The sequence below is a fragment of the Bacillus rossius genome, chromosome 14 (genome assembly GCF_032445375.1).
Source record: "Bacillus rossius redtenbacheri isolate Brsri chromosome 14, Brsri_v3, whole genome shotgun sequence".
NCBI classification, from domain to species: domain Eukaryota; kingdom Metazoa; phylum Arthropoda; class Insecta; order Phasmatodea; family Bacillidae; genus Bacillus; species Bacillus rossius.
In genome coordinates, this window is record NC_086341.1 from 41,534,299 (window position 1) to 41,606,387 (window position 72,089).

The 72,089-nt window shown below is 41.3% G+C and overlaps 2 protein-coding genes across 2 annotated transcripts; one reads left to right on the plus strand and one right to left on the minus strand.

Moving 5' to 3' along the window:
• The first annotated feature begins 4,395 nt into the window (after positions 1–4,395).
• Positions 4,396–9,148, plus strand: LOC134538817 (endo-polygalacturonase-like). Its single transcript, XM_063380323.1, has 2 exons — positions 4,396–4,433; positions 4,982–9,148. The coding sequence occupies exons 1-2, from the start codon at positions 4,412–4,414 to the stop codon at positions 6,241–6,243; spliced, it is 1,284 nt and encodes a 427-aa protein (XP_063236393.1). The 5' UTR covers positions 4,396–4,411; the 3' UTR covers positions 6,244–9,148.
• Positions 9,149–30,143: 20,995 nt separating this feature from the next.
• Positions 30,144–34,664, minus strand: LOC134539054 (endo-polygalacturonase-like). Its single transcript, XM_063380762.1, has 2 exons — positions 34,598–34,664; positions 30,144–32,606 (listed from the first exon to the last, which is right to left on the minus strand). The coding sequence occupies exon 2, from the start codon at positions 32,590–32,592 to the stop codon at positions 31,345–31,347; it is 1,248 nt and encodes a 415-aa protein (XP_063236832.1). The 5' UTR covers positions 32,593–32,606; positions 34,598–34,664; the 3' UTR covers positions 30,144–31,344.
• Positions 34,665–72,089: the final 37,425 nt, after the last annotated feature.

Consider the following 72,089-nt stretch of genomic DNA (forward strand, 5'->3'; position numbering starts at 1 on the left):
CGTATTTGGACAGTATTAGTATAAACTTTGAATTATTGTCAAATTAAGTGAATATTGACTTTCGGCAATTATCGGCAAAATATTTAAATTTTCACAATTTACTCACACACAAGTTCAGAGGTCCAGAAGTTAGGAGTTTCATGCTCGAGCAAGCCGGAGCAAACCCCAAGACTTTTTACTTTGTGAACACTTTCAGGAACTTAAATATTTTTATTTCATTTTTGTTTAAGAGTCAGGTTATCTACGACATCCCATAGACTGGATTTAATATTTGTTTGTTTGTTGTTTACATGACTCGAGGTTTTTCATGCTATGGTTAATGCAATAAAATTAATTATTAAAAGTATTATTTTGTTGTTACCTGTGGAGTACCTCTGGCGCCCTATGGTTAGTTCCTGCAATAGCGTTCATGAGTAATTCAAAAAGAAAATATTAATTTCTTCAAGTACACGTTTGTGTACAGAAGGGAGATAATAGAAAATGTTTCTTTTCTGGCGCACGAACGGTGGGGCCGATAGTGTGTGTGTATTGGTATTGTTTTTTTGTTTTGTTGTAATCTGTCACCGTAACTATGGAAACTAGGGGAAGGAGTAAACGTGTCAGCCAGGACAGCTCCAGGGACAGTAGTGTAGAATCTACACACTCAGTAGATTTATCTGTTCCCACATCACCTAGCCACGTACATAATTCAGATTTTGTTACCCCAGTAACACATGCTGGAGCAGCTAGCTTAGAGGTAACACAACCCCAAGCTACCACCACCCCACACACACCTTTGCCTGTATTGCCAGCTGCAATAGGTAATGAAACAAGTGCCAGCTTGCTCATTATGCTGCAAAGCATATGGCAGGAGGTAAAATCTAACCACCAACAACAACGAGAACAGAGTGCTAAGCTGGAGGAGAATCTCAATAATACTAAGAATAGTATTAGGCAGCAATTGGAGCAACAACAACGAGAACAGAGTGCTAGGCTGGAGGAGAGTCTCCAGGGCACTAGTGCTAGGTTAGAGGAGAGAGTATGGGACACTAATGAGTCTATTAATAGCACACTTCAAAAGGAAATGAGTGAAGTCAAGAGTAGTGTGTCTGCTATTTCTGTACGTTTGGCAGAACACGAAAGTTACACTGAGACACAGTTGCAGCTAATACAACAGTGTAGTAGTATTACAACTAGGTTAGCAACAGAGTTGACTACCCAGACCAGCCAGCTGAATGACAGGCTAAACCAATTAGCTGAGCAAGCTGCTCAGAACAGCTGTGGCCTGGATCACATTCAATCTACATGCCAAACCATGATTGAAAATGTAGTGATCAATCACACCACAAACATGAGGGAGCAGGTGGACACGCTAGTGAAAAGGCAAACAGAGTTTTCACTTGACATAGAGCAGCAGGTAGGCAAGCTACAAGAGAAGGTGTTGCAGTTGAGGGTAGAAAATCTTACACACACCTCCAGTCACCATGTAGCATTGGCACCAGCCCTGAACACCAATGCCAATGAAATATTCAGTAGCTGTGATTCACCACAGGTTGAGCAACCTGAAATCCCAGTGTCACGCTCAAACCCAGTTAACACACACACCACATTGGACCCAGTTGCAGTGATGCACCACCCGGCACGCCAATGGTCAGAGTCGAAGGAGAGAATCCAATGAGATTCCTTCGACGCTTCGAGGAATACGCTGACATGTTCAGGCTAAGTGACGCAGAACGCCTGAAATGCATGGCGACGGCACTGAGGGACCATGCGTATTACTGGTGGGAGGTCTTACAAAGCACCATCAATTCCTACCAAGATTTCAAAACACATTTCAAACAGCAATTTTGGAATGTGAAAATACAGGGCACATTGAGGGCACGTCTGCATACCGAGCGGTATGATAATAAAAAGAATCGGACTCTGGAGACGCACTTGTCTCAAATGTTCGAGAGAACACGCTACCTCGAACCAGAGATGGGTGATATTGAGTTCATGGCGATGGTGACCTCCCAGCTACCCATTAAATACCAAGTACATTTGACAGGGCGTAGTTTCAACAACAGTCCAGGAACAACAGTAATGAGGTAGAAAAAGACCTCAAGCCTGCGCATCCGAAGTCAGCACCACTCTGCATACCCTGGCAGCGTGATACAGCCAGTATCAATCAGTTCAACATTCACTGCAGTTCGTCCTGGCCGTGTATTAATTACCACCATGTACATTGTTGCGGGCTGTCATGCTTTGTAGTTAGTATCTTTATAGTGAAATAAGGAATGGATAAGTGCAGGAAAAAGACTTCATTTGTGTGGAATTTTTTTACGGAAAATAATGAGTTTGCTAGTTGTAATTTGTGTAAACAAAACTGAGTTATAAATCATCATCGACTAATCTGAAGAAACATTTGAAACGTAAACATTGATATAGTATGCTCACTAATGTACGTATCTTTTTTTATTTTTAATTTTTGATAAAATCGTAATCTTTTAATGTATGAAAACACTAGTTACTAATTGTTTTCGAAAAAAAAAGTCCATATGTTGATTACATCTGTTATTAGTGTCAACTGAGAATTTATTTGCATTTTCATAGCTGTTCGGTGCACAAATATAAATATTATATATTGTATTAATGTACTTTTTAATATTAAAATTTCATTAGTTTTATTGTTGAACGAGACTGTGCACGCACTGCGCACTGAGCGTATTTTGATGTGGGACAATAACCAAACGACTCGTAACAATTTCGCTTTGCGCCTCTCCTTCAACGCCTTCCCCTGCGCTTCCTCCCCTACATTATTTCCCTTCTTTATCCCTTATTCGTCGTTCCTGCTCCCTCCCCTTTCACAAGCTCCGCCCAAGTGACCGTCATCTGCGATCGGGTTCTGCGCACATTGGCCGTGGTGTTGTTCCAGGCGAATTCTGAACTGATACTAAAGTACTTGATATTTTTCAAGTGTACTCGTTTGCCGTTCCTGATACAGGCGCGTATCAGTGACAAAGTATCAGGTTGATACTTTTCGACCCACCTCTACTTGGTTGTGAATAGGGTACCATAGAGCACAATGGTGTTAGGCAACGTTAAAACGATGTTGGTCCCGGTGTAGTTTGAATACACGGAGTTGAAGGAAATGAGCCTCTTTAACACATGATGCACGCTGTCCTTTCTGCATGGCTAAAACCCCCGCATGATTAGGCGTGTAGGGCCGGCCTTAGACACACACAGTCTTCCCTACCTAGATCCTTCCAAAATACTCTTATTTTTAATTTAGGTTGGATGAAAAAATAAAAGGTAAGACGTTAGGTCCTTGCACCGGCGCGTTTTTCATCACGTGATATTCAGCTGCGTCCTAGGGGTGCAACGCTATCCTCCTTGTATTCCCCCACCCCCCTTCTTTTCCCCAACCAAACCCACTCGTTCTCTGTCACCCATCCACCCCTCTCTCGGGGTTTCAATGGGTCTGCGCATGCGCTACTTGTTTAAAAGGGGTTGAAATCCCTGGATCGGTTTCATTACATTCGACTCCTCACTTGTGTTTAGTTCTTCGGATGCCGCAGCGGGAGTTTCCAAGGCGAGTCATGGCAGAAACATTATTTTTATACTGTTTATTGTTCACGTGGTGGTAATACTGTTTTGTTTGTTTCTTCTTTTATTTTCTGATATATCATTTGTATTTACTCGGTGCTACTGGATAATAACTAAACAAAAAGATATCCTGACCATACTGGCTTCACCTAACGTCTCCATCTTCACACTGGTTGCATTCCCACCATCTTTGTAGTACCAACCTATTCATAACAATACCATGTAGCTTAATTTCCTATAAGATTAAACATTTGTTTATATTGTTGTTCAGCACACCTGTGATTATTGTTTTAATTATTTGACAGTTGTTATGGTTTCAAATTAATGCTTGCTCATGGACATTTTTCATGACTAACCTTGTGAAATGCCTTGTCATAGCATTGAAATATAAAATTTGAACATATATTTTTTTTGAAATTCCCACTTTTACTTGCAAGTTTACACATGTGTAATTTCCCTGCTCCCTATTATATCAGCATAAAGTTGCTTGCTCCTTTGATTCAACTGTGTTTCCGCTGTTTTCGTTGCTCCTATTGGGATCCTCTGGTTCCCAGTAGGTTACACCCTGATAGTTCGCCTGATAGGTGTAAAAGTTGAATACTGCACGTAGTCACTGCTGCGTAACGCGCACTTGACCCACTTATATATATTTTTTTTCTTGATTTGCAACAGCAAAAATACTTTCTGCTATCTGATCTCTAACCTTGAAAACAAATGTTGTTGTTAGAACTGAGAAAAATGTAATCTGGCACTCCCACCTGCAAGCAAAGTGCACTTATCATCAATAAACTATCGTGACCATCGATAATGAACTGCATTTCCTCTGTTCGTTCTTTGTGCATATGACATGAGTGAATACAGCAGCTTGTGTAAGTATATTCAATTGTAAACTAACACTTTCCGTATTAATATGCAACCACGCTGTTTATGATTGTTTTGGCGTAATATATTTTATAATGAGTTGACATTTTACCAATATAATTAATTCTTGCATTGAATATTTTCTATACGTACAATTTTGTGTACAAAAGAATTTTAAAAAAAGGTTCATACAATAAATATTTGGAATCGCAATACTCAATTGAGATTCAGTTTTCATGGATAATATAAGCATAATAAAATATAAGTCATGGTTATGCTAATTTTACCAACACACCACATAATAACTAAGTATGGGTTAAAAACTGTCGATTCTCATCTCACCCACAGCTTGTGTGCATAACCCTGATATATACATTCAATATAATGTAACTGCACCAATAAAAATATTATTTCACCTAAACTACCAAAATTTTCTAAGCTGTATAGTTCTGTCTTCTCAACTCAAATATTGCCGATTTTTCCAAACATATGTGATTATATAAGAATGTCTTATTACTAATGTTAAATTATTAAAATGTAATAATATTATTTTTAGGTGGAAATTTCAACATGAAGCTAAAAAATTGTATAATAATCTTCACGATATTCACAATTTTTACCTTCATTGGTTTTGCAACTGCACAAGACCTACGAAATGTCTCGGAACCCAAAAATCCTCAGACCTGTGCCTCGCTGACAGCAAGTGGTTCAGAAGACACCAGAACCATACAAAAGGCTCTCGACTCCTGCGCCAAGGGAAAAGCGGTCGCACTGTCGTCTGGGGTATTCCATTCCGGTCCACTTGTGGTTCCTTCAGGTGTCAGTCTCTTGGTTGACGCTGGAGTGACCTTGAAGGCCCTCACGGACCCTGCGCTGTACGACCTGGGCTCGAAAAAGTGCGGCACTCTGGACGAGTACGGTCTCGGCTGCACGGCCTTCATCACGATAGCCAAGGCCAGCGGCAGTGGGATCTACGGCAAAGGCACAATCGATGGACAAGGAGACGTGGTTATGACTGGGAAAAACCAAACCTGGTGGGAGCTTGCTCATGTTGCAATGGTACAGGGTACCTATCAGAACAACCCAAGGCTCATACAGATAAACGACTCCACGGACATCACGTTGTACCAGATCACGCTGAAGAACTCTCCGTACTGGACGGTGTACATCACCAACACGAACGGCCTGACGGCGTGGGGGCTCACCATCCTGGCGCCGGCGAGCGCGCGGAACACAGACGGCATCGACCCCGTCGGCTCACAGAACGTCACCATCGCCCACTGCCATGTCAGCATCGGCGACGACAACGTGGGCATCTCGGCTGTGACCGCGCCGGCCAGACACATCTCCGTGGTCCACAACCACTTCGACCACGGGAATGGACTGTCCATCGGCAGCGGCACCGACCACGGGGTCAGCGACGTGTTTGTGTCCGGGTTGACCTTCAACGGCTCCAAGAACGGAGTGCACATCAAGACCAACACCTACCGAGGGGGGGTGGTGACCCGGGTCTCCTACGAGAACCTCTGCGTCTGCGGCGGTGTGAGATCGCCCATCCACGTGGAAATGAAGTACATGCACCAGACCGGGAATCTCGTGCCAGAGGTGTACAACATCAGCATCACCAACATGTGGGTGCTCACCAAGGGGAAGTACATATTCCGAGGTCTCAGTCGCTCCAACGAAGTTCGCTTGAACCTGACGGACGTGCACATTATGAAAGGTTCGACGTGGAAATCGAGATACGCTAAAATTAGCGGAGCTGTTGCGGATGATGCTGACACGAAGAAACAATGTGGATATTCGGGTAATGCATAGTTACGTTTTATTTAACTGTAAAATGTTGACTTGATGTAAGTTTTTGGACATACGCCATTGCTAAGCACTTTTTATGTGGGTTCAATATTTTTGTGTCGTCATCATTTGTTGGTTTTTTTTCGTTCTCGTAGTACATTTTTCTTTGTTTTTCTTTGTTTGTTGACCATATTCCTGTTACGAAATATTTTGTGGTGTTTATATCCTGTTGACAACAGCAATTTTTGCTTAATTTGTGTTTTTTGTCTTTTGGGTATTTTTATTTATTTATTTTTAGTTTTTAGTTTTCTTCTACAGAAAAGTGCTTGGCAATGGCGTATGTCCACTAACTTACATTATGGCATGCACTCCCATTGCACAAATGTTTCAAATATAATGTAAAATGTGTGCCGTAAATTAGGGATTTAGGCACATTTTATTTAAAATTTTGTAATCTTAAATTTTTTTTGGAATAATATATATTTTTTCATCTTATTTTCGTTACGGCCAGGCCCTCAGCCTCTGTTCTCAGGGGCGAGCTGTTTTTCTTTCCCAGCCTAATGCTAGCTTAGCATTCTGGCTAATATTTCTCCCGCCTCCAGGCACGTCGGGGGCCGGTAACTTTATTTCTCCACGTGACTACTTTTGCCTACAGCAGCTTGTGAAGCAGTGCTGAGCCCTGCTAACTCTGTCACGAATCGGTATAAGGTTTACTAGCAGCAAGACACGACAGGAGGATCCCGTGGGCCTTGTGTCCCACAGACCATGCGTTTTTTGAAGCCATCCCCCCCCTGCTCCCCCACCCTTTATTCTCAGAAGTGAAGCCAGGAGCGACGACCGCACAGGGACGTTAACCGAATTCAAGGCCATCTCAGGCTTGACAGCCGCAGAGACGATTCTGGACTTTAACGACATCTAGCGACGGCTGTGGTCACTAACGCCACTTGTGGGCGTCGGCAGCGCCCACACTACCGCGCTCGCGCGGAGGTAACGACAACCTTTCTCCTTCTTATGTCTCGGGCCACTAGGCGGCACCTCTGGTTACTCCATTACCCCCTAGCTTGACACTCTCGTCGGTCACTAGTCGATTAATTAGTACTTCTTCTCGCCACCAAAAGATAGCGCCTCAGTCGCGCAGTCACTCCAGTAAGATCTATTTTTTTTTTTTGCCAGACACCTTCGGGTGGGCTCGGTAATTTTCGGCTCAGAGCCTACCCCCCTTCCATTCTCTAGAGACCCCGTGCTTATTATATACTGACGATACCCCACTCTGAAGTGACTTCGGTGCGCGCCTCCTGACTGACTGGTAGGTACCGTTTGTAACTGCGAACTTCGGCGAATCATCGACATCGCATCGTATATTATGTAGTCTTCTCAGACTAGAGGGATGAAGTCCTATCTAAAATTAAGAGTAACCAGTCAGTAGTTTAGTTAAAAGGAGAGAAACTTAGTATTTTTTTATATTTATTTTTTTAATTAATCATGAAGACTTCCGTGTATACCGCGAATCATGGTTCGGGTTTTCGGAGACGAGACGCCCTCTCCTGAGCGCCAGGAGCAACACCCTGTTTTGGTAAGTCTTGACATCATCCCCCCTTTAATTTCCCTCTATTGGCCTTTTGCGCCATTTAAGTACTTATACTGTCTGGAAACAGGTCTGATTCTTTTGAATTTGGACATCTGTTTCAGACAGGGTTCCAATTTTGGGGCAACCAAAATCCTCTGCCAGAACCTCTGGAATCGGATCCTGAGCATAATCCATCATCTTTAGGCCTACTACCTCGATCACCATCTACCTACAGCCCCGGGTGATACCCGCATAATTCTATCATTTTATTCACGAACTCAAAAATAGTGTGACCCAGTTAAGACAGCGGACAGTTAAAGCAGTTTGAAAAGAGGAAATTTATATAATGTTTTGCAAGGACTATACTTACAACCATTAAAGTTACCGATGTTAATTTCATTCATGTTTTTAAATATTGTAATTTTTGTTATACATTCAGGGCCGGCCCTCTCGTAAATAACGTTAAGGAATATCATATAATAAGTGTAATTGTGAGGAATTTATGTTACATCACTTATCAATGAAAAACAGATGTTACAAAGGAATATTTAATCTATAAAAAAAAGAACAATGATTAATAAAATAAGGAAGTATATAGACGTAACTGTTGTTTTTATTTAATTAATCTATAATAATGATCCCTTTTTCTCCCTAGTGTTCGTAGGGAGTCTCTAAATTTGCTTTGTTTACTCCTAGTGTCGCCTCTGTTGTTGACTTTTTATAGTTATTAATTGAGGGCCCCAGTATTCAGAGTTTCCAAATCTTTTTACCTTCTTATTTAATTATTCTTTAAGACACTTGGGGTATTACAAAATGGTAGCAGAGCGTGGTTACGATCCACGGACCTCTGGGTTATGGGCCCAGCACGCTTCCAAGGTCACCTACACTTGGCCTATTTCCGAAATCATTGCGCACCCCTCTCACCCCACCCAACCAATGTACCTTCCACCAAACATGGCGGGAATGTTTAACCCATACCTCCAGTTCCAGTCAGCATTTTCATCCTTCCAGACCACCCCAGAACTCCACACTCCCTTTGCGGCCGTTGGCACGCAAATCTCACCCCTACCTCAGGTAAGTGCATCTAGCACCGCGAGTTCACTTGCACAGTCCACCGCCATGACAGCTATTCCCCAACCTGACCTACAAATTCCCCAAGTCAGTCCTTCAACCTCGTACCTCCCTCTGGCACTTACAGCACAAATGTTGAGTAAGAAAATTATTAGTCAGAATGTAAAGAAAAAAATATAACTAAAAAAAAGGACTTGAACTCATTCAGATTATATTATTTAATATTTTCAAAAAATGGAATTTTTCACGTAATTATTTAAAGTGGCTGTTAATTAAACATAGATATCATTACAGTAAAATCAAATTATGTCCTTTTTTAGTTTTGATATATCACTACGTAAATATTTGTAATTTTTTATAATTGAGTGGATTATAAATTATAATAATTAATATTTTTTAGTCTTCCTGTTTATATGGACGAAATATTGTCATAAAAATTCAAGAAATGTTTATTATGGTTAAGCTTGTTTTCAAAAAAAAATATTTTAAGAATATTTTGTATAGTTAAGTTTCGAGAAGCACTAAATAAAAGTTTTTCTCCATTTTTATATTTTTTAAGGGGAGAACCTATTTTTAGGATCTCCCAATTAATATCACCGTGCGAATTTGATTCATAATAATTTGAATGTTTTTGATAAACATAAATTATGGCAAGTTTATTTGTTGTATCTTTATTTTAAAAACTTTAAAACTGTTTGCCTTAGCTTGCCAGTAGTAAGATAATGAAATAATATTTTTCTAGTAAAGCATTTAAGGAAGTAAATTGCTGATTCTATATATGATTATCAAGTAACGTAATTAACGTTTACGAAGTTTCTGTGACGTCATTTAATTTCACAAATTAAAAGGAACCTTTAAAATTATGTTTAAAAATGTATATTAATAATGTTTGTATGTATGCTACAATTGTTATAAATTTTTTATGTTTATTGGTGTCATGAAAAGTAATCTTCAATAGCAGCAGTGTTAAAATATAAACCTCTTAAGTATTAACATCATACTGTTAAATATTACACATGTTTTTTAAAAGGTAAGAGAAACAAATAAATAAAAGTTAAATATTCATTTTTCGAGTACAATATGTTAGAAAATTTATTTCATACAAATACACACGAGAAATGGAATTATGTAAAAAAAAACTCCTATACTGAATGTTATTCAATATATTTCAGTAATATCTTAAAATGGCAAATTCCGATTCAGTATTCTTTAATAATTCTAACAGGTTGTTCAGGAAATAACCAGAGGATATCCTCATTTTTGAAAGCTTGAATTTTTAAATGTCTGGTTTTTAGTGAATTTGGACTAGTTGCACTAAAGTATCAAACAAACATGAATTGTAAACAAAATATATTTCTTAAAGATGATGATAATGAAACATTTCTGGGAAAATAACGTGTCCAGTGATGAGAAATGTCTTATCACTTAAAACAAAACTTAAAAAACCAACCAAAGAGTTTTATACTTGCAGAAATATATTTTTTAAAAATTACGAACAAAATAACTAGGATGAATGCAATGATTCAAAACATTTGAAACACAAATTCCCCCCCTCTCCTTCTAAAAATATATAAAACTATGAGCAAACAATAAATGTATGAGTTAGTACATAACTTTGAAAAAAGTAACTGAAATAGTTTGTGGTTAACAGTGCAATCCCAACGATACGTAATATTCAGCGTCTAATGAAAAAAAGCTTCATAACGACAAGTGATCCAAAGTGGAACAACTTTCTTAAAACTATGATTTAAACAGTTTGGAGAACAGACTTGACTATGCAAGCGCCTTTCATGGACACGGGCTGTGATGCACCAGTTTCTGACTAGAGATAAGTGAGTTGTTACGGCACTGTGGTGGTCTCCAGTAACATAGATCAGTCACTGAACAACGGAAGGTTTCCTAGAACCTCCTCTAAGCGTAGCGAGAGAGAGAGAGAGAGAGAGAGAGAGAGAGAATTGCGCAGACTTCTGGAAAACAATGACATCACAATGCGGTAATCTGTGATGAGGCGGGTATAGATAGAGGTAGTTCCCAAGGACAGAGGAGGGGGGGAAACTTCTACATTGTATTCCCTTATCTTCTACAAACTGGTTGGGAACGCAGTAGTTCCAGTACCTAGCATGGCCGATCGTTACTGGACCATGTAAATGTCTGTCTACGCACAGAGGAAAAGGGTTGTTTGAATCAAACAAATATTTGTTTATATATGTCGAAACAAATATTTACTTGGTGGAACAAAATATTTTGTTAGCTTAGCCAAACTCGGTAAGTAACAAAAATGGTTTGTTACACCTAACCAAATATACATTTGAGTTGACAAAATCATTTTGTTGGGTCAACAGAATCTTTCCTGCTACAAAATATTTTTGTTTTAATTAACAAAATATACAAAATATATTTATTTCGCCATATACAAACAAATATTTTGTTGAGGCAAACAAACCTTTCTCTCAGTGCGCCAACACGAACACACGATAATATGCCTTAAGTCGGCCTGGATTCACCTGGTCATGCACGTATGCACGTAAGGGCTAGTTGTCCATGCATGTGTCAGAAGTGTGTTTATGGAACAGCTCGCATAGCTTCACACTACACGCCACACCCGAGGTTAATTATGACACTTGCATTACAACACATTAACCAGCCTATAACAGCTCAGACATCACGACACTAAAACACACCAGTTAGACGATCTAACTACTAGTTGGGGAAAGTATTCTTTCCTCTCTTCGCCATACACCAATACCAATAGCATTACACAATCAAATATTCTGCCCCCGGTAGGGGAAACAAGGGAGTAAGTTAGAGCGACACAAGAAAACTGTGTCGTTAGAGTAGCAAATTTTACTAACACGAACAAATAATGCAAGAGAACAATAAACATGTTAATACGGGACACTCAACTTGTCTCTAATATGATTATTCTTTCTAGGACTTGTCCCGCTTGAATATGCTTTCTGACTGTCAACACAGAAATAGGACATATGTCAACAATTAGTATATTACACATAAAATGACAGCGTATTAAAATGTTACAAGATAATAGAAAATCTCTGAAGTTCTTAAGCTCGCTTTCCTCTAAGCACCAATAGCTAGTCACAAAGATAAATATATATTTAAGAAAAATTACAAAAGAATATTAAGTCTTGGTTTTTCCGAAAATATTATTATGTTTTCAGAGTCTTAAGAAAAATTACAAAAGAACATTACGTTTTGGTTCTCCCAAAATATATTATATATTAAAAATATAATTTTGTTTTAAAAGTCTTAAGTTAAAATTTCTTGTTGCTTACATCAAAATGCACGTGTAGCAGACCCCTGGTGGTAGCGGGTCCAGTACGGCCGGACACTCCCCCAACTTGGGTCGTCTTGTCCCGGGCGTCGCACAATAAATTAGTATCGCTGTTTCAAGAATTTATTTTCGTTTACATTTGGCCCTGAAAAATATTCATGTTCACACAATAGTCTAAACAGATTTTTCTACTATCTCTTTTTGTCAATTATTAATTTCTCTGCGCTTAAATTACTCCTAGGCAAAGAGTAAAACTACTTTAAAATAATAAACACAACACACTTCTCACCCTCAGTTCATTTCTTTATTTAATTTACTTCCATCTGTTAGAATACAAAAAAACGGACTTTTCCTCCCTACATCTTATGTCTCTGTGGCTTTCTTTCTCCTTAATTATTATTTCCTTATTTTCCTCTTCAAATGATCAGTTACTCTGCTCTTCAAACATTTCTCAGTTTCCTTTGAACATCACCAAGATATCAAAACACCTATGCTCTTCTTATGGGCCTTGAACCCAACAAAAGCAATTATCTAAATAACCCTGCGGCGGAATTGGATATGATACTCATCCCCGTGGTGCCTATCTCCTTCTGCCTTTTTGGCACACACTCCCTCTTCTGAACCTTAACACTGCAGTCATTGCAAAATTAGAAAAGTACCCCACGCTATTAATTATTTAAGTTATTCATGATCATTTTCTTACATCCAGCTTTATTTGCTGTGGAGATACGAGTTATTGACGTGACAACGTCTAATAAATCGATGAACGCCATCTGCACGCACAAAAAAGGATGACTCGTTGCCCCGTTACGCTCGTTGTCCCGTTATGCTCATTGTCCCGTTACGCTCATTGTACGCTTGCGCCGCATCTATCTCTATTCCACTCGATTGGAACAACCATCGATTTGACTTTTTCGAGGCACATTCAACTTGAAACCCTCCCATTCGTTTCCTACTTTTCCTATCATCGTCCTATCCTTAACAGAATAACACAGATTGGAAGAAATTAAATAGCAAACATGTATAAAAGTTATAGTTAAAATAATCTCTCCGTTAAAGTAATAAACATATTTGAATTAATGAGTGCAAATAAAAGTAAATTTATCAATTAAATTGTAGATTTCATTTCACCCCTTCTTTGTATTCATACAAAATAGTGATAATTCACTAACACATTATTCAATTTTATTCATAAAAGTACGCAATCATTTCATCAATGTTTTGTTATGACGTTGTCACGTTAAACTATCGTCCATAAACCGACTTTACAGACAACCAATTTTTTATGATAAAACAAAACTTACCCCTTTTCACCCACTCAATGCTCGAATTTCAGAAAATTGGAAGGAAAAAAATTCTTACCTCTACATGCTTGTTGTTCAGTCTTATTTCCTTAAAATTAGATCTATTAGATTCGGAAGTATGCATTTGTTCTTTCAACCAAACTTAAACCTTTTACACGCCCTGAGAGTTAGAATCCTGCAAAAGTGGTAACATAATATGTATTGTATTATTTTAATATTCTTACCAAATAATTTTTGTCTAACTTAATGATTTTGGGAGGGATGATTTTTAAAACGAAATAAAATTTTCCCTTTTTCAACCCCTCGTCCCTAATTTAGTAAGAATAGTAAGAATAATAATCTACAAATTATTATTTTAATACTTTGCAAGTTTCTGCCCCTAGGTGATGTAAAAGAGTTTAAGTTTTGTTGAAAGAAAAAAAAAAGTTTATATTTTCGAATCACAAGATCTGAAGGTAAGAAATTAAGAATGAACAACAACCAATTATATAAAGTTACGATTTGCTTTTTTTTATTTTCCGGATTTCCACTATTAATAGTGTGAAAATGGGGTGAGTTTTTTATCGTAAAAAAACTCATACCTACATAGCAAATAAATCTGGATGTAAGTAACTAAGCATGAATAACTTTAAAAAAATTAATTAGGTAAGGAGCTTTTCCCATTTATCGATATTCGACCCCAAGGGGTACGTCATTTTTTATAGTAGTAAATCATTTCCAAGCAAATTAACATGAAGGCAAGAAACTGAGAAAGAGTAACGTACATTATATGATTTAATAGTATGTTTTTACCTTTACCATTTTCCTATATTCGAACGCAAAAAAGATGAAAAACGGTTAATTTTTTTTTACATTTATAAATTCGTATCTCAGAAACTTACAACGCAGAATGTAAGTTATGCGGTATGAAAGGGGTGGAATATCCTCTTGAGGCGTGCTTCACGTCTGACTCTCTCGAGCTGGTGTATTCAGTTTTTTTTTGCGTGATAACGTCTTATAAATCGATGAACGCCGGTTGCACGCACTAAAAATTGTCACGTTGCGCCTGAGCCGAGCGTGCAAGAACCGGCCAACCACCGTGCGAGAAATTCTTCCATAATATCAAACAGGTTAAATCGGGCTTTTACTAATTGTTCGTGATTATATTTAAACAAATTATTTAAATTAAATTTGCAAAAAAAAAACTGTAAATAATATTTGAAAAAAATAAAAGTATGCAATTTCTCATCAATGTTTTCTTATGACGTTATCACGTAAAATTATCGCCCGTAAACCGACTTTACAGACAACCACCCCTTTTTAACTTCTTTTGGTTTGATTAATTAATCGAGTTTGGAGCGGGATATATATTTTTTTTTCCTTCGCGTCTGAGCGTACCGGTATATTCGCGATTCGGTGGTCAGCGTACCGGAACTATCGGCCCTGGTGTTTTGTTTGGTTTCCACGCCGCTGCACGGCGCCACCGGAGCTACGGGCTTCAACTGCAGCTGCGCGCAGACTCAGGAGGATGTGGCCGAGGTGTGGACATCAGGGGTTACGGTCTGCCCGCGACTCTGCACTCTACACTCTACACTCTGCACTCTGCACTCTACACTCTACAGCGGAGAAGTAGAGCTCGCCCGGCGGAGCAGTCGCCGCGTCGTGACAAGTAAGCAATGACCTTTGGTTGGGTCGTTACCACAACGCCGAACGTGCAATAACGCCGAACGCCAAATTGACCGCAACGCTGACAGCTAGAAAACTGCTGTGTACCACAACGCCGAAAAAAGTTGCTGCGGGGGGGGGGGGGGGGAGGGGGGCACAGGAGCAAAATGAAAAACAACTGAATGAATTTGTGTGATTTTCTTAAATGTATCTTTAACGCCGAATTACCACAACCTAACCTAACCTAACCTAACCTAACCTAACCTAACCTAACCTAACCTAACCTAACCTAACCTAACCTAACCTAACCTAACCTAACCTAACCTAACCTAACCTAACCTAACCTAACCTAACCTAACCTAACCTAACCTAACCTAACCTAACCTAACCTAACCTAACCTAACCTAACCTAACCTAACCTAACCTAACCTAACCTAACCTAACCTAACCTAACCTAACCTAACCTAACCTAACCTAACCTAACCTAACCTAACCTAACCTAACCTAACCTAACCTAACCTAACCTAACCTAACCTAACCTAACCTAACCTAACCTAACCTAACCTAACCTAACCTAACCTAACCTAACCTAACCTAACCTAACCTAACCTAACCTAACCTAACCTAACCTAACCTAACCTAACCTAACCTAACCTAACCTAACCTAACCTAACCTAACCTAACCTAACCTAACCTAACCTAACCTAACCTAACCTAACCTAACCTAACCTAACCTAACCTAACCTAACCTAACCTAACCTAACCTAACCTAACCTAACCTAACCTAACCTAACCTAACCTAACCTAACCTAACCTAACCTAACCTAACCTAACCTAACCTAACCTAACCTAACCTAACCTAACCTAACCTAACCTAACCTAACCTAACCTAACCTAACCTAACCTAACCTAACCTAACCTAACCTAACCTAACCTAACCTAACCTAACCTAACCTAACCTAACCTAACCTAACCTAACCTAACCTAACCTAACCTAACCTAACCTAACCTAACCTAACCTAACCTAACCTAACCTAACCTAACCTAACCTAACCTAACCTAACCTAACCTAACCTAACCTAACCTAACCTAACCTAACCTAACCTAACCTAACCTAACCTAACCTAACCTAACCTAACCTAACCTAACCTAACCTAACCTAACCTAACCTAACCTAACCTAACCTAACCTAACCTAACCTAACCTAACCTAACCTAACCTAACCTAACCTAACCTAACCTAACCTAACCTAACCTAACCTAACCTAACCTAACCTAACCTAACCTAACCTAACCTAACCTAACCTAACCTAACCTAACCTAACCTAACCTAACCTAACCTAACCTAACCTAACCTAACCTAACCTAACCTAACCTAACCTAACCTAACCTAACCTAACCTAACCTAACCTAACCTAACCTAACCTAACCTAACCTAACCTAACCTAACCTAACCTAACCTAACCTAACCTAACCTAACCTAACCTAACCTAACCTAACCTAACCTAACCTAACCTAACCTAACCTAACCTAACCTAACCTAACCTAACCTAACCTAACCTAACCTAACCTAACCTAACCTAACCTAACCTAACCTAACCTAACCTAACCTAACCTAACCTAACCTAACCTAACCTAACCTAACCTAACCTAACCTAACCTAACCTAACCTAACCTAACCTAACCTAACCTAACCTAACCTAACCTAACCTAACCTAACCTAACCTAACCTAACCTAACCTAACCTAACCTAACCTAACCTAACCTAACCTAACCTAACCTAACCTAACCTAACCTAACCTAACCTAACCTAACCTAACCTAACCTAACCTAACCTAACCTAACCTAACCTAACCTAACCTAACCTAACCTAACCTAACCTAACCTAACCTAACCTAACCTAACCTAACCTAACCTAACCTAACCTAACCTAACCTAACCTAACCTAACCTAACCTAACCTAACCTAACCTAACCTAACCTAACCTAACCTAACCTAACCTAACCTAACCTAACCTAACCTAACCTAACCTAACCTAACCTAACCTAACCTAACCTAACCTAACCTAACCTAACCTAACCTAACCTAACCTAACCTAACCTAACCTAACCTAACCTAACCTAACCTAACCTAACCTAACCTAACCTAACCTAACCTAACCTAACCTAACCTAACCTAACCTAACCTAACCTAACCTAACCTAACCTAACCTAACCTAACCTAACCTAACCTAACCTAACCTAACCTAACCTAACCTAACCTAACCTAACCTAACCTAACCTAACCTAACCTAACCTAACCTAACCTAACCTAACCTAACCTAACCTAACCTAACCTAACCTAACCTAACCTAACCTAACCTAACCTAACCTAACCTAACCTAACCTAACCTAACCTAACCTAACCTAACCTAACCTAACCTAACCTAACCTAACCTAACCTAACCTAACCTAACCTAACCTAACCTAACCTAACCTAACCTAACCTAACCTAACCTAACCTAACCTAACCTAACCTAACCTAACCTAACCTAACCTAACCTAACCTAACCTAACCTAACCTAACCTAACCTAACCTAACCTAACCTAACCTAACCTAACCTAACCTAACCTAACCTAACCTAACCTAACCTAACCTAACCTAACCTAACCTAACCTAACCTAACCTAACCTAACCTAACCTAACCTAACCTAACCTAACCTAACCTAACCTAACCTAACCTAACCTAACCTAACCTAACCTAACCTAACCTAACCTAACCTAACCTAACCTAACCTAACCTAACCTAACCTAACCTAACCTAACCTAACCTAACCTAACCTAACCTAACCTAACCTAACCTAACCTAACCTAACCTAACCTAACCTAACCTAACCTAACCTAACCTAACCTAAACCAAACCTTCGTGGCAGTCCTGCAATGATATTTTTCGGCGTTGTGGTACACAGCAGTGTTCTAGCTGTCGGTGTTTGAAGTCAATTTGGCATTCGGCGTTATGGTTTTCGGCGTTATTGTACTTTCGGCGTTGTGGTGCGTCTCCCCTTGGGTTGTGTTGTGGCTGGATTTAACCACGCCTCACGTTCGTCGGTTTAACTTGACCGTTTCCCGTCCGCCAGCCCGCTTTTCCGGGCCGTGGCCTTGGCTTGTCGCAATAAGGTGCAGCCAAACTGTTGTAGCAGGTGTGGCGTTTTCGAAACGGCTTTTTTTCGACTTTCGTTTTAATGCTCTTTGAACCTATCAAGCAGATTCTGGCGTTTGTAAAAAAATTTGAAGTGTACACTTCTTAAACAGCTTTGAGCGATTTTTGGTAGGGGCAAAACTCTAGGGTTTCGTCACCGACATGCTAGTGACGTGTTGCGCCAGACTGGCGAATCGCAGCGGCCTGTGTACATGTACACGCATATATACACTAATACATTGTATATACTCGACTGTATCATGTGCGTGTTGGACTCTTTTTTTTTGGATGGGTAAAATCTTGAGTTCGCAACACCGACATGCTGTAGTAGCAGTACGTGAAGTTAATTTGACCGCGTGAATACATGACCTAGGTCTGACATCACTGGTAAGTCATAGCTAGGTAATGAATTTTTACGTAATTTTTACATACCACTGACATTTGTTGTGACTAAAAAATGATGTAAGGATAAATGATATCATGCTGACATCGTACTGATATAATACCAAAATCATTTTCTTACGCACATTTGACGTAGAAATGATGTCATTTTACACATTTAAAAACAAAGATTTAATTTTTCACTTTTGTTGACAGTCCCCATGACTGGCTATTTATATTTTTCCTGCTTACAGTACGGTTGGACATAAATATCTTTGCACATTGCCAGGTGTTTTGGTTTCTTTTTGTGCGACCGGTACGCTTTATAGCTTCGTGAGCTGTAGCCATCGACTTCGTTAGCCCTTATGAAGTATAATTTGCGTATTTGTAAGCTCTGGTGTTAAAGAAGAGCACTTGAAATTGACTTTGGATTCGGCAAAGATGATTGGTTGCGCTATATGTGCATTCCGCGACAGACATTCACGCGATTGTTGAGACGTTCGCTCGTGTTTATTTTGTGAAATGTCTGCGTGGTAACAGTATGCTACCGTTATTTTCGCTGCACATTAACTATGAATGTTTTTGGGCTTGACTATGCAAGAAAAAATTCTCTTTCTCAAAGCCTACAGGCGTATGTGGATTTAAAATTACCTATTTGTGGCCCCCGGGCCACATTTATGCGTATTTATTTTTTTTGCTGTTATTGATTTTACGCTTTATTCCCATTTTATAGAATTCTTTTAAATTTTGTAAAATCTTAGTTATTGTATTTTTGGTTGATTATTTAATGATTGTGATTATTTTATTTTATAGTTATATTTTGGTTTGAGTTCGTTCTAATTTTATTGCTAATCAATATATATATATATCGATTGTGTTTCTATGGCCGGCTACTGGGAGCGCGAATTCGATTAAGCGATGACGTCATGAGCGCCCGAGTGCCGGCGGGGGCGGAGTGAACTGAGCGCCGAGGGCTGTTGGTGTTTGGAGTCGCCGCGACCGGACGTGTGTCGCGAGGCAAGCTGAACGGCTTTTCGACTCTGCACCGGCCAGCCCTTGCCGGGGCCTGCTGAGATAGAGCCTTGCCTTACCCGGAGGCGTGTTCAGCGGAGAGATATTCAAGATTTACGCTAAGGTAAAGAGGCGACACATAGCTTTGGCTGTAGCGGGTTGTGGATGAAGAATATGTTATTAAAAAGAAGCATAGCTTTGCAAGTTGAACTTATTTACGAACCACGTATTACGTTGGAAGCTTACTGGTTAGACCCTCCCATTTGTTAAAATGGGTCAACGCTACTTTGCTTGACTTTGATCAATGTGGAGTGCATCAAAAGTTTTGTAGGAATTCACGTCATTACCTCAAGAGATTAATAATTTAAATTTTGTTTACCTGCGTGTTTTGTCCTCGGAACTAAAACATTTTCACTGAAGCCTCCTCGCCCAGACTATGTGATATTTTCCTTGGCACATTTGACTGAGCTATATAAATGCATTTTCTGAAGGTCATGGTTATCATCTGTTCCTTTATAAGAAGCAAGACGTGCAAGTATTGATGGACGTGCGCGTCTATAAATCCGGCTCCCAGTAGGACTTTTTTTTAAACTTTCATAATTAATTTTTTTTATTTATATAGTATTTTTATGGTATTAGTATCATCTGATTTTTAGCATAAAGTCTTGTATATATTGTAATATATCTTAAGGGGCCCGCCTCGTCAGGGGTGTATGTGTGTTAGTGAGGCGGGATGATAAGCGCGACGCTCGCTGGTGCTTCTAGCGCGGTATCGCCTCTGGACTGGCGCGCAGTCTTCTCGTCGTCACAGGATAACTGTGAAATTTGAGCGGTGACCATAACATTATATGGCGGAGAAATGAGGATAAATGTGTTATGCAAGCCCCTTAAGTGCTTTCAAGAATCTGTACGGATTGTTTTATACCTAAAAATTACTCTGAAAACACGCGTTTTAGGCACTTTAACGCTTCTAAAAATACAGTTTAAAAACTTAATCCGAAATTAAAAGTACTTTTCGGTCCTCAGCGAACTCTTAAATGCTATTCGTAAATAGGCCCTACTCGGATATCTTGAGTAGTTTTGAAATAGCGTTGTTTTTCCTGAAGCTCTGCACACCGTATGTGTGCCCAGGTAAGCGGGCCCCTTAATAGGTTGAGGTAATCGCCATGCAAAAGTGTTTAATATTTTTTGTTTATGAATGCTACGAAAGATGTTACCGATACTAAATTTTTGGATAGTCTTAATCTGCTTGGTGTTTTTAATGAGCCAAAGTCTTGCTGTGTACGTTTGTCATTATTCTCCCTTTCATAGCTCGACCACCCAGGTGCAACTTTTGGAGCGAAATACCTTTTTCAGATTTTGCTTTTTTGTATTGATAGTTACCCAGGGTGAGTTGGGGACGGGATCCCCTTTCCAATTTGATCGGAAGGCGGGTTTCATATTTATACTGGAAATATTTTGTAAACTTCTATAAACTGCTGGAACATTTTAAGAACTTAATTTACATAACATATTTATGTTCTCCAATACTACAAAATGATGGATTAAATATTTTCTCTTCCATGCAGTGAAAATATGACAATTTTTTTAACATTGAATAGTTTACATCGCAGCATTGAATAGCTTAGAAAGAATTTCATATTTTATGTCAACTATACTAATTATTTAATTTTTTTCAAACACTATTTTTGTCCCTTGCACTAATAAGGTCGTATAAAATTTTCTTTGCATCCAGGTTTAAGATAATATTAACATGGTTTAAAATAAATTAAAACGAATTTGGTACTAAGAAAGTTTTAATTTTTTTTTATTTCAACCCATTTATTTGCGGTAATAATTTGTTTCATCAAAAATTGTTTCCGCTATAATTTTAGATGAAATTTTGGATTTATACAATAAGTATAACATATGATAGTAAGAATATATATTTTGAAAAATAATATATATTTTTTTTAACTATAAACCTTATTTCCACCCCTTGCATTAATGGCACACAAAAATTTATTTTAACAATAGTTTTAGGTAATATTTAGACAGTTAAAATAAAAATAAGAATGGATTCGATATTGTACTGTGTAGGGAAGTTTTATTTCTCATTCCAACCCCTGTTTTTTTCTCGACACATTCAATCATGGTTGGTCGTGTAAAAAACTTATTCGTACAAAATAATTTGTTACTATTCTTACGGTGTTATATTTTCTATACTAGGGGAGCGACTTTTCTGTTTTTTTTAATAAACCTTCCCTATTTCCATCCCTTTGGTCGGATGTTACCCATTAAAGAACTAGACCAAGATTTTCCACTACTAGATTTAACGAATCACTTTGGAAGTGATTTGTGAAGAAAAATTGAGACAGTTGTGTACACAATATTGTGATATATGAGTTGACGATGGTTTTGGGTCCATGGACCATGAAACGAAAAAACTATATTAAAATTCTCCTAAAGTCGCACCACGGTAACGGCTACAATACTATTTCCTTGAAATCTACCTTACAGTACTGTTTGTTCAAGGAGTAAATTACTCTAGCCAGCTATAGTCTTATGAAAAATTTAATTAATTTAATCTTATCTAATTTTTACCCAATTTTTTTTGTAATAAGTTTAAATTCGCACCGCTAACTAAATGCCACTTTTATTTCCCTGTCATAATTTAAACTATGGATTTCCCCCTCCCCCCCCCCCCCACCAAGATTTTTTCAGCCTATTCCAACCTCTACAATAATTATTTTTCATTTTGCTTTTCAAAAATATTTTTTTTAAAATTAAATGGTATTTTAAAATTCACCCATATTTACTTGGCATAATAGTAAAGAATATTTAATAAACTCTGTTTTGTTTATACAAATGTCTTGAGGACTGGCAAATGCTTGCTATATCACTTTCAGCTTATTCATGGTGATTGTCACGGGGTTCAGTCAAAAATTCCAGAAGTGGCCCGTCGTGGATAAAAATGGGTAAAAGGGCAGAATCTACACGGGATGGGGGGTTTACGAGAGAGGAGGAACGTGTAATCTGTTGGTGTGGTGGATAGATGAGAGATGGGAGAACAATATAAACATGTTGAAGGGGTTGACAGTTATTAATTAACCCAAATTCGCACATCCTTTTGTGTTGGGAATAATCTCTTTGTTCCCCCTACTTATGTTTCTCCGTTGCAAATTTTTGATTTACGAACGTATTACATGTTTGTCACATGGTAAAGTAAAGTGTAGCTTCATGAAACTGTATTTCCATATTTTTTTTGCGGAAAAATATATACGTTTAGTGATTAGTTTACCTACTCTTTGTCTCATTGAAATATGAGATGATTAATTGATGGTACTTTAAATTGAAACAAATTTCATGTATTTTAACATTATAAAGCTGAATGCAATGTTACATTTTAAGAGAACCTTAAATCGTGATTTAATGCATTTAGCATCATCAATTAGTACACTGCCATTTCCATATCAGAACGGGTTTAAATGTTTGAAATTATTTTAATTCATTTTTAAGTGCCTAAATTTATACATTTTGGGGCTTAAAGAACGTAGATTTAATAATCAACGTTATGTTTGCATTAATAGTAACTAAGGACAATTTATATAAGCATGGCCAGATAAAGTATGTCGTGTTACACTCTTCAGTCATAACAGAGTAAACCCAAGTTATGTTATTACTTTGTTAAACTTCACTCTCTCTTGATGACTGGGGTGACTAGTGGATCATTTAGTTTCAGGAGGCAAAGTAATGATTTCATCTAGATATTAGTACCTCTGTTTTTATTTTACTTTTGATTATTTTCACAGTAAGATGATATTTGAAAGCTTTCACAAAGCCCTAACTAAGCGGATCCTGGACATGGCTTTTAACTGCCAGGACAAGATATCAAGGGGTGACGGGGAGGGGCTGAATTTAAATATTCAGCACTGACTGCTGCATATTTATAAATTGAATAACATATATATATATAACATGGATTTAAAATTACATATTAAAAGAATAGGCCGACCCTTATTAGACAGTTTCATTGATCATTAACACAATTTAAATAAAATACGCAACAATAAACAGATTAAGTTCCTTTTACAATAAGCTTCCTAGGAGTGAGTAAAGTCCTGAATAAAATTTTTTATGGTGTTCGAGAATCAGTTCAACGTCGTGGCTTAATGTTATTCTGAAGATCTAGAAACTGAAGAACTTGAAGTTTGACGATGGCTGGCCACAGTTATGCTCCTAACGAGGCGTCAGCGCGCCCTAGTCGTCCTGCTTGCTGGAGGGAGGACTCGAGGGTGGAGTGGTCAGTTCGGCATCTGGTCCTTGGGAACTTGTCCGGTTATTTGACCCTGTCTGTGAACAGATCCGAAACACACATGTTGTAACGAGTCCCACTGTAACGAGTAATTTGTTGAGAGTTGTTTATCTACATAACTATTTGAAAATTTTAAACTCAGCCGGTAAAATATTCCTATAGATATAATTATATCTGCCATCGGCTAGTTAAAGAGCAGGGTATTCGTGGGCAAATTTTAGAAGCTAGGTTCTTAACTTTAACAAATTATTAAATTATTAAAGTTCGAGAAGTTAGGCTTATTTATAATTTAAACTCAATATTAACAAGACTCTAGACTTAAAATTAATTACTTACTCAGTTCATATCTTTTCAATATTACTTCAGGATTACGAAAAAAAATAATCTCTAGTTCAAGGATGTCCAGCGTTCGCACAATCGTTGACGTTATAGTCTCTGTATCGGTCGTAGTTTCCTCTTGATATTCCAGGGGTTAGAATCTCGAACCTGTTCCATCTTCGGTATTTACATGTTGCACTTACCGCATATTAATACCGAAGTCTGTATATTCGTTTCGGACAATCTAATCGCCAACGTCACCAAAAGTGAACGTAATTCGCGTCGTCTATCACAGTTTGATGATCTTTAACACGGATGATGCTCGAATATGGTAAAGGTGCGGCTCTTGAAGTGATTGCACGCACAGCATCAGTTCTCAAAGACTCTCATGTTAAGGTAGATCAAATTTTAATAGTGCGTCTCTTGGTAGATATGTATAATCGCACGATTAATTCACTTGTAAAGTCGGTAGTTTCTTCTTTAGCGCGACAAATCAATCGTACCGACATGGATGAATCCATCCACGACAATAGTATATAGTAATCTTGAGAGTTCACTCAAAATACTGAAGTAATTTTATAGTCTATTTATATAATTCTACTAAATAATTTTATGATGCAACTTCAGTAACTTACGAACATTTAGTATTGCTGAACTCAGACTTGACATTTATTCATGAAATCCCTTTCACAAGCTAATGACTCTGCCAAACATTCTTATTATCTCTCCATTCTTTTAACAAAGATAGAATATCGTACTAGAAAACAACATTGATTATAAATTTTAAACAACTATAGAGATCGATGATGATACACCAATTATAACTAACACATCAATGATATTAAAATAAACATGACATACATATATTCAATTAAGGTTGCTCTTTATAGAATTGCCCCACTTAAAATGTCCAATGGCTTCTTCAATGGGCATTTTACCGAAGAAATGTCTTTCCTTTTATGACATTCACAAATAATACAAAATACATGATATCCATGAACATATAACTTATACTTTAACAATACGAAAACAAATAAAAATATGTGCTTAGAGTCTATTCAACATAAAATACAGACGAATATAGACATACCTATATGTCAAAGAAAACCAACTCAATTACCTATGTAATCACCTCTCAACAAATTATTCTTCAGATCAAAATATCTACTTTAACACTAATATTCACACAAAACACTAAACAACAAATATAATCCTGCATCAAAACTAATTTTATACCAACATTTGATATTTGCGAAGTTGAGTTGTATTAAACTTTCCTATAATTTTTCCATCGTCAATATTAGATAATTCATAACAGTTTTCTCTAATAATTTAGCTACTGCCTTCATCCGGACCACCCCATCGTGATTCGCGTGAAGTATGGCCATCATGTCCGGTCGTAACTTGAGGGGTATAACTACTCTGTTGCCCCATAGTAGACAATCCTTGTGAACCGACAATTCATCCCGCCTCACATAGTAGGGCTGCAATTCGGGCGCGCCTTTACCTGGCCATCCTGTCTTGACAAACTGTATCACTGCAGATAAAACTGAATCCTTTTCTGTTTCTCTTGCTATAGCCCCGGGCTCCAGGATCAGACGAGGTGAATCTTGCAGCATCAGCACCCGTGTATCTTCCTCCAACAGCAGAACTTCTGGGGGGATTGGCACTTGGACCTCTGGAACCTGGACTGGCAATCTACTTAATGCATCCGCATGACCGATTTGAGATCCTGGCCGATATTCAAGCTCGTATTCAAACATGGCCAACTGTAAACTCCACCGCAACAACCTTGGAGACAGAGACTCAGGAATGGCCTTCGTTGGATGCAGTAACCGAAGCAAGGGCTTGTGATCAATTACAATCTTGAATGGTCTGCCAATAAGGTATTGCTTGAACTTTGTTACTCCGAACATTACAGCTAAAGCTTCCTTATCAAGTTGTGCATAATTTCGTTCACTTCTCTGCAATGTCCTGGATCCAAATGCTATGGGTTCCTCCAAGCCATCTTCCATCTGGTGTGCCAATACTGCTCCAACTCCATAGTCCGAGGCATCACATGTCACAATCACCGGTTTATCCAAGTCATAGTGTACCAACACTTGGTCAGACTGCAAAAGCTGTTTCGCCTTCTCAAAGGCTTCCACATGTCTCTCTGTCCATTTCCAACTTACAGCATCATCCAGTAACCGATGCAACGGTTCCAAAACTTCAGTTCGACCTTTCAAGAACCTGTCATAAAAGTTTAGCAGCCCCAAGAAAGCTTGTAGTTCTTTCTTGTTCTGTGGCACTGGTGCCTTATGTATGGCTTGTACTTTGCTTAGAAGGGGGTGGACCCTATTGCCATCCACAAGATGACCCAAGAAGGTAACTGCATTCACCGCAAACTGACACTTTGACCTTTTTAATACCAACCCTGCATTTTCTAGTCTCCTCAGCACTTCCTCAACACGTACCATCAATTCCTGTTCGTCCCTACCACTGATCAAAATATCGTCCAACAATACAACTGTACCAGTGACTCCGGCTAGCAACATTTCCATTAGCCACTGGAAGATGGCAGGGCCACTACTGACCCCAAAAGGCAGTCGCCGTACCCGAAACAACCCCTTCATTGTGTTAACCGTTAGTAACTCTGCCGTCACTTCATCCACCGTCACCTGCAAATAAGCCTCCTCAAGGTCAAGTTTCGTAAAAATCTGTCCACCTACCAGCATTGCAAAAGCTTCGTTGATAGTAGGCAAGGGATAAACTTCCGCTAACGCAACATTGTTCACTGTGCTCTTATAGTCCCCGCACAATCTCACTGATCCATCACGTTTCATTATAGGCACCAATGGAGTTGCCCATCTGTAAGAAGCTACTGGTTCATACACACCCCGTTCCACCAGTCTATCAATCTCACCGCGAACCTTTTCCCTTAATGCAAACACTACCGATCGGCACTTCCTGAACACAGGTTGACTGCCGGGTTTTACCACTAGTGACACTTTTAGTCCTCTGTACATCCCAAGTTTATCTGTCCTGAACACTAAGGGGTATTGCTTCAACATAATATCTAACATGTTGTCATTGCAGCACACCCCAACACGATTAACCCCAACTAGTGTTATGCCTAGTGGCTCTAGCCACGAACGACCCAACAAACTAGGGCCCTTACCTTGTACTACCAACAGTTACAGAGGTATACTTTTTCTGGCCTTGAACTACACCTCCGCCTGTTTAGTGTCCAACACATCCAGTGGTTCTTCCGACCAAGTACGTAGCACTAAATTACCCTTCATCAGGGGCGACTCTTCTGGCCATAACCGTTTGAAAGTCTGTCTACTAATAATAGAGTAACCTGCTCCTGTGTCAACTTCCATGGTGATTAGTTTCCCATCCAACCTAACCTCCACACACAGTGGACCATGCTTGCTTTTATCACTCATATTATACAAGGTGTACTCACCCTCATCTGGGTCAGATGTCTCCCCATCCATATGTTGTACCTGGTGTGCCTCCTTCCGTGTCGCGCCAGTTACCACCGCTCGAGGTGGCACTTGACTCTTCTTTTTTGTTAGACACGCCCTTTCAATGTGACCCCGGTTATTACAAAATCTACAGACCGTAGAGGTGTGCCAGCATTTATCGGCAGAATGACTGCCATTACACCGCCAACAAGTTCGGTTCTGGGGTAACTGTGCGCCCTGCTGAGCTTTACTCCCTCCTAGTGGCTTCACTGCTGTGCCCACTGTGACCTTCCATACATCACCAGACGATTCCGGAATATCTTTGCCTCTCAACTCGACCAGGTCCCGCCCAGTTGCCTCCGCTGCCGTCACAATGTCTACTGCATCATTGAAGGTTAGTTTATCTTTGGCCAGCAACGCCCGTTGTACCACGCGATCTTTAACCCCGCAGACCAAACGAAGGCGCAACATGCGTTCGATATTCGGAAAATTTCAGTGAACGCTTAATCTGCGCAGCTCAGCCACATAAACAGCAATAGATTCCCCGTCGGTTTGGTCCCGCTTCAAAAACTTATACGTCTCTACAATTTCACTGGCTTTAGGTTCAAAATGGTCCGTAAGCTTACTGAGAACATCGTTAAGTGATGTAGCATCCGTAGACGTTGGTGCTAGTAACGATGTCACCAAATTGTAAGTTTCAGCACCACACACGGTAAAAAATACAGCACGTTTCGTAACATCATGGTTAATTTTATTTGCCACAAAATAAAACTGTAGCCTTTCGCGGTACGATCTCCACGATTCCCGACCCACATCAAACTCTCTAATTGAGCCAATTAATGCCATTTTCCCATTTCCCTGCGGCAATTAGCTGGAATACTTAATCCTCGTCGCCACTTTTACATGTCCTGTTTACTGCAAACCAGACTTTTTACAACTAGTGTGGTACGCCAGACAACCAACATACCAAAACACACACACTACCAACCTAACACCACCACACTGTTCGGAACAACACAAAACAGTTTCCAGACAATACACAACAAAATACTTGAAATTATACTAGTAATCAGATTTTTAAAATGCAAGAATAATTAACCTTTATTGCCGAAATTGTTGTTGTAATAAGCAATGAAAACCACATTAACTTTTCTCTTCACTTTATAAACAGTCGAGTGGAAGAGAGATAGATGCAGCATAAGCATACAATGAGCGTAACGGGACACAGTGTAATGGAACAATGTGCGTAACGGGACACAGTGTAATGGAACAATGTGCGTAATGGGACACAGCGTAACGGAACAATGTGCGTAATGGGACACAACATAATGGAACAATGTGGGCAACGGGACACTTTTTCGTGCGTGCAGCCGGCGTTCATCGATTTATTAGACGTCACGTCAAAAAACGGAGTGACGTCCTGATGCCGGAGATACGGTGTGGTCAGTCCGGTGTCGCGGCGCGCAGTAAGTTTGGGGCGGCAGCGACTCGTAATTAAAAGGCGAAGTCAATCAAAAGAAAGGGTGAAGGCTTCTGCTTCCGGATCGAAAGGTTCCGAAGATTACCGAGAAGCTTGTCGAGAAATACGGACTTCGATATCTCGAAGTTGGTGGTACTGGCCGATGTCAGCGCGACCTACTGAGGTGTGTCTGAACCAAGTAGAGGTCGACTCACACGAAGCTACAGTTAAAGCATGGGCCTTATGGAGCGGACTAGGCCAGCGCTCTGGTGGCCTGGGAAGCAACTACGGGGCACTGTTTGCTGCGGGAGACGCCAGGGGGCAGGCATTTAGCGGGCGTTCAAACACCCAGGGGAAATGATTCGTAACACTACCGCTAGGGGACATAAGCATGTACTTTTGGGACTGCAGTCATGGCCTTGGGACAGGCCGACCCTGGCCGGGGTTAGTGGCCGGTCAGTGCTCTGGGCAGTGTTCCCAGGAAAACTTGGAGAAGGGGAGTGGGTGGAAACTGCTGTGACAGTGGGAACAAAGCTCTACTGACCCGGAGGCAGGACTGGACGTTGGTGAAAATGACTCGAGATCATGCAATGGAGTGCTCACGTCAGGCGAGGTCTTAGAAACAGCCTGCCGTGATAGCTTGCAGGACATAGCAGTTCTTGTCACGGCTCGGAGGCGAATTACAGGCGACGTTCGTGCGCCAAGGCGGGAATAAAATTATACTCAGACTGACTCGCAAAAGACTTGGCAAAATCAGATCTAGGGATAGGAAAAATTGGGGAGACAGGTCTGACAAAGATTTAACTGGAGTGTACATTAGGAGGAACAAGTTTAAGTTCTTGGAGCAAAAGAATGACTGGTAACAGAAATTTTCAAAAACTCGAATTTAGAATTGTGCCAAAAATACTAGTTGGCGGCACAGTTCCTACATGCAGTAATTATTTACATACACACTTTCTTATTTTAACTGAATCATTTATTGCTGTAGATTGTATAACATCCCCACTCAATCATGAGTCTGTAATATTACATGGTTTGCCAGCTTAACTAACTCTAATATAAATAAATAACGATGGGATGTACAAAGTACTTGTAACGCACGATTTTGAGAACAGAATGGCTTAATTTATTTGTTGCAGCGTAAAATAAATCGAGTGTATCTTGATATTCTTAAAGTCGAAGTAGATATTTTCATTGCAAATTCTCCGATTCATTAGTTCAGAGTTGATCGAACAGTTGCGACAAGTATCTACACTTTATATATGTTTAATTTGTATATGGATATTTAATATTTTCTTTTTATACACTAGATAATAATGTCACAGGAAGATAAACAAATTCTTGATTTTCATGATTCAGCAGTTTATATGTTACACCACAAAATGTTTATTTTCTTGTACAAACACACAAACCATTATTGTATCTGAAATGTTATTTGGAAACACACATTGTTTCATTTACATTATCATCCGATTTTTCGGAATATTAATTTTATTTGTTTAGTGGGAAACTGCATTTTATTAAGTTTCTTTATCAACATCACAAATAATCAATCATTTATTACATCGAATTGTACACAAATATATTTGGTTGTAAGTAACCAAAAAAAAAAATAGTATTTTTAACTATTTAAAAATCAACTCTCTTCTTTCATTCAATTCTGAGCAATAAAAAATACTTTATTTTTTTGTTTAACCAAATTGTAAGTATGTCACAAATCTGAAGATTTCTGCGATATAACAAATAAATGCCTATGTATATATTAGTCTAATATGTTACTTTCACACAGTAGAATTAAGGCTCATACAATAATAAATATATGTTTTTAGTTGCAATTCATTTTTATAATGACATCAGTTTAAATTACACCCAGCGTCTACCACTGTCAATACATACATCATTGTAATTTTAAATGTTAATGACTATCATTTTATGTAGGCGAGCACAGATAAACTTTCACTGGCATTTAGGATAGTAACCTGCATTTCCACTGGAAAGGAAACTATGTTCAGGAGATGACAACCATTAATACAATAATCCTACAATTCTACATCCAAAAAGATCGTGCAGATAAATTAAAGAAACATTTAGTTCTATAAAATTATATTGCTGAAATCACCCAAAGACTAGAAACACTGTGAGTTATAAGTATTGACTAAATATTGCCAGTGTATCCACAATATTTCTCTTTGCTCGCATCGTCTAATACTGTACCACTAATGTTAGCAAACCTCGTTATCCATTGTGAACCTTTGGTGACATGAATATCATTCAGTTTGACCGTAACTTGATTGGACTGACTCAGCCCAATAAACTTGTACTCCCCCTGAGTCAGCACCCACATGTTGTCGATGCTGATGTCGTTGACCTTCGGAACCCGGGTGCCATTTTGGTGCCTGTACACCATTTCCATGAAAATGGGGTTCTTCACGCCGCCGCAGACGCAGAGGTTCTCGTAGGAGACCCGGGTCACCGCCCCCCCTCGGTACGTGTTGGTCTTGATGTGCACCCCGTTCTTGGAGCCGTTGAAGGTCACCCCGGACACGAACACGTCGCTGACCCCGTGGTCGGTGCCGCTGCCGATGGACAGTCCGTTCCCGTGGTCGAAGTGGTTGTGGACCACGGAGATGTGTCTGGCCGGCGCGGTCACGGCCGAGATGCCCACGTTGTCGTCGCCGATGCTGACGTGGCAGTGGGCGATGGTGACGTTCTGCGAGCCGACGGGGTCAATGCCGTCTGTGTTCCGCGCGCTCGCCGGCGCCAGGATGGTGAGCCCCCACGCCGTCAGGCCGTTCGTGTTGGTGATGTACACCGTGAAACGTGGGGAGTTCTTCAGCGTGACTTCGTACAGCGTGATATCCGTGGAGTCGTTTATCTGTATGAGCCTGGGGTTGTTCTGGAACACACCCAGTAAAAGCGCTTCTTGAGAAAGCTCCCACCAGGTTTGGTTTTTCCCCGTCATGACCACGTCTCCTTGTCCATCGATTGTGCCTTTGCCGTAGATCCCACTGCCGCTGGCCTTGGCTATCGTGATGAAGGCCGTGCAGCCGAGACCGTACTCGTCCAGAGTGCCACACTTGTTCGAGCCAAGGTCGTACAGCGCAGGGTCCGTGAGAGCCTTCAAGGTCACTCCAGCGTCCACCAAGAGACTGACACCTGAGGGAACCACAAGTGGACCGGAATGAAATACACCAGACGACAATGCGACCGCTTTTCCCTTGGCGCAGGAGTCGAGAGCCTTCTGTATGGTTCTGGTGTCTTCTGAACCACTTGCTGTCAGCGAGGCACAGGTCTGAGGATTCTTGGGTTCCAAGACATTTCGTAGGTCTTGTGCAGTTACAAAACCAACTAAAGCCAACATAGAGTAGAGTAAGAGTAAGACAAATTGATGTGGTGGCTGCATTTTCGAGAAGTCACCTGAAAAAAAAATATTATAAAAGATTTTCTCATACATAAGCTTTCGCAAATAAAGTAAATTTAGCAAATAATAAAGTGAAAAACATGTTTCTACTCTAAACCTAATTTTGTTCAACCTTTTATGTATTAGTAGTGTATATTAGCCGGTACTGACACGTGGTGCTAGGTGTGGAGCCGGAGCCGAACCACCATCTTGGATTTGTGACTGCACGGCGGCCATTTTGGACTCATTAATGAATCATAAATGACTCAAAAATGATTAAAAAGGGCTCAAAATGATTTAAAAACTCCTACAAATTACCTGTTTTCGCGGGAAAAGTTCACATTTTGAAAGAAAATTTTCCATTTTTGTCCTTAAAAATGCCTTCTGCTTTGAAATTCCTAAAAATTGCTTAAATTCCTTAGCGACCAACCGATCTAAGCCACACCTTGACAATAAGGATGTAATGGCTGCCATCTTTGATTACAAATCACCGTTGCAATTTCCGTTATTGCCGCAATCTTGAAAATGTGTACTTAATATCCGATTTTAAAGAAAAAGTTAAAATTCATTACAAATATATTAATCAAAATTTGATAAAAATATTTTAAAATCCTTTTGCAAATTTCGTTATGTTCGCCATCTTCGCCATCTTGGATTCTTTAATGTTGCACATTTCGTTACAACCACCATCTTGGATGTGTATGACATAATCGTGGTGCGTTTCTTTACTGACATCATCTTGGTTTCTAGATCGTTTATCTTTTCGTTACGGCCACCATTTTGAAAATTCGTATTAATTAACCTAGAAATTCTAGAAAAGTTCCAAAAACCATCAAAAAATCACTCATTAATTTACTGATTTAATCGATATTTATTTCGATCCTTTGTCACTGCAAAAAAGGTTATTGAATTTAAAATATCACAAAAGGGACAGGTTAGAGAAATAAAACACAAGTTCATTTACAAACATAAAATTGAGTGATTTTATGATGGTTTTTGGAATTTTTCCCGAATTTCTAGGTTAATTATTACGAATTTTCAAGATGGTGGCCGTAACGAAAAGTTAAACGATCTATAATCCAAGATGGTGTCTGTAATGACACGCACCACGATTTTCATACACATCCAAGATGGTGGATGTAACGAAATGTGCAATGTTTCTAGAATCCAATATGGTGACCATAACAAAATGAGCAATGGTATTTTTTAATATTTTTTATTAAATTTTAATTAATTAAATAAAAATTATCCATTTTAATTTTTTTCATTTAAATCGGATAAGAATTACAGATTTGCAAGATGGCGGCCATAACGGAAATTGCATTAGTGACGTCGTAATCCAAGATGGCAGCTATTACATCCTAATTGTCGGGGTGCGGCTTAGAGCGACTACGTCGCTAAGTAATTTAAGCCGTTTTTGGGTATTTCGAAGCCGATGGCATTTTTAAGGACAAAAATGGGAAAATTTCTCTAAAGATAGGAATTTTCCCCGTGAAAATGGGGAATTTTTAGTCATTTTGACTCATTTTTGAGTCCAAAATGACCGCCATGACGTTACAAATCCAAGATGGCGGTTTAGCTCCGACTCTGCACACTGCACCCTGTGACAGTACCGGCTATTATACACTACTAATAATGCTTGTCAAATTACTCTTTAAGGTCTCTAAATTATCAATGTCCAACGTGTGCTGATAAGCAATTTGTTACAAAATTAGAAATAAAACAACCATTTTTTCTCCAAACAAAATTATTACTTTTTTTTCAATTGTTTACGCATGCAGATTATACTAGTCATTCATCGTATGTAGTCTGCTGCACCTATTAGTTCATTAGTTATAGTTCGTTTCTTTGGTGATAAAAACATTTCGAAATTTCGCCAAGCATGTAGAAGTCTTGACCAATATGTTAGGCATACTTAGTAAAAACCAAGTATTTTAATGCCTGAAAAGTTTTGAGTTTTCCACTTATTATTGCACAGTGTAATTCATTACGAGTGAAGGATACTCACACTTGCAGTAGAGCTTGGACGAACCGCAAATGTTGGAAGAAACGTGAACAGTAACTCGTGTATCAGGCGATCACGGTGGTTGATAAAAGGTACACTTGAACTGGACATGCGATAAGATTGTACTTTTTTCTATTACTACCTTGTTTTTAATCTATTCGAAATGAGATAGCCGGCAGTGTTTTTGTCTGATGTTGGCAGAAGATGTCAGTTCCCGAAACGTCGCAGCTTTTTCGTCTGACGAATCCTTCTGTGTTCGTCTGTTCTGTCGTAGTTGTATTAGCCAGAATATCGGTTTAGTTTCATCGCTGTGTTCATCTGTGCATCGTTGTGTTTTCTTTGTTTTCATATATTGTTATGACCTAAGTGGAGAACTGGGTTCGTAAGGGGTAGCACTATTAAGTTTAAGTGCGGTTTTATTAATTACTAATATTTATATTACTAATAAATAATTGTTCTTAAAAATGTTTGATCACCAATCACCGGCATTAAAAAAAGGTTTATTCGCAAGTCACTCAATGTCTGCCAAGTTCCGCAGTTCGCACTCCTCACTGGAGCTAGGCTCGACAGTGGTTAGCCCCTTACCTCGCGCCTGTCCACACACACGGTCTCTCACCCTCTTCGCCGATGTCGCACTTCCCTTCGCTCGCAGAACTCTCGGAACTCGCTCGAAACTCTCGCGGAGTCCGGCGTCGCTGCTTAAATACCTGTGGCGCCCTTCTCGAACCGACGAGAGCCGCTGCGACAAGAGTCGCGTCATCCCAGGCCGAACCGACGCCCGAAACATCCAGAGAGGCGGTGTTTATTCTCGCCAGTCCACGCGGTGGCTTCGGGAAAACCGCAGAACTTCCAGGCCGCTAAATGGGTCATTGACTATGTCCTGAGGCGGGACGTTTCAAGGGGCGTGGAAGGGGGAGGGGGTACTAGCGAGGACCCTTGTAATCCGACCAGGCACACGTGGCATGCCTTACGTCAGTGGACGGCGCGTGACACGACGCGTTTGTCCTAGATCTATTTGTCATTAAGTTGTTTGTGCCAACCTAAGGACAAAATATGTTGGGACAAACAGCGCGCACTCTAGCGTGTTGAGAGATAAGGAACACGATCGCTCAAAGCCGAACCCAGTATCTCTCCCCCAATGCTTTACTACCTTTCAACGCAGAATACACCTCAAGCGTACGAAACGCTGCTCGTTTTTTCAGATATCTGGTTCATTTGTGTTTTTTGCAAACAGGCATGTGGAAGGAAGAAGAGTGGTTTTGTTATTTACTTCACTTGTTTTTAAACGTTTTGTTAGTTCTCCACTATTATTTTTTGTTAGTTAATGTTGAACGTTAGTTTAAGGTGGAATGTTATACAATATAATCAATAGTGACTAAAGTAAGCATATTTTTAAAAAAAATTTCGTGTATCGTCTTTTCAATGAACTGTTTAAACGATGGACATAAATTGAAAATTAATTGTGTTCAATATTCTTATTTAAGAGTAGACTAATTTTTTCCAGCACTGAAAATTCACCTGCTGAATGTTATAAAGAAATGATGAGGTGGAAGTGCATTTTACCAAAATCACTTCAATCACTTTCGCTGATTATTAAGTTTTACGTGCGTAGCAGTGAACTCTATTATTTGCTCTGTGCACAAGCAAAGCACAGCCATTATTACTTAAAACACTGTTTTAACTCTTATGGATAAATTCTTGTAAGATCTGATTGTTTTTGTTATAATGTTTAAATGTGAATTGATTGAGTATATGTACAAATGATTTTCCGTAGAAGTTGGTACATCTGCTAGATTTCATGCAAATATTAATTGTATTTAGGATTAATTGTATTTAGGTGCAATTTTTAGCTGATCTTGGAGAGTTTAACAGATTCTAGCAAATATGTTAAAATCATGCAAATCACGCCTGCATAAATGGGTAATATAATGTGAAGTAGCTGCACTGTCACGATCAGTAGCCTTTTTTTCTTAATTATTTTATTTTATTTTTAAAGTTCTGTGCACGAAGAAAATCATACTGTGTGAAATGTTCTACCTATGATATCAGACGTTTTTCTTTATTACCTTAGGTAATAATCTGATCGACTGGGAGAAACATAGAAATGAATGAACTGGGTTTAGAAGGGGTGTGTCGACCATGATGCCATAAGCGACCACAGCATAATCACTTTAATTTAAAATGCCAAGCTGAGACAAAAAAAGATAACAAGAACAGTGCTAAACAACACAATAATGATGAAACGTACAACGTACTTATAAACAATTTAAATAAAAATTTTTAAACAACAAAAAAAGAAAAAAATAGTGACTTTTGTAAGGTTCCTAAAACAAGATTAAAAAAAGCAAAAATACAATACAACACCATAAAAAGTGGGGGGAGGGGATTTTGTAAAATAATAAATAATTAAAAATATTATGCAAAAACCCAAAAAATAATATGTAATAGGTTCCATGAATGATTTTAACCATTTTTTATTATTAAATTTGTTTTGGATGAGGTCGAATCGTGTACTTCTAACTTAAGCTGTAAATGTTTTTAGTAAAATTTCATTATTATTATTTTGTAAAACCCCAAACAAAAAAAATCATAACTCAATTATATGAGTTTTTCTTAATAACTTTTATACATTTTTAAAACTAATGTGGTGACCAGGATATCGTTGGTGGATAGGGATAGAATAATATTCCTTTAAGAAAAACTAAGCTGCTTTATGGAAAAAAAAATGTTGTTGTGTATAGTGATCCTTATAGTGTAAATTATTTTAATCTGTGCGAAAACAGTCACAAATTGAAATACCAGTTTCACAGAGAATATTACACTTGAAGTCCTTTTAATAATCTCAGTATGCTGCAGCTGATGCAAGTTTGCTTACACTAAATATGCTAGACAACGACACTAACCTATGTTAAGTGCATTCCTTCATCTTAAAATTACACATTCTAATATTTTAATAGAGTACACTGTGAACTGTGTGTGATTATGTGGATTTAATTAAAATACATTAAATTCCATTAATTCAAATTCCATTTTGTTACTTTAATTTATTTTAAAGCAATTGCTTACAAAAATGTGAGGCCGGTCCCACCGGGAAAACACACCACTCTGGTTACCAAGTTTGAACACACAATTCCAAAGTAAACGAGATGTGCCCAGATCGGGCCTAACCTGCATGTTAAGAAATCAAAATCAAAGGGGAAATTATATAACCTAATGCGTAGTTCTTTCCAAGTGGCCGGAAAAACGTCAAGAAGAAAATAAGTAGGTTAACTATATTGGTTTTATTATACTGTTCAAAAAGCAAAAAAAAAAACAAAAAAAAACACTGTAAACAGATAATAAACAAAATAACCATCGGATTTCTACTTATTTGTAGTTTGAAAACCACACAATCCGAAATAGGCCAATTAGGCAAAAACATTTATGGCTGTATTTCTCAACATAATTATACTCTCCAAAATACATAAATAAATGTCTTGTAACTTAACACAGGTGATTGGAGAGCTAATGAAAAGAAAACTATTAATTGAAAGAAACATGGCAGCCACGAGAGCATTCAACAAACTCTTTTAACACTAATTGTAACCAGAAAAAATATAGCAAGAAAACAAAAACAAACTCGGGCCAAAAAAAAATGCCACATCAAAGAAAGTTACAAGAACCATTTAAATATTAAGTTCAACAACAACATCATTTATAATTTTTCTCCTGACCATTACAAATACTTAACTCTTCAAACACCCATTCTGACTCGCTCCCTATCTCTCTCTCTCTGCGTGTATTATTCCTCCACAGGGCCGGATTCAGAGGTCTGGAGGCCTCGGGGCAACAGAGGAGCGGAGGCCCCCTGGCCCCAAATTATTTTCCAAATAAAATGAACAAATTTTTTCAGTCGAGTTTTCCAATAAATAAATTATTGTGAAATCAAGTAGATTCTCTTAGTATTTAAAAAAAACATACATAAATAAAATCGGAGACAAGAATTATATGAAATTAAGTTTTAGTTTAAATGTAATATTTCTGTTAATATTTAACAATAATATAATCATGTATGTACAAAGTACTGTAGGTAAAGGTAAAACAGAGAAAAAATAATATCAAAGGATTTGTGGGGGCCCTTCGTTTGTGGAGGCCCCGGGGCTTTCGCCCCGGTTGCCCTTCCCTAAATCCGGCCCTGTTCCTCCATGTTTGGCTGATGGCCCTCTCCATGACTAACTGCCCAAAATGCCGCCGCCGTTTCCTCACATGCTCGGCCGGGAGCGTGTGACAGCGATACCACGAACTATTATGTTCCCATAACTCGCCATGTGTGACATCAATCAAGAATGCGACTCCGTCACTTTGTTCGAATCACTGGAAACGACGGCGGGGCGCGAAGTGTGCGAATTCAAGTTTAAGGTGGCTCACGGTCCCTGTAGGAAGTAAAAAGGCTGTCGCGTGTTGCTTGGCTTTTATTTAAATTAGTGTAGATGGCAGGCGGGGGGAGGTAAACCTTGCCCCTCAGTCAGTTGGCTAACTGATGCATGTTAGTGTCGTGATGTCTGTATTTACACCTCCCTCTCCCTCAAATACCTCTCAATTCTCCAGGAGAATATAGAGTTTTAGAGAATGTTACCGAAATTTCTGGAATGAACTTCACTACAGTCAAAACAATCGATACACAGACGAGTCTTAGTCATTTCTTCTTCTTCTTCCTAAGAACTCGGTTGGTACCCCTGAGTTTTGAGCTGTTTAGGAAGGAACCCTGATGTTTTCGCATGAGTTGCACAGCATTTTACTAGCACACAGCAGTACCTTATATGACTTGTGATGGCCATATGATGTAATACCCTCAGAAAGTAAACAGGTAAGGTTAGTGTTTCTCTCGTGTCCTTATGTGTTTTTATATGCAGAAAAGAAAACATTAAATTTATTGTGACCAAATACCCATTGTCACAAATGTTTTAAATTTTTTTACAGATAACATTGCATCTACCACTTGAAAACCTACATGTAAAATAAGTACAATAATGTTAATAATGGATTACTTGGAACTTAACTTAGTTAAAGCCAAAAGTGATTCAAAAATGTTGTTTATTCTCAATTAATACAAGAGGAAACCAATAATACACTTAATATCATATTACAGTAATATTTATTAGTAATGTGAAATGACAGTGTTACCATACCTTGATTATGGGCAACCTTTATTTACCACCATCAAGTATCTAATGTGAAACAATCTGCCTAAGTGGTAATCTGAATAAACACAATCAAATATGTGAACAAGGTACCAATAAACCCACACAGAAAACGAAATTCAAGAGTGAAGAAGTCGCCTGCTGTGAGCTCAACGCGACAGCAAGATGTCTCTTGAAGAAAGAGCTTTGCTTCGTTTAACTCATGCTCGTCCAGCATTCCCCACAATATGAGCTTCTGAAGGCATTTCCTTGTGTTCCCAGCTTCAGCGGCTACCAGTTTACCAGCATAAGACAGTGAGACAACTTTGAAGAATACCAAGACACCCCACAGAACAAAAGAAGAGTCAGTCCATGAAGATCCTTCAAAACCGAAGCCTGGCTTCAGAATGCTGAACACGAGTATAATTCCTGAAGCAAAATTAGAGATAATATCAAACAACATCGGTATACCATACAAAGATTTCACCAAGTCTATTACATCTTTCTTAGGAGGTTTAATTCCTGTTGCAGAAACTCAAATTCGTTCAAATGATTAGCCTTCGCAGTAGGTGGTGTGGGAGTGATTTTCCTTCGGAAAAGTGAGTTTATTTTCAAAGAGATTATAAACACTTTTGATTCGTGATCGACTATAAAATGGAATAGTATTTGCTTCAGAACACTGAACCGAAGCTATATTAACACCATCAGGAGCAAAATGAAACAGTCCATTATTATGCTAACACATTCGCAGTACCACAGTGTTAGATTGAAAATAGATCGAGCATGTTTCCAATCATATTCAACATCACACCTAAGAAGATATTCAATCCGAAAACTGCAAGCATGATGGGAATGACTAGAAACTGGATGGTGCTGGTTTTGCGGTACGACATTGGCACGTGAGTCAGCAAAATGTCGTCCACCACGGACATCCTTGCAGTGATTTCACCAGTGATGTGACGACCCTTGAAGAAGTTAGCCAGCATGTGCGAGATGACAGTGATGTAGAGAATCGTCAGGTTTAGGGATAACCCTAGTTTCACCCGATGGTAGGGTCCTAGAGAGAAAATACGTGTGGTTTCCAGAACGCTACCAAAGACCACCGCGGTGGTGCAGACGAGGTTGTAGACTGCTTGAAGAGATGATCGCCTGCAAGGTACGAGGCCAACTATCCCCAGGACCAGGCGGGAAGGCCACAGAGACGACTTTAAGTCCACCGGAGACCACCCACTAGGACTCATCCTGCAACACAAACAAAATTAATTTTTTTATAAACCCATACTCAACACGTACTTAATTAACAATAATATTCGTTATGTAATAAAAAATACATGTTCAGTATATTTTTAAGTCATAGAAACATAATTTATCCTTGCTTGTCGCAGTCTCCACGCTGGGTCTCATGTGTGCCGTCTCGTACGAGCTCCCATGCCCAGCGCTGGATGTAAGCAACCTCCACCCCCCCCCCCCCCATCAATGCCTGCTGCCGGAACCTAATTACGGCGTGCCTTAGCGGCACCTCTGATATTCACACAACGCCAGCATTTTCCACATGTACCCCGCCCCCCCCCCCCCCAAATCCCCTCATAAACCCACAGCACCATGGCACCTAAGTGCCAGATTTCCCTTTCCCCTCCCCGGGTCATAGTAAAGCCTGCCATTTTGTCACTAACACCTACCCTCCCCTTTTTCACTTTTCTTTCTGACCCTCCAGGCCTCCTCTGACAGCTGTGCCGTGTGAATCTGATCTCGCTTTAGTAAGCTTGATGGACATTTTACCATCCACGGAGCAGAACCTGATGGAAGCGGCGACACGGCGATGCATTCCCCGTTGGCATTGACCACGACATCAATGGAGAACTCTGTGGGATGTGTTCCATCGTCACCAACGACATCAAAGGAGACTGCAGCAGGTGTAGTTCCATCAGAAGAAGAGACTTTCGTGTCTGCAGTGCTGACTGCAGAGGAAAACCTTAATATGGACATAACATTTCCCCTTCGATGGAGACTTCAATGGCTGAAGTACCACTAGCACCAACGATGACCAATGAAGGTGCATCGGCATCTTCCCAGCATCGGTGTCGTCGTTACTGTGACAAGATTTCTCGAGCAACATTAATGCTCGCCGGAACGACAAGAGAGAACGTGCTAATGATCTTTCTCGCAAATTATTTAGTTGCAAGAAGTGTTGCAAACAATTGACAACCTGCAAAAGCCTGTTGTTCAGCAGTAAGTAAAGGTTTCATTGCGACAACGATGCATCGATGTGCATAAGAAAAATACCGGTAATTGGTTCAACTGCTGCAACATAATCTGGTTCGGGTCTGAAAGGTTCATCTTCATTCATTAGACATTCTTGCAGCTACTGTGATATGTCTTTGGCATTTTCCCATGATGCACGAAGACGCGAGAGGAGTAAATGTGTAAAGAATCCTTCTTGTACTAAGTTTCGCTGCGATGAGTGCCATGTTTTGTTTACATGTATTGACAGTTTGCGACGGCATGCAAAAAATGTAAAGGTGAAGTCCGTGTGCCTACTGTGGAACTACTTGCTGTAATTTCGACTCCTCGCTTTAGATTGGAGACTTGTGAGCGTACAAGCACAAAACCAGATGAGCAGCAACCGATTGTGATGACGCCTGGACAAAAAACTAAACCTAAGACTTCGCTCGGTGCATTACAGGTAAATGATAACGGATTTCATTTGGCGTAATCTGCATTTCGTGGAACGTTAAAAGACTAATATTATCTAAATATGTTTAGTGAGTCTAAGGACATTAGTTATTTTCTTGACGATATCAGGCAGAACATTTTCAATCAGCTTACTGATGAAGTAGCAACGAACGGAACTTTAAAATATAACTTGTGGTTGGACTGTGTATATGGCAAACCATATCCGTTCGAGGACAAAGTGAAGAAGTGTGGATTCAAGACAGTGAATACTCCCATTTACAATTCCGACGATGTGAAGTAGTCTGTTAAACACAGAATCGAGAAACTCTGTCGAGAAGAAAAAGGACTATGTAGGCAAAGGATCTGGCTGGTCTCTTGTCTTGAGGTAAGAATTAATCAGTTCAAACCAATGCAGTACTAAATCTTTATGTTTAGCAAGTGTTGCTGTACTAGTATGAGATCTATGTAATATATTGTATTAGTAAAAAATATTTTTTTAACCTCTCACTTTTATGTTACATTGATGTGATATTCATTTTTTTTATTTAACTATTAAAGAACAGAGGACAGGAGTCGATCGAAACAATCAGTATATTAATTGCATATTTATTTAATAATTTTTGGAATTATTTCCGAATTTCTAGCTAAATAATTACGAATTTCCAAGATAGTGTCCAAATTTCAAGATGACGGGCTCCACAGTAATAAAAAAATAATTACTGCACTCAAGTGGGATATTTTAAACAAAAATGATTGTAGCGCACTCTAGCAGACGAAAACAAGATGGTGATTTGCAGGAGACGAAAACGCGATGGCAGATGTGACATACAAGATGGCAATATATGTGCCTTGGCATTAGTGGTGGGAGGTCAGTCTGTCGATGGCTGCAGTGGAGGAAGGATGTCATCATTTTATATTTTTTTTATTTTTTCCCTCCCTGGGTTCGAACCAAGGTCATAAGTACGTGTTTTAAATAATATTTTTTTAATGGATTAATTTATTTATAAATTTTAAGTTTTTCCCAATAAAACCTGATAATTATCGATTTTTTTTAAATTGTTACTCGTGATGTCATAATCAAAGATGTCGAAATGTTTTTAAATAATTTTTTCCCTAAAATTTTTAATTTTTCTATAATAAAAATACGGAATTTCAAGATGGCAGCCAAAAAGAAAATACCATCTATATAGAATCAAGATGGCAGCCTTAACTAAACTGCAATGATGATGTCATACATGTCCAAGATGGCAGCAGTAACAAAATGTGCAATGGTGTTTTAAAATAATATTTTATTAAATTTTGATTAATTGATTTTTAATAAATGTTAATTTTTTTTCCCATTAAAATCTGATAATAATAATGAATTTTCAATATGGCGACCGTAACAAAAATTGCAACGTTCCAGAATACAAGATAGCAAAGATGACATCATAATTGACGAGGTGTGGCTTAGAGCGGCTTGCCCATGGGGAATTTAAGCCATTTTGGGGAAATTTCAATTCATTGCCATTTTTGACGAAAACATTGGAAAATTTTCCCTCAAAACGGGAATTTTTTTCCTCGAAATAGAGAAATTTTTAGGAATTTTGAGAAAATTTGATGCCATAAATGGCCGCCATGACGTCACAATCCTCAGATTGAATCCCGGCACCATCTCCACAAGCCTGAAGTCTGGGCTCGGACACACATTCTTATACTACTAATATCAATTTTCGGATTTTGTCGTTTTCCTGAAAATTACTTATGTATTTAATAGAAACAAATTCAAAAGTCCAATACTTTTCACAGGGTATTACCAATGTCAACGCATTTACCAGAACTATAAGTAACATATGTTGCATATAATTTATTTTCACTCAAAAACCTTTTTGCATTACTTATATGAATAAAATATCTGGACTTGGCATAAGATAGTTTAAAAAAAATGAGGTCATAAACACATAGGGGCTATGTGTGTGTGTATTAATTGAAATTTTTAAAATCTACTAATTTTATTCCATTTAACAAAGTTAACCGATTATAATATTGCACGTATTATTCGTGTTATATTAACACTTAAAACTAGTTTAAGCATGTTCTAGACTTTGTCCCCAGATCCAGGACCGAAAGTAACTTCTCATTTTTACCACGCTATTATTAGCTTCACCTGTATGTGTAAAATAATGGACTATGTAATAAAATATTTCCATTCAATTTTTACCTACTTCTCGTCGTCCGAACGTATACATAGAGCTCTGACAATACCATATTTTGATAACTTAAAACCTTAGTGTTAAGGAGGAGTGAGGTGTCAGGGTAAAAAAAAAAAACACTAAGTTCAACCTATGGTATCCGTGAGGTCGGGTGCGGGGTTGACTGTTACCCTGGGAAAGGAGGGTGCGAGAGGTTTAAAGAACCAAAATTTCCAAAAAATTTAAAGCTTAATGCTTTTTCGATTTAGAGTGATCAAATCTAAAATGTCGGGTATTGGTGCAAAATGTGCCTGGTACGTTAATGGCAATATGGGTACTATATCTAAAATTATGTGCCCACTCTTCCTGCATGATCCAGTGTATGATACGGACATTCCACCAGTCCGTGTTGATTTCGGCACAGATTGTGTACATGTAATAAAACCAATAGCCATTCAGTTTCCAGCGCAATACAGCTAGGGTACTGTTGTAAGGCGAATGAGGCCATTAATACTGAGCTGGGCATCTACCGTCCATCAAATGCAAGGCTGCGCTGTAGATTATGCAGTTGTTTATTTGGGATTGCGTCTCTTTGCTGACGGACATGCTTATGTGGCTCTTAGTCGCGTTAAGTCACTGGATGGTCTACAAGTAGAACAAGTTGATTGCTCTAAGTTAACAAGAAAGGTTTCGTGTAGTGTTTACGCATTAGCTGAAATGACTAGATTACGTGATCATTAATGGCTATTTTTAAGTTAATGGTAACAAATAACTACTTTAATCACTCATATTTACTGTGTTTTATTTGTTTCAATTACTCATATTCAATTTTTTCTATTTTAAGACTTAAAAAAGAATAAAATAAACTTATAGTTAAAAATATAAAAATCGCTTTTATCGTAGAATGAACTAAAAATATAAATAAAAAATTTAAATTAAGTGTTTTTTTTTTTCCAACAGCCAAATAATGCACCACAACTCTGTATAACTAAAAGCGTGAGGTGCTCTCTTTCATTTTCCTAATTTGTGATAGAACATTTAAGACATATGATATCAAGCACCCCCTAGGGGGGGGGGGGGCTGGAATAAAGAACCCCCTCACAAAGCGGGGCCGGCCTGCACTCGCGAAAGCGCGACTGTGAAACATGTTTGATGTCAAAAATATGTGTCACGAAAACATCTGTATATTTTTCCAGTTTTCTTCTTATTGCAAAATTCTCGGTCCACCTTCTCCCCAACCCCCCCCCCCCCCCCCCACATCCTCCCTGTAAATTTCCGCGGGCCCATATTGCGAATCCTACATATTTGCGCCCCTGAGGCACCCCATTACTAATTTTAAGTTCGTCATTGTTGTTATTAAGTTCATTTATTTATTTTCGCAATGACTTGTGGCCCCCAGGCCACATTTAGGTTATTTATTTATTTTAGTTATTATTGATTTTACGAATTATTTCCATTTTAAATGATTTCTTTTTGTTGAATCTTATTTAATGTTATTTTTGGTTAATTATTTAATTATTGTGATTTTTTCCTTTTATAGTTTTATTCTGATTTGGTGTCATTCTAGTTTTATTGTTCTTCTATATATATATATATCGATTGTGTTTTCATGGCCGGCTACTGGGAGCGCGGGTTCGATGCACCGATGACGTCATGAGCGGTCGAGTGCCGGCGGGGGCGGACGGAACTGTGCGCCGCGGTCTGTTGGTTTTGGGAATCGCCGCGACCGGACGTGTGTCGCGAGGCAGGGAACACGGCTTTTCGACTCTGCACCGGCCAGTCCTCACCGGGGCCTGCTGAGATGGTGCCTTGCCTTACCCAGAGGCGTCTTCAGCGGCAAGATATTCGCAAGCTACGCTAAGGTAAAGAGGCGACACATAGCTTTGGCTGTAGCGGGTTGTGGATCAAGATTTATTATTAAAAAGAAGCATAGTTTTGTGAGGCGAACTTTTATATGAACTGCGTATAACGGTGCAAGCTTATGGATTAGACCTTCCCGTTCTATAAAATGGATCAATGCTCCTTGGTTGGACTATGATAAAGGTGGAGTGTAGAAATTGCTGCTATGCCCTGAAGAGATTTATTCTTTTAACTAGCAAACCCAGCGAACTCCGTTTCGCCACCAGATAGCTTCGTTTTATGTAACATTTCGTTTGGTGATTAAAAGATGAAGAAATTTTTTTTTTTGTTTTATATTTGAAAAGGAAAATTTTTATTTCATTTCACAACAGTAATGAATTCATTTCGATTACAAAAATGAAGTGTTATGTAGTTGAACTTCTCTAAGTAAATGAAAGTGAATCCAAAGTAAATACTGAATCGAAGCGTTATACGTGTCCGCAAATTATCCGTTTCATTGAAGTGCTCTTTGGTAAACCACATTTTTTGTTTTTTGGTCTGACGTCAACACAAACAAAGCGGATGGTTTCCCAACTCGTGAACACGCAACGTATAACTGCCCATGTGAAATATTATGATTTTCTAAATTTATTCCGCAAACACTAAGCGATTGGCCTTGCGACTTGTTAATTGTCATTGCGAACGCAAGGCGAACTGGAAATTGCAATCGTTTGAAGTCAAACGGAAGATCAGTCGAATCATTGGTATTCGAGGAATACATACATTTTCACCTGCGTACTTTCCGTTAATAATGGTTGCCTCAATCAAATTCGGCATAAGTCTTTTTACCGAAAGTCGAGTACCGTTGCAAAGTCGTGTTGGATTCAAATTACGCAATATCATAATAACTGTACCAACTTTGAGTAGCAATTTATGTGGTGGAAATCCAGGTAACTCCAGAGAGTTCAAAAACTCCGTTGGATAATTTACTACATCATCGGGATTTGTTATGGAATCAACGGATTTGTATGTCACCAAATCGCCAGACATTTTTGATTGAATGGTGAAATTCAGTGCGTGTACATCATTATTCTTTGCGGCAAGAATTGCTCGTTGACTTAACCAAGCATAATTCTGATAATTCTCACTAATGTTTGGGAAAACATTTTCAATAAGAGCTAATTGAGAGTCTACAAATCGGCAAAAGTCGTTGGTAAGAGTAATTAATCCAGATGTCGCATCAACTAGGACTTTTCCATTTCCAACATCTAACAATTGTTTGGAAAATTGTGCAGCACTTTGATCATTTTGAAGTTGAACTCTCATATTAGTGGTTAGCGATAATGTTTTTACGTTATTCCATAAAGGTGATGCCTTCAGGCAAGCATTCAATTCATCTGCAGGCGTTCCACGGGGAATTACTGGCAACGTCTGCCTGAAATCGCCTGCCAACAATATCATCAAGCCGCCAAAGATGTTGTTATTTCGCTGAATATCCTTCAGTGTGAAGTTAAGTGCTTCAAGTGATTTCTTATGTGCCATTGTGCACTCATCCCAAACAATGAGCTTGCATTGCATCAACAATTTTCCCATTGCACTGGATCGGGAAATATTGCATGTTGGAGTATCAATTGTGTTTAAATTGAGTGGCAACTTAAGCGCAGAATGTGCAGTACGACTGCCATCTAGAAGAGTCGCCGCAATTCCAGATGATGCTAACGCCAAAGCTATGTCACATCTTGATCGAATAGTGGCCAAAATTAATTAAATGACAAATGTTTTCCCTGTTCCTCCAGGCGCGTCCAGGAAGAATAGACCACCAGTATTATTGTCCACCGCTTGCATTAATGTTTCGTATACTTGTTTTTGCTGTTCATTCAGCAACGGCACATTATTTCGAACGAATTCCTGCAATGTATCAACATTGTATTGCAGCTCTCGATTTAATTCTTGGTTGAATGCATCGTGCATCGATCGATTTGGCGCAATCATTCCTACTTCAATCAGTATCTTGTTTGCAATAGTCAAGCATTGATCCTCAATCAGAATCAATCCTTCATTGTAGATTTCATCGGTTATTTGGATGTCAGGATTATTCGTTTGAATGCGCAAGCGATGCAAGATATCTTCACATATGTCGTCTTTGTATTTGTTCCATAACTGAATTGGTTGTGAAGGAAAACATGTGGTGATGATAATTGCGAACAGAGTTCGTATTTGGTACGCATTTGATGAAACAACTGAATCCGCAAGTGTTAAATCCCAATGAGAATCGTTCTCCAGCAAACCCAATAGTTGACATGCTTCTCGATATGTTTGGCATTGGTGGCCATTCACAGTTTTCAAATGCGCAAATGATTTTGGTCCACGTACATTTACCAACAGCAGTCGCAAATAAAAACATTCATCATTTCTAGGATGAACAGTATACATGCGACCTAGTGCATCAGTGGAAAACACCTGTGGCCAATCTGGAACTGGGGTTCCTTGTTTGCGACGTTGGAATTTATTTGTAGATTGATTCCAAGTATAATACTTGGGCATTTCAAGGTACATCAGCGTCGCTGCGAATGGATCTGCTTCACACATTGCAAAGAAGCTAGTCAATGTTGTCGATGGTGGTCTCTCAGCTCGTTGTGCCGCATTAGCCTCAGTGAAGTAAACTCTTTGGCCATTTTCCAAATGCACTGCTAAATGTACAACTGTGGGATATCTTTCATGAATTTGAAATGACAATAATCGCCAAAGTGCTTCATTAGTACTGACGTATCTGCCCATTTGGAAGTTGCTGATTTCGTCATTCGCATTTTCCGACGCAATACCAAACACAACCATGTCGCTGCTTTTTGTGATGTACTTGCACAAATATTTGATTGATTTGGCCGAATGACAACTCTCAACGTTTGCATGTGTTTCGAAAATTCGTGATAGCAGCGGGCAATATGGTACAATGAATTCATTTCCGATCTCAATCTCTTGATTTTGAACTTTAACTTTGATAGTTCGACCATTATCTTCTTTGGAACGCCGACGATAAACTGGATATCCATCGTTCCTTGTGACTGTTTCAGCAACTAACGGTCGCGGATATCGTTTTGTGCACTTTCCATCTGCCATGCAAGGCGATAATGGATTTAATGCACCGCACGGTCCATGCACCATCTGTGTCGTCACAATGTCGTGTAGATGGGGATCAGTGACTGGATCAGGAATTTCAGCTGATATGATGTCATCCACTTCATTTGAATGTAATTTGTTCAGCAACCAAATTAGGATATGAGCATGCGGTAGTCCACGCTTCTGCCATTCCACCGAGTACATATAACAACGCGTGTCACCAAAAACTCGATACTTAGTAAGAACATCCATCATAACCTTGAGTTTTTGCTGAAATACTCTGGCGATTATGTTATGGCGATCTTGCGGTTTTTGGCCCGGTTCCAACTCACGTTCAATTTCCGTCCACTTCGGATTGCATGTGAACGTAATAAATAAATCCGGAGTTCCATAATTTCGCACGTACGTCATAGCGTCTTGAGCGTATTCGTGCATGTGGCGTGGGCTTCCGATATAAGATGATGGGAGAATCGTCAGACGTCCAATATTCTGAACATCACCATCTGAATGAATAGCATCACGCAAGTGTATATAGTCCTCAGATCGTAGCTTTGCCTGATTGAATCGGATGAACGCTAAACGTTCGGTCTCGACTTTGACATGTCGACAGCGAATTGCTGGAATAGCCGACGGCACTTCAGAATGACATTCTCCTCATGTGTACGAATCATCATACGATACGCATAGTAATTCATTGCGCTTAGATTTTTATTCGTTGATACGCCTGAAAATGCAAAATTAAATGAATTGTTAATGGAAACCAATAATAGCAATAATAGCAATAATTAGTGTGTGAATATTGTACCTGTAATTGGATCGACCATCTTCAACATGATGTCGTATCCGTCTTGCCCTTGCCAATAAATGATTGGATATTGTAACGCATCGTACAAACGATGTGTCTCGTTTACACGATGCATGATATTGCTTCTTCGCTGAACGACAATATCTCGCGATTTAGTTGGATCGCCAACAATAATTGCAGCAACATCATTAACGGTGGGTGCATTGAATCTTCGCACATGTTCACCTGTTGGGGTACAATCCGCTCTTATGACAAATTTGTGCGTATCCGATGGCATTCGTTCCAATGCTGTTTTGAACATATTAACCACAGTATTATTAGCGTGAAAAAATGCTTGCAACTGTTCAATAATTCGTCTCTTTAACTGTTGTGTTCCCTGTATATTGCACCGCACATTCAGCTGATCTACCATCGACGAAATGAAATATATTTGCAGAAATTGATGCGGTTCATCTGGTGTTGGCACCATTGAAACATGCAAATGATATATTTGTCCTTGTATCTGTAATTGCAAACAATCATTTGTTTAAGAATACGGTGTAACTTCTGATCGTGTGATGGTGTAGTGTGTGGTGTATATGTAGTTGTTATGTATTGCAATTCATTGTGTTGGTGTGAGTGATACTTTACCTTGCAAGTCGGCATGAAGCCGCCTTCTCGAATGATATTAGCTCCAAAGGAAGTCATGCGAAAGCAGTTATTGTATTCAAGGATGTGTTGAAGAAACTGGCTGGAATCGGGATCACTTCCATCGAACAATGGTTTCAGTGGCTGTGGTGGTGTAAGTAATGGATCCAGTTTGACTTTTCCACTTGCGCAGCACAATCCAGCCGTTTTTTCTTTTGAACTTTAACGCATTGCAATATCGGCATATAGTCGTCATTGGTCCAATATCTAAATTTTCATCATCACTGTAGTTCGCAGTGGGATCATATTGGAATGCCAAGCGATTGTATGATGCCAATGATCTTCGTGTGCTCACGCGTTGTCTCAATCGGGCATTTTCTCTTATTATATTTTGTCTTTCTTCGCTTAAGTTCTGTGAATACACTTGTTGCTGGCTTGCATGTCTTGTGCGGCGGCCGATGTTGGCACGTCGTCCTCTAGGCATTTTGGGCTATGGACAGAGTGGTGAATTTAACCTCAAATGCACGATCCACATAATTTACACAGTTCAACTTACGACCTTAAAGAAAAATGCCTGCTGTTGAAATTGAATAAAAATTTGCACAATATACGTTACATGTTTTTTTTTTACTTTTTTTTCACAATTTCACAGTAAACACAATACCGGTTTGTCACATGAAATTAACTGAGCAGAGAACAATGAGTAGTTGATTTGATGGTTTCCAATTGAAATGTTAGGAAACGAATAACTTATTTTTTTTCTTTTTTTTCACAATTTCACAGTATACACAATACCGGTTTGTCACATAAAATTAACTGAGCAGAGAACAATGAGTAGTTGATTTGATGGTTTCCAATTGAAATGTTAGAAAACGAATAACTTATTTTTTTTTTCTTTTTTTTTCACAATTTCACAGTGAACACAATACCGGTTTGTCACATGAAATTAACTGAGCAGAGAACAATGAGTAGCTGTCAAACAATGTATCACGCACCGGCGCCATCTACTTAAAATGTTGGTTTATCCTGAATTTTTCCTGAATTTTCTTTGCTATAAACCTCACGGAGCCCGAGACCTTTCCAACGACTGCAAAACCGTGGAAATCGGTTCGTGCTTTCTGGAGTTATAGCGTCAGGAAGGAAAACCCGACTTATTTTTATATAGTAGATTATGTTTACCTGCGAGATTTGCCCTCAGAACTAAAAAACATTTTTAGTGCAGCCGCCTCCTTGCGATTGAGTGATATTTTGCCTGGCGCATTTGACTGAACTATATCTACGTATTTTCTGAAGGTCACGGTTATCAGCTGTTTGATTCTTGGAAGCAAGACCTGCAAATATTTATGATCGTGCACGTAAATAAATCCGGCTCCCAGTAGGACTCTTTTTGGACTTTTATAATTAATTGTTTTTATTATATAGTTTTTTTATAGTATTTGTATTTTCTGATTATATAGGTATTTTGGATCTTTAGAAGATGGTATTAATAATAAATTTTTGAGTAGCCTTAATCTTTTCGATTGTTGAAATGAGCCAAAGTCTTGCTGTATACGTTCGTAGTATTTATGCCTTTCATAGCTCGACCGCCCGGGTGCGACTTTTTGGAGCGAATTACCTTTTTTTGGTTTTCCCTGTTTTTGTATTGATAGTTACCCAGGGTGAGTCGGGGACGGGACCTCCCTTCCAATTTGACCGGAAGGCGGGTTTTAGACTGTATCCTATTATTATCTTATTTACAATATCCTAAATTAGTGATATAAAATATATTACAAATAATATTGTTATTACTGATAGAAAATTTACGACAAATTATATCAATCACCCCACTTTTTTTTTTAGTTATACAGAGTTGTGGTGCATTATTTGGCTGTTGGACAAAAAATTTAAATAATATTTTATTTTTATTTTTAGGTAGTTTAACTATAAAAGAATGGTTTTATGTTCTTTTTTTACTATAAAAATATTATTAGTGCATAGTGACATCGTTTAGTACATTTTATCATTGTTTTCTTCCTAAGAAAAAACTATCATTGGTTTAGATATTTGTTAGTACTTTAATTTTATTAAATACTTTAGTGAACGAGGCCCGACAAGTACCTGAAGACGTGGATATCCCGGCAGCGACACACAGCAGTCGGCACTACAAGCACCACTCTTTCAAGTTATTCTTAAGTGTCAAGTCTTTCCACTCCAGCAGATAGCATCGTCATGATTATTAATGAATTGTTCGACTGGTTCAGTATGAGAGGAACCTTCACTCTTGTCACTCCAGTATGGCTAATGACACTGGTGTCACTTTGATTTGATTTCCCGGGAGTACGAGTTGCTTATCGAGCGAAACAAGATGATGAATTTAAAAAAACACTTGTGTTATTAAATACATTAGCTAGTCATTTTAAATGATATTAGAATAATTAGAGGACTATTGTATGATTTTTCATTACGGAACCACGCTTTTTTTTTAATTCCACGTAATATTTTTGTGGAAGCGTGCTGTAGAATGAATTTTGCTATATATATAAAATAAATTTATATATAATAAATTTATATATATAAAACATTTATGAATAGGCAGTTATCAGTAAAACATATTATTTTGTTTATATCTGAAGTCGCTAGCAATCACTCACTTCCGAAGATCACGAACATTTGTTGAAAATTGTAAAAAAATATATATATATAGTTCATCAATAAAACAGGCCAACAAGAAAAAAAAACATTTTTGGGGCCTTGGATCCTGGAACTGATTTTATCTGTATTTTTGTTGCTGAATATAATTATGAAATTAAGTTTTTTTTCTATCAGCTCTACTTTTTGAGATAAGTGTGAAAAAAGAAGTAAAACCGCCTGCATAACTCAAACCACTTCATCACTAGGATACCCCAGGTAGGAATCCCCACTTAATCACTGGGATACCCCAGGTAGGAATCCCTACTTCATCACTGGGATACCCCAGGTAGGAATCCCCACTTCATCACAGGGATACCCCAGGTAGGAATCCCCAATTCATCACTGGGATACCCCAGGTAGGAATCCCCACTTCATCACTGGGATACCGCAGGTAGGAATCCCTACTTCATCACTGGGATACCACAGGTAGGAATCCCCACTTCATCACAGGGATACCCCAGGTAGGAATCCCCACTTCATCACTGGGATACCCCAGGTAGGAATCCCCACTTCATCACTGGGATACCCCAGGTAGGAATCCCCACTTCATCACTGGGATACCCCAAATAGGAATCCCCACTTCATCACTGGGATACCGCAGGTAGGAATCCCCACTTCATCACAGAAATACCCCAGGAGGGAATCCCCACTTCATCACAGGGATACCCCAGGTAGGAATCCCCACTTCAACACTGGGATACCCCAGGTAAAAATCCCCACTTCATCACAGGGATACCCCAAGTAGGAATCCCCACTTCATCACTGGGATACCCCAAATAGGAATCCCCACTTCATCAATGGGATACCCCAGGTAGGAATCCCCACTTCATCACTGGGATACCCCCGGTAGGAATCCCCACTTCATCACAGGGATACCCCATTTAGGAATTCCTACTTCATCACTGGGATACCCCAGGTAGGAATCCCCACTTCATCACAGGGATACACCAGGAAAGAATCCCCACTTCATCACAGGGATACCCCAGGTAGGAATCCCCACTTCATCACAAGGATACCCCAGGTAGGAATCCCCACTTCATCACAGGGATACCCCAGGTAGAAATTCCCACTACATCACTGGGATACCCTTGGTACGTATCCCCACTTCATCACAGGGATACCCCAGGTAGGAATCCCCACTTCAACACTGGGATACCACAGGTAGAAATCCCCACTTCATAACTGGAATACCCCAGGTAGGAATCCCCACTTCATCACTGGAATACCCCAAGTAGGAATCCCCACTTCATTACAGGGATACCCCAAGTAGGAATCCCCACTTCATCACAGGAATACCCCAGGTAGGAATCACCACTATATCACTTAGATACCCCAGGTAAGAATCCCCACTTCATCACTGGGATACCCCAGGTAGTAATCCCCACTTCATGACTGGGTTACCCCAGGTAAGAATCCCCACTTCATCACTGGGATACCGCAGGTAGGAATCCCCACTTCATCACTGGGATACCCCAGGTAGGAATCCCCACATTATCACTGGGATACCCCAGGTAGGAATCCCCACTTCATCACAGGGATACCACAGGTAGGAATCCCCACTTAATCACTGAAATACCCCAGGTAGGAATCCCCACTTCATCACTGAAATACCCCAGGTAGAAATACCCACTTCATCACAGGGATACCCCAGGTAGGAATCCCCAATTCATCACAGGTATACCCCAGGTAGGAATCCCCAATTTATCACTTGGAGACCCCAGGTAGGAATCCCCACTTCATCACTGGGATACCCCAGGTAAGAATCCCCATTTCATCACAGGGATACCCCAGGTAGGAATTCCCAATTCATCACTGGAATACCCCAGTTAAAAATCCCCACTTCATCACAGGGATAACCCAAGTAGGAATCACCACTTCATCACAGGGATACCCCAGGTAGGAATCCCCACTTCATCACAGGGATTCCCCAGGTAGGAATCCTCACTTCATTACTTAGATACCCCAGGTAGGAATCCCCACATCATCACAGAGATACCCCATGTAAGAATCCCCACTTCATCACTGGGATACCCCAGGTAGGAATCCCCACTTCATCACTAGGATACCCCAGGTAGGAATACCCACTTCATCTTTGGGATACCCCAGGTAGGAATCCCCAATTCATCACTGGGATACCCCAGGTAGGAATCCCCACTTTATCACATGGATACCCCAGGTAAAAATCCCCACATCAACACTGGGATACCCCAGGTAGGAATCCCCACTCATCACAGGGATACCCCAGGTAGGAATCCCCACTCATCACAGGGATACCCCAAGTAGGAATCCCCACTTCATCACTGGGATACCCCAGGTAGGAATCCCCACTTCATCACTGGGATACCGCAGGTAATAATCCCCACTTCATCACAGGGATACCCCAGGTAGGAATCCCCACTTCATCACTGGGATACCCCAGGTAGGGATTCCCACTTCATCACTGAGATACCCCAGATAGGAATCCCCACTTCATCACTGGGGTACCCCAGGTAGGAATCCCTACTTCATCACTGGGATACCCCAGGTAGGAATCCCCATTTCATCACTGGGATACCCCTGGTAGGAATCCCCACTTCATCACTGGGATACCCCAGGTAGGAATTCATCACTTCATCACAGGGATACCCCAGGTAGGAATCCCCACTTCATCACGGGGATACCCCAGGTAGGAATCCCCAATTCATCACAGGTATACCCCAGGTAGGAATCCCCACTTTATCACTTGGAGACCCCAGGTAGGAATCTTCACTTCATCACAAGGATACCCCAGGTAAGAATCTCCACTTCATCACTGGGATACCCCATGTAGGAATCCCCACTTCATTACTTGGATACCCCAGGTAGGAATCCCCACTTCATAACAGGGATATCCCAGGTAAGAATACACACTTCATCACTGGGATACCCTAGGTAGGAATCCACACTTCATCACTGGAATACCCCAGGTAGGAATCCCCACTTCATCACTGGGATACCCCAGGTAGGAATCCCCACTTCATCACAGGGATACCACAGGTAGGAATCCCCACTTCATCACTGGGATACCCCAGGTAGGAATCCCCACTTCATCACATGGATACCCCAAGTTAAGAATCCACACATCAACGCTGGGATACCCCAGGTAGGAATCCCCACTTCATTACAGGGATACCCCAAGTAGGAATCCCCACTTCATCACAGGGATACCCCAAGTAGGAATCCCCACTTCATCACAGGGATACCCCAGGTAAGACTTTCCACTTCATTACTAGGATACCCCAGGTAGAAATCCCCACTTCATCACAGGGATACCCCAGGTAAGTATCCCCACTTCATCACTGGGATACCCCAGGTAGGAATCCCCACTTCATCACTGGGATTCCCCAGGTAGGAATCCCCACTTCATCACTGGGATACCCCAGGTAGGAACCCCCTCTTCATCACAGGGATATCACAGGTAGGAATCCGCACTTCATCACTGGGATACCCCAGGTATGAATCCCCACTTCATCACTGGGATACCCCAGGTAGGAATCCCCACTTAATCACAGGGATACCCCAGGTAGGAATCCCCACTTCATCACTTAGATAACCCAGGTAGTAATCCCCACTTCATCACTGGTATACCCCAGGTAGTAATCCCCACTACATGACTGGGTTACCCCAGGTAAGAATCCCCACTTCATCACTGGGATACCCCAGGTAGGAATCCCCACTTCATCACAGGGATACCAAAGGTAGGAATCCCCACTTCATCACTGGGATACCCCAAATAGGAATCCCCACTTCATCAATGGGATACCCCAGGTAGGAATCCCCACTTCATCACTGGGATACCCCCGGTAGGAATCCCCACTTCATCACAGGGATACCCCATTTAGGAATTCCCACTTCAACACTGGGATACCCCAGGTAGGAATCCCCACTTCATCACAGGTATACACCAGAAAAGAATCCCCACTTCATCACAGGGATACCCCAGGTAGGAATCCCCACTTCATCACAGGGATACCCCAGGTAGGAATCCCCACTTCATCACAGGGATACCCCAGGTAGGAATCCCCACTACATCACTGGGATACCCTTGGTACGTATCCCCACTTCATCACAGGGATACCCCAGGTAGGAATCCCCACTTCAACACTGGGATACCACAGGTAGAAATCCCCACTTCATAACTGGAATACCCCAGGTAGGAATCCCCACTTCATCACTGGAATACCCCAAGTAGGAATCCCCACTTCATTACAGGGATACCCCAAGTAGGAATCCCCACTTCATCACAGGGATACCCCAGGTAGGAATCACCACTTCATCACTTAGATAACCCAGGTAAGAATCCCCACTTCATCACTGGGATACCCCAGGTAGTAATCCCCACTTCATGACTGGGTTACCCCAGGTAAGAATCCCCACTTCATCACTGGGATACCCCAGGTAGGAATCCCCACTTCATCACTGGGATACCCCAGGTAGGAATCCCCACATTATCACTGGGATACCCCAGGTAGGAATCCCCACTTCATCACAGGGATACCACAGGTAGGAATCCCCACTTAATCACTGAAATACCCCAGGTAGGAATCCCCACTTCATCACTGAAATACCCCAGGTAGAAATACCCACTTCATCACAGGGATACCCCAGGTAGGAATCCCCAATTCATCACAGGTATACCCCAGGTAGGAATCCCCAATTTATCACTTGGAGACCCCAGGTAGGAATCCCCACTTCATCAATGGGATACCCCAGGTAAGAATCCCCATTTCATCACAGGGATACCCCAGGTAGGAATTCCCAATTCATCACTGGAATACCCCAGTTATAAATCCCCACTTCATCACAGGGATAACCCAAGTAGGAATCACCACTTCATCACAGGGATACCCCAGGTAGGAATCCCCACTTCATCACAGGGATTCCCCAGGTAGGAATCCTCACTTCATTACTTAGATACCCCAGGTAGGAATCCCCACATCATCACAGAGATACCCCAGGTAAGAATCCCCAATTCATCACTGGGATACCCCAGGTAGGATTCCCCACTTCATCACTAGGATACCCCAGGTAGGAATACCCACTTCATCTTTGGGATACCCCAGGTAGGAATCACCACTTCATCACAGGGATACCAAAGGTAGGAATCCCCAATTCATCACTGGGATACCCCAGGTATTAATCCCCACTTCATCACATGGATACCCCAGGTAAAAATCCCCACATCAACACTGGGATACACCAGGTAGGAATCCCCACTTCATCACAGGGATACCCCAAGTAGGAATCCCCACTTCATCACTGGGATACCCCAGGTAGGAATCCCCACTTCATCACTGGGATACCGCAGGTATTAATCCCCACTTCATCACAGGGATACCCCAGGTAGGAATCCCCACTTCATCACTGGGATACCCCAGGTAGGGATTCCCACTTCATCACTGGGATACCCCAGATAGGAATCCCCACTTCATCACTGGGGTACCCCAGGTAGGAATCCCTACTTCATCACTGGGATACCCCAGGTAGGAATCCCCATTTAATCACTGGGATACCCCTGGTAGGAATCCCCACTTCATCACTGGGATACCCCAGGTAGGAATTCATCACTTCATCACAGGGATACCCCAGGTAGGAATCCCCACTTCATCACAGGGATACCCCAGGTAGGAATCCCCAATTCATCACAGGTATACCCCAGGTAGGAATCCCCACTTTATCACTTGGAGACCCCAGGTAGGAATCTTCACTTCATCACAAGGATACCCCAGGTAAGAATCTCCACTTCATCACTGGGATACCCCATGTAGGAATCCCCACTTCATTACTTGGATACCCCAGGTAGGAATCCCCACTTCATAACAGGGATATCCCAGGTAAGAATACCCACTTCATCACTGGGATACCCTAGGTAGGAATCTACACTTCATCACTGGAATACCCCAGGTAGGAATCCCCACTTCATCACTGGGATACCCCAGGTAGGAATACCCACTTCATCACAGGGATACCACAGGTAGGAATCCCCACTTCATCACTGGGATACCCCAGGTAGGTATCCCCACTTCATCACATGGATACCCCAAGTTAAGAATCCACACATCAACGCTGGGATACCCCAGGTAGGAATCCCCACTTCATTACAGGGATACCCCAAGTAGGAATCCCCACTTCATCACTGGGATACCCCAAGTAGGAATCCCCACTTCATCACAGGGATACCCCAGGTAAGACTTTCCACTTCATTACTAGGATACCCCAGGTAGAAATCCCCACTTCATCACAGGGATACCCCAGGTAAGTATCCCCACTTCATCACTGGGATACCCCAGGTAGGAATCCCCACTTCATCACTGGGATTCCCCAGGTAGGAATCACCACTTCATCACTGGGATACCCCAGGTAGGAACCCCCTCTTCATCACAGGAATATCACAGGTAGGAATCCGCACTTCATCACTGGGATACCCCAGGTATGAATCCCCACTTCATCACTGGGATACCCCAGGTAGGAATCCCCACTTAATCACAGGGATACCCCAGGTAGGAATCCCCACTTCATCACTTAGATAACCCAGGTAGTAATCCCCACTTCATCACTGGTATACCCCAGGTAGTAATCCCCACTACATGACTGGGTTACCCCAGGTAAGAATCCCCACTTCATCACTGGGATACCCCAGGTAGGAATCCCCACTTCATCACAGGGATACCAAAGGTAGGAATCCCCAATTCATCACTGGGATACCCCAGGTAGGAATCCCCACTTCATCACATGGATACCCCAGGTAAGAATCCCCACATCAACACTGGGATACCCCAGGTAGGAATCCCCACTTCATCACTAGGGTACCCTAGGTTGGAATCCCTACTTCATCACTGGGATACCCCAGGTAGGAATCCCCATTTCATCACTGGGATACCCCAGGTAGGAATCCCCACTTCATCACTGGGATACCCCAGGTAGGAATCCATCACTTCATCACAGGGATACCCCAGGTAGGAATTTCCACTTCATCACAGGGATACCCCTGGTAGGAATCCCCAATTCATCACAGGTATATCCCAGGTAGGAATCCCCACTTTATCACTTGGAGACCCCAGGTAGGAATCCCCACTTCATCACAAGGATAACCCAGGTAAGAATCCCTACTTCATCACTGGGATACCCCAGGTAGGAATCCCCACTTCGTCACTGGAATATCCCAGGTAGGAATACCCACTTCATCACAGGGATACCCCAGGTAGGAATCACCACTTTATCACTGGGATACCCCAGGTAGGAATCCCCACTTCATAACAAAGATACCCCAGGTAAGAATCCCCACTTCATCACAGGGATACCCCAGGTAAGAATCCCCACTTCAACACTGGGATACCACAGGTAGGAATCCCCACTTCATCACTGGAATACCCCAGGTAAAAATCCCCACTTCATCACAGGGATACCCCAAGTAGGAATCCCCACTTCATCACAGGGATACCCCAGGTAGGAATCCCCACTTCATCACTTGGATACCCCAGGTAGGAATCCCCACTTCATCACAGGGATACCCCAGGTAAGTATCCCCACTTCATCACTGGGATACCCCAGGTAGGAATCCCCACTTCATCACTGGGATACCCCAGGTAGGAATCCCCACTTCATCACTGGGATACCCCAGGGAGGAACCCCCTCTTCATCACAGGGACATCACAGGTAGGAATCCGCACTTCATCACTGGGATACCCCAGGTATGAATCCCCACTTCATCACTGGGATACCCCAGGTAGGAATCCCCACTTCATCACAGGGATACAACAGGTAGGAATCCCCACTTCATCACTTAAATACCCCAGGTAGTAATCCCCACTTCATCACTGGTATACCCCAGGTAGTAATCCCCACTACATGACTGGGTTACCCCAGGTAAGAATCCCCACTTCATCACTGGGATACCCCAGGTAGGAATTCCCACTTCATCACTGGGATACCCCAGGTAGGAATCCCCACTTCATCACTGGGATAGCCCAGGTAGCAATCCCCACTTCATCACAGGGATACCCCAGGTAGGAATCCCCACTACATCACTGGGATACCCCAGGTAGAGAACCCCACTACATCACTGGGATACCCCAGGTAGGAATCTCCACTTCATCACTGGGATACCCCAGGTAGGAATCCCCATTTCATCACTTAGATACCTCAGGTAAGAATCCCCACTTCATCACTGGGATACCCCAGGGTGGAATCCCCACTACTTCACTGGGATACCCCACGTAGGAATCCCCACTTCATCACTTAGATACCCCAGGTAAGAATCCCCACTTCATCACTGGGATACCCCAGGTAGTAATCCCCATTTCATCACTGAGATACCCCAGGTAGGAATCCCCACTTCATCACTGGGATACCCCAAGAAGGAATCTCCACTTATCACAGGGATACCCCAGGTAGGAATCCCCACTTCATTACTTAAATACCCCAGGTAGGAATCCCCACATCATCACAGAGACACCCCAGGTAAGAATCCCCACTTCATCACTGGGATACCCCAGGTAGGAATCCCCACTTCATCACTGGGATACCCCAGGTAGGAATCTCCACTTCATCACTGGGATACCCCAGGTAGGAATACCCCCTTAATCACTGGGATACCCCAGGTAGGAATCCCCACTTCATCACAGTGATACCAAAGGTAGGAATCCCCAATTCATCACTGGGATACCCCAGGTAGGAATCCTCACTTCATCACATGGATGCCCCAGGTAAGAATCCCCACATCAACACTGGGATACCCCAGGTAGGAATCCCCACTTCATCACAGGGATACCCCAAGTAGGAATCCCCACTTCATCACTGGGACACCCCAGGTAGGAATCCCCACTTAATCACTGGGATACCGCAGGTATTAATCCCCACTTCATCACAGGGATACCCCAGGTAGGAATCCCCACTTCATCACTGGGATACCCCAGGTAGGGATTCCCACTTAATCACTGGGATACCCCAGATAGGAATCCCCACTTCATCACTGGGATACCCCAGGTAGGAATCCCCACTTCATCACTGGGATACCCCAGGTAGGAATACCCACTTCATCACTGGGATACCCCAGGTAGGAATCCCCACTTCATCACAGGGATACCAAAGGTAGGAATCCCTAATTCATCACTGGGATACCCCAGGTAGGAATACTCACTTCATCACATGGATACCCCAGGTAAGAATCCCCACATCAACACTGGGATACCCCAGGTAGGAATCCCCACTTCATCACAGGGATACCCCAAGTAGGAATCCCCACTTCATCACTGGGATACCCCAGGTAGGAATCCCCACTTCATCACTGGGATACCCTAGGTAGGAATCCATCACTTCATCACAGGGATACATCAGGTAGGAAACCCCAATTCATCACAGGTATACCCCAGGTAGGAATCCCCACTTTATCACTTGGAAACCCCAGGTAGGAATCCCCACTTCATCCCAAGGATAACCCAGGTAAGAATCCCTACTTCATCACTGGGATACCCCAGGTAGGAATCCCCACTTCGTCACTGGAATATCCCAGGTAGGAATTCCCACTTCATCACTGGGATACCCCAGGTAGGAATCCCCACTTTATCACTGGGATACCCCAGGTAGGAATCCCCACTTCATAACAAAGATACCCCAGGTAAGAATCCCCACTTCATCACAGGGATACCCCAGGTAAGAATCCCCACTTCATCACAGGGATACCCCAGGTAGGAATCCCCACTTCATCACTGGAATACCCTAGGTAAAAATCCCCACTTCATCACAGGGATACCCCAAGTAGGAATCCCCACTTCATCACAGGGATACCCCAGGTAAGAATCCCCACTTCATTACTAGGATACCCCAGGTAGAAATCCCCACTTCATCACAGGGATACCCCAGGTAAGTATCCCCACTTCATCACTGGAATACCCCAGGTAGGAATCCCCACTTCATTACTGGGATTCCCCAGGTGTGAATCCCCACTTCATCACTGGGATACCCCAGGTAGGAACCCCCTCTTCATCACAGGGATATCACAGGTAGGAATCTGCACTTCATCACTGGGATACCCCAGGTATGAATCCCCACTTCATCACTGGGATACCCCAGGTAGGAATCCCCACTTAATCACAGGGATACCCCAGGTAGGAATCCCCACTTCATCACTTAGATAACCCAGGTAGTAATCCCCACTTCATCACTGGTATACCCCAGGTAGTAATCCCCACTACATGACTGGGTTACCCCAGGTAAGAATCCCCACTTCATCACTGGGATACCCCAGGTAGGAATCCCCACTTCATCACTGGGATACCCCAGGTAGGAATCCCCACTTCATCACTGGGATATCCCAGGTAGGAATCCCCACTTCATCACAGGGATACCCCAGGTAGGAATCCCCACTACATCACTGGGATACCCCAGGTAGAAAACCCCACTACATCACTGGGATACCCCAGGTAGGAATCCCCACTTCATCACTGGGATACCCCAGGTAGGAATCCCCACTTCATCACTGGGATACCCCAGGTAGGAATCCCCACTTCATCACTGGGATACCCCAAGGTAGGAATCCCCACTTCATAACTGGGGTACCCCAGGTAGGAATCCCCACTTAATCACTGGGATACCCCAGGTAGGAATCCCCACTTCATCACTGGTATACCCCAGGTAGGAATCCCCACTTCATTACTGGGATACCCCAGGTAGGAATCACCACTTCATCACTGGGATACCGCAGGTAGGAATCCCCACTTCATCACAGGGATACCCCAGGTAAGAATCCCCACATCAACACTGGAATACCCCACGTAGGAATCCTCACTTCATCACAGGGATACCCCAAGAAGGAATCCCCACTTAATCACTGGGATACCTCAGGTAGGAATCCCCACTTCATCACTGGGATACCCCAGGTAGGAATCCCCACTTCATCACTTGAATACCCCAGGTAGGAATCCCCACTTCATCACTGGAATACCCCAGGTAGGAATCCTCACTTCATCACAGGGATACCCCAAGAAGGAATCCCCACTTCATCACTGGTATACCCCAGGTAGGAAACCCCTATTCATCACTGGGATACCGCAGGTAGGAAACCCCACTTCATCACTGGGATACCCCAGGTAGTAATCCCCACTACATGACTGGGTTACACCAGGTAAGAATCCCCACTTCATCACTGGGATACCCCAGGTAGGAATCCCCACTTCATCACAGAGATACCCCAGGTAAGAATCCCCACTTCATCACAGGGATACCCCAGGTAAGTATCCCCACTTCATCACTGGGATACCCCAGGTAGGAATCCCCACTTCATCACTGGGATACCCCAGGTAGGAATCCCCACTTCATCACTGGGATACCCCAGGTAGGAACCCCCTCTTCATCACAGGGATATCACAGGTAGAAATCCGCACTTCATCACTGGGATACCCCATGTATGAATCCCCACTTCAACACTGGGATACCCCAGGTAGGAATCCCCACTTCATCACAGGGATACCCCAGGTAGGAATCCCCATTTCATCACTTGGATACCCCAGGTAGTAATCCCCACTTCATCACTGGTATACCCCAGGTAGTAATCCCCACTACATGACTGGGTTACCCCAGGTAAGAATCCCCACTTCATCACTGGGATACCCCAGGTAGGAATCCCCACTTCATCACTGGGATACCCCAGGTAGGAATCCCCACTTCATCACTGGGATAGCCCAGGTAGGAATCCCCACTTCATCACAGGGATCCCCCAGGTAGGAATCCCCACTACATCACTGGGATACCTTAGGTAGAAATCCCCACTACATCACTGGGATACCCCAGGTAAGAATCCCCACTTCATCACTGGGATACCCCAGGTAGGAATCCCCACTTCATCACTGGGATACCCCAGGTAGGAATCCCCACTTCATCACTGGGATACCCCAGGTAGGAATCCCCACTTTATCACTGGGATACCCCAGGTAGGAATCCCCACTTCATCACTGGGATACCCCAAGGTAGGAATCCCCACTTTATAACTGGGGTACCCCAGGTAGGAAGCCCCACTTAATCACTGGGATACCCCAGGTAGGAATCCCCACTTCATCACTGGGATACCCCAGGTAGGAATCCCCACTTCATCACTGGTATACCCCAGGTAGGTATCCCCACTTCATCACTGGGATACCGCAGGTAGGAATCCCCACTTCATCACAGGGATACCCCAGGTAAGAATCCCCACATCAACACTGGAATACCCCACGTAGGAATCTTCACTTCATCACAGGGATACCCCAAGAAGGAATCCCCACTTAATCACTGGGATACCTCAGGTAGGATCCCCACTTCATCACTGGGATACCCCAGGTAGGAATCCCCACTTCATCACTTGAATACCCCAGGTAGGAATCCCTTCTTCATCACTGGAATACCCCAGGTAGGAATCCTCACTTTATCACAGGGATACCCCAAGAAGGAATCCCCACTTCATCACTGGTATACCCCAGGTAGGAATCCCCACTTCATCACTGGGATACCGCAGGTAGGAATCCCCACTTCATCACAGGGATACCCCAGGTAGGAATCCCCACTTCATCACTGGGATACCCCAGGTATAATTCCCACTTCATCACTGGGACACCCCAGGTAGGAATCCCCACTTCATCACTTCGATAACCCAGGTAGGAATCCCTACTACATCACTGGGATATCCCAGGTAGGAATCCCCATTTTATCACTGGGATACCCCAGGTAGGAATCCCCACTTCATCACTGGGATACCCCAGGTAGGAACCCCCTCTTCATCACTGGGATAACCCAGGTAGGAATCCCTACTACATCACTGGGATACCCCAGGTAGGAATCCCCATTTCATCACTGGGATACCCCAGGTAGGAATCCCCACTTCATCACTGGGATACCCCAGGATGGAATCTCCACTTATCACAGGGATATCCCAGGTAGGAATCCCCACTTCATCACAATGATACCCCAGGTAGGAATACACAATTCCTCACCGGGATACCCCAGGTAGGAATCCGGAATACACAATTCCTCACCGGGATATTCCAGGTAGGAATCCCCACTTTATCACTTGGATACCCTAGGTAGGAATCCCCACTTCATCACAGGGATACCCCAGGTAAGAATCCCCACTTCATCACTGGGATACCCCAGGTAGGAATCCCCACTTTTTCACTGGAATACCCCAGGTAGGAATCTCCACTTCATCACAGGGAAACCCCAGGTAGGAATCCCCACTTCATCACAGGGATACCCCAGGTAGGAATCCCCACTTCATCACTGGAATACCCCAGGTATACATCCCCACTTTATCACAGGGATACCCCAAGTAGGAATCCCCACTTCATCACAGGGATACCCCAGGTAGGAATCCTTACTTCATCACAGGGATACCCCAGGTAGGAATCCCCACTTCATTACTTGGATACCCCAGGTAGGAATCCCCACTTCATCACTGGGATACCCCAGGTTGGAATCCCCACTTTATCACTGGGATACCCCAGGTAGGAATCCCCACTTCATCACTGGGACACCCCAGGTAGGAATCCCCACTTCATCACTGGGATAACCCAGGCAGGAATCCCACTTCATCACTGGGATACCCCAGGTAGGAATCCTCTCTTCATCACAGGGATACCTCAGGTAGGAATACCCACTACATCACGGGGATAGCCCAGGTAGGAATCCTCACTCTATCACAGGGATACCCCAGGTAGGAATCCCCACTACATCACTGGGATACCCCAGGTAGGAATCCCCACTACATCACTGGTATACTTCAGGTAGGAATCCCCACTTAATCACTGGGATACACCATGTAGGAATCCCTACTTTATCACTGGGATCATTCAGGTCGGATTCCCCATTTCATCACTGGGATACCCCAGGTAGGAATCCCGACTTCATCACTGGGATACTCCAGGTAGGAATCCCCACTTCATCACTGGGATACCCCAGGTAGTAATCTTCACTTCATCACTGGGATACCGCAGGTAGGAATCCCCACTTCATCACAGGGATACCACAGGTAGGAATCCCCACTTCAACACTGGGATACCCCAGGTAGGAATCCCCACTTCATCACAGGGATACCCCAAGTAGGAATCCCCACTTCATCACTGGGATACCCCAGGTAGGAATCCCCACTTCATCACTGGGATACCCCAGGTAGGAATACCCACTTCATCACTGGGGTACCCCAGGTAGGAATCCCCACTTCATCACAGAGATACCCCAGGTAGGAATCCCCACTTCATCACAGGGATACCCCAGGTAGGTATCCCCACTTCATCAAAGGGATACCCCAGGTAGGAATCCCCACTTCATCACAGGGATACCCCATGTAGGAATACCCACTTCATCACTAGGATACCCCAGGTAGGAATCCCCACTTCATCACTGGGATACCCCAGGTAGGAATCCCCACTTCTTCACAGGGATACCCCAGGTAAGAATCCCCACTTCATCACTGGGATACCCCAGGTAGGAATCCCCACTTCATCACTTGAATACTCCAGGTAGGAATCCCCACTTCATCACTGGAATACCCCAGGTAGGAATCCCCACTTCATCACTTGGATACCCCAGGTAGGAATCCCTCCTTTTTTCACTGGGATACCCCAGGTAGGAATCCCCACTTCATCACTGGGATACCCCAGGTAGGAATACCCACTTCATCACTGGGGTACCCCAGGTAGGAATCCCCACTTCATCACAGAGATACCCCAGGTAGGAATCCCCACTTCATCACAGGGATACCCCAGGTAGGTATCCCCACTTCATCAAAGGGATACCCCAGGTAGGAATCCCCACTTCATCACAGGGATACCCCATGTAGGAATCCCCACTTCATCACTAGGATACCCCAGGTAGGAATCCCCACTTCATCACTGGGATACCCCAGGTAGGAATCCCCACTTCTTCACAGGGATACCCCAGGTAAGAATCCCTACTTCATCACTGGGATACCCCAGGTAGGAATCCCCACTTCATCACTTGAATACTCCAGGTAGGAATCCCCACTTCATCACTGGAATACCCCAGGTAGGAATCCCCACTTCATCACTTGGATACCCCAGGTAGGAATCCCTCCTTTTTTCACTGGGATACCCCAGGTAGGAATCCCCACTTCATCACTGGGATACCCCAGGTAGTAATCCCCACTTCATGACTGGGTTACCCTAGGTAGGAATCCCCACTTCATCATCGGGATACCCCTGATAGGAATCCCCACTTCATCACTGGAATACCCCACGTAGGAATCCCCTCTTCATCACAGGGATACCCCAGGTAGGAATCTCCACTTCATCACTTGGTTATTTCAGGTAGGAATCCTTTCTTCATCACTGGGATACCCCAGGTAGGAATCCCCACTTCATTACTGGGTTACCCCAGGTAGGAATCCCCACTTCATCACAGGGATACCCCAGGTAGGAATCCACACTTTATCACAGGGATACCCCAGGTAGGAATCCCCACTTCATCACTTAGATACCCCAGGTAAGAATCCCCACTTTATCACAGGGATACCCCAGGTAGGAATCCCCACTTCATCACAGGGATACCCCAGTTAGGAATCCCCACTTCATCACAGGGATACCCCAGGTAGGAATCCCCACTTCATTATTGGGATACCCCAGGTAGGAATCCCCACTTCATCACTGGGATACCCCAGGTAGGAATCCCCACTTCATCACAGGGATACCCCAGGATGGTAATTCTATCCTTCATTTCAAAGCTTCAACTAAATTTGAGGTCGTTTTGTGGGTTTTAGCCGTGCAGGATAGATTGAAGTTGATGAAAAATGTGTTCCAGTAGTAGAAGTTGTGTAAATCTTCCTGATTTCTTTTGATACATATGCGGAGAATACACATTAAAAGATAACGGAAAGACCGTTAGTGACCTTGTAAAGAGAGCTTATCATGGATACTTTAGTGTTAAGCTCGGTGATCGGGATAAATCCTGGGCACCGCATCAGATTTGTAAAACTTGTACAAAACATTTACGCCAGTGAATTAGCGGAAAAAGAAAAAATTTGAAATTAGGCGTGGCGATGGTTTTGAGAGCACCCAAAAACCAAATCGATTACTGTTATTTCTGTCTACTAAATATTACTGAATCTTTGAATTCCTATTACCGAATTGAAAGTAATAGTTTGATCAATTGGAACAAAATGAATACATTTATTTCTCAGTTAAATATTAAGAAACACTGACATACAAGACGATTTCACTTCCCCTTGAGGTCTAGCGAAACCCAACTAGTCTTGCGATCCTGAAAGAGCATCCCGCATCTCACATAAAAAAATAATACAACCCAAAAAAAAAATGTAACATCTGTTGGCAAGAATCGTAACTATTTGCAACAAGTTTTTAGTATGTGTGTGATAAAATAACTCTCGCTGCTGAATGGAGCTAATGTATCCAATTGGATCCTTCTATACTTGTAACCTCGTAGTCTTGTATACTTGTAGCCTCGTTGTCTTGTATACTTGTAGACTTGTAGCAAGTCGTAAACGTGTAATTTGATAGCCAAATAGCCTTGTATCCATGCAGCCTCGTAGCCATGTAGCGTAAAGTCTTTTAGCCAAATTTTGTTGGATTAGTTTGAGCCAAAGATGGTTGGAGCCCAAGACATGTGGAGGCATTTTAAGCCTATTGTAAATTGGCGATCGTATCCTACCGAGTTGAATGTTCTTGTAAATGTATACACTTTTCGTTAAATGCGTGTAATAATATCTGTAGTATCGTATTTTACTGGTAGGATCCTATCCTAATTTATCCTGTCGAGTATATCCCTCCGATGAAATCGTATCCCTCTGATTAGATCGTATTCCTTTGATGATATTTTATCCTACCAAGTACATTTTTCGTCCAATATGTCTTCTTTTCGTTAAAAGTTATTTTCTTTTTTAATGTACTTTAAATGTGCATCTTTTTTGTCGAATGTCCTTTTTTTTTTTAATATACTTCCAAATGTGCTTCCATTTTTTTTTAAATGCTACCAAATGTGGTTTCTTTGTGACGAATGTGCTTCCAGCGATCTTGCGTATATATATAATATATATATATGCGAGTCCCAGATAACAGGACCCTCAAGACTGCATTTAGACGTATTTAATTTATACTTTTCATTGTTTTAATAGAATACATTGTGATCTATGTATTATTATGTTGATTTAATTAAAATATGTATTTTTCCTTTTTCAAAACCAATTTTATTAATATTAAAATAGAATTTTTAGTGACACGCTTGACTAATAAACCACTCTAAAGAAAATATTTTAAAACTAATATTGCATCTTACACACATAAACCTACATAATGATATAATATGTTAATAAGGTGATTACTTGGAACTTCAATTAGTTAAAAAGTTAATAGTGATAGAAATTTTTTTATTTATTCTCAACTGATACATGCGGAAAAAACATTAATAAGCCACTAAATTTCATACAGTAATATTTATTGGTAACATGAAATGACAGTGTTACCATAACGTGATTATAAGCAACATTTATTAACCACCAACAAATAGCTAATGTGAAACAATCTGCCTAAGTGGTAATCTGAAAAAACACAATCAAATATGTCAGCAAGGTACCAATAAACCCACACAGAAAACGAAAATCAAGAGTGAAGAAGTCAGCTGCTGAGAGCTCAACACGACTGCAAGATGTCTCTTGGAGGAAGAGCTTTGCTTCTTTTAACTCATGTTCGTCAAGCATTCCCCACAAGATGAGCTTCTGAAGGCATTTCCTTGTGTGTCCAGCTTCAGAGGCGACCAGATTACAAGCATAACATAGTGTGACCACTTTGAAGAAAACCGTGACACCCCACAGACTCATCGAAGTGACTACATCTGGAGATGCTTCAAAAACGAAGCCTGGCTTCAGAATGCAAAATATGAGTATGATTCCTGAAGCAAAATTAGAGATAATATCAAACAACATTGGTATACCATACAAAGATTTAACCAAGTCTGTTACATCGGACAGTGTATAATAAACCTTTCTTAGGAGGTTTATTTCCTGTTGTAGAAACCACATTCAATCAAATGATTAGCCATCGCAATAGGTGGTGTAGGAGTGATTTGCCTTCGGAAAAGAGAGTTTATTTTCAAAGAGATCGTGAACACTCTTGATTCACAATCGACCAGAGAACGGCAGAGTATTTTGTTCAGGACACTGAACCGATGCCATACTACGACCATCAGGAGCGAAATGAAACAGTCCATTATCAAGCTGACACTTCCAGAGTACAATGATGCGGAGATTAAAAGTATCGTGTGGATGTCCCTGTCCAAGTTCGCCTTCACGCCGAAGAAGATATTAACTCCCAAAATTGCCAACAGGGCAGGGACGACCATAAACTGTATGGTGCTGATTCTGCGATGCAGCATCGGCACGTGGTACAGCAAGATGGCGTCCACCACGGAGATCCTTGCAG

What these genes read in the sequence shown, in the direction of transcription:
- LOC134538817 (XM_063380323.1), top strand. Translation starts at nt 4,412, where the DNA reads ATGAGTGAATACAGCAGCTTGT. An exon ending in GAGTGAATACAGCAGCTTGT is followed by an intron (nt 4,434 to 4,981) that starts GTAAGTATATTC and finishes TATTATTTTTAG; the next exon opens with GTGGAAATTTCAACATGAAG.
- LOC134539054 (XM_063380762.1), bottom strand. Translation starts at nt 32,592, where the DNA reads ATGCAGCCACCACATCAATTTGTCTTACTCTTACTCTACTCTATGTTG.